Consider the following 72089-nt stretch of genomic DNA (forward strand, 5'->3'; position numbering starts at 1 on the left):
CGTAAAATACACTATTAACACTATTTTAAGGCATTCATTGAACGCCACGTCCTCAATGATCATTTATATGAAAATTACTAAAATAACACTGTTTATATTAATTTTTAGTATACCACGTAAACTGTGCTGAATTTTTTAGAAAATTTTCAGTTGATAAGGGCGGTTTTCGTGTGGCGGGGTTTGTGTGATAGATGGGGATCGCTATGATGGATGGATTGTATAGACAAGCGATTGACGTCTTTAACGTTATTCTAATTAAATTATTGGCGCTTGAGAAGCGGAGGTCGGGTGGGGTGGAGTCGAATTGGTTTAAAAAAAAAGGAAGATGTAAGGTAGATGAAAATGTAGAGGCTATGAAATTTTGCGTAATACTTAAAGGTACTTTGATGAAATTTTATAATTATGAAAGTAGATAGTAGATACCGTATAACTATAACTGTTTAACTCCAATAAAAACGTCACAGTAAGAGCTTCTTATGGTTGTTTCAATCACATACAATACAAACATTCCTTTCTAAAAATCAATGACAAATTTGCCGAATTATTATGAATTAATTATTATTAATACAACATCAACACATACCTACACACACACATATACACGCACGCATATACTTAAAATGGCAAGTAAAGTTTGAACACAGGTTTGAAATATTTTTTATGTAATACGATGAAAGAGATTGAGCCTCACAACACGGGGGATCCTAGTGTGGGGTTCAATGCAGCATATGTAACTATATTATGTAACTTTTTTTTTAAACTAATAAAGAAAATTTTTCATAAAATTTTTCATTTTCATTTTCAATAAGCCGTGAATAAAACACAAATTTTCAACCATGGCGAATAAAGAATTACTTGGCGAGTAACAACAAATTACTACATTATAGTCATAAAATTTTATTAACACAACACCCTCTCCACACACGCCCCTGTCCTGTCCAGTGCACTGAAATATTTACTCGTCGCATCCGGCCTACAACTATTACTTAATAGTCGCACCGCGCTAATGCCCGTTCAGCTGTTCTCAATATATTGACGAACAGATTAAATACGATTAATTTTTGAAAGAAAATTATTTATAAAAAAAATATATATTTTGAAGTGAAACGTCTTTGAGTAAAATTTGAAGTTCGCGTCATAGCAATACCATCACGTCATGAAATACGGCGACGATTTTGGTATCTTTGAATTTTGCTAAAAAAGTTTCACTTTTGACTTGGTGCTCAGCAATCACGCTCTTTTTTATGAACTTAGTTATTTGTATGAGGCTCTACATGTTTTTTTTTCTTCATAAAAGTGGAATATAATAGACAGAATTAATATAGAATACAGAATATGTAATAATTTTATGATGTACATACATATACATATTATGTAATCAATAATGTGAAACCTATGTGTGAAACCATTCATCATTTTGTATTTGGAACATGTTTTATGATTAAAAATGCAGGAACAGTAGATTGTAGAGCTTTTTTTCCATACAAAAAAGTTCCAATTATTTTGTCAATAATTATTATTTATTACTTACCTACTATTGAAATATGATACAATCGTTTCACTGTACAAATAAAACCAAAATAGAGCAAACCATTTATAATAAACGATTTTTAGCAAAAATTTTTCCAAAATGAATTCCTAACGATCGCATATTTCCACTTTTTGTGAGGGTTTGTTTGTTCTTTATTAATAACTAGAGGTCCGCCCCGGCTTCGCCCGTGGTACATATTTCGCAATAAAAGGTAGCCTATGTAAATTTGGTATGGAGATATTTTCATACCCGAAAGGTCTCGGGTATGAAAATATCTCCATACCAAATTTGAAATTTCATGCAAATTGGTTCAGTAGTTTAGGCGTGATTGAGTAACAGACAGATAGACAGAGTTACTTTCGCATTTATAATATTAAGTGTGGATTCAACATTTTTAAAATGATTCCAAAAACTTTGAGAACCGATCCACGCGACGCAGATTTTTTTCAAAAGCCCTGTAACACGATACTAAAATTGAGTTTAAACAAACATACCGTCTTCTGTCGAATATTTCGGCTAAAAGGGTTTATTATAATCTATTTAATTTAATGATGTTATAAAAGTAAAGCCCACGTGCGAGTGTTATTTATTTTTTATAATTTTTAGCAGATAGGTACTGCCTATTTTATCGACTAAGTTTTTATATTCCTGGCTACCCTTTACCTTTTGATTCTAAATGCTATCTTATTAAAAATTCACGTACACGTACGAATAAATATACGAACTATTAGTTATTTTTTGGTCTAAAATTTACATTATTTCCTGACTTTGTAGATGCAAAAACTATAACAACCTACTACAACTATTATTTTTAGGTTTATAACAAACTAATGAACCATATTACTAACAATAATTACCGGAATGTAACTAGGTGTACAAATTACCAAATAAAATCTAAAATTAAAAACTGGCTCTCTACTTTTGATTATTTAAATACTGAACGTTTACTCTCTTAACTAGGACAGTTCTTTTCTCTAATAAAGTCATTCACACACTACACTCCAACACTACACTCTCATACAACACTCTCACACCTACACACCATAATTATCATGTTTTACGTCCACACACTAGGGTTAACCGAGTGGATTATAAACTATTTTTATTTTTTATTTTTTTATTTTTTAATGCATGCATAATTATTAAATAGGTAATTAATAATAATGTATAATGAACAAATGTTGAAATGTAACAAATAATATTATAATACATTATGTCTAAAGCTGAATAAATTCGTGAACAAACGCCATTGTAACAGTGTAATATAAATTAGTGTGAACACAGGCTCCTGAAAAACAGTTTACAACTATATTAGGAGCCTGGGTCATTAAATTTTTGTAAGATATATCTAATGGTGCAAATAAATGATTTATTTATTTATTTAAAAAATAACTGACCCTTTTCTTAAGTTTTATCTATGCCCTTATAATTTTTTAAAACTAGTTTAACAGTCGTCTAAACAGACATATTGACTAAACACATGATTAACAATTCTCGTTAAACCTTTGACCGTTCGCGACAATTCCCTCCATAAATGTTTATTGGAGCCACAAAAGCGATCACTTTACAAGTATTCAACAATATACAACAATAGGAAACAATAAAGTCAACACATTAAAGTGTCCTATTGCAAAACAGAAGAGACGCTTATGTAGACTAGGAGATGAAAAATAAAAAAAAAATTAAATAAACTGAAGATTCAATCTATTCATTTATACGACTCTAGATATATAATGACACTAATTTTAAAGTTGTATAATATACATATATATAGTATTCTGTTGAAATTATTCGAAATAAAAAGAAACGGTCGCAGTGTTTGTTGCTACCATTCCAAATTGCTTATTTTTAAATACATACGATGGCTTAATGCTTTACATTTTAAAAGTTGCATAATTTGAAATATCCCGATTCAATCACGCTTTGATGGTTTTGTTATGATCCTTTTTATGAATTGGAGATATATCTACCTGTAATATCTAAGATCATAAAACAGAGTGGATTTAAACTTTACTCTACATTATTAATGTATAAAATTCACTATTAATCAAAACAAAAAGACTCTAATTTGATTTCAAACTTCGTAATTAAATCTATTAACAACTTTTTTTTGATTTCCTATTCCTAAATAATTGGCCTACGTCACTCCTTAGCATCCTAAATAAAAATCACAATAAAATCGCTTCATTATAACATGAAATAGAGATATAGAAACTCACTATTTCGTGAATATTTTATACTATTTGTCCTTACATTTTTTTTTATTTTTTTATATATTTTAAGGATATAATTATTTTCATCGTCTCTTACGATACCCCATTCGGATGATGGATCATAGTATGTCCACAGATTTGCCTGCTAAACAATCACTCTGAGCTTTTAAGAGGGGAGATTTGATCCGTTAAATTTTCGTATGCGATATCATTTACGTTTTATTATTATGATATCGTATTTTATGGAGTTATCCCATTTAAACCACAGAACTATATCGAGAGTTAAACATATTTCTTCTTTTCTATCTACATAGGTAATTGTATTTATTCTTTCCAAATTATACTTTGTGTGAGTATTTTGCTTTTTGACGGAAAATGATTCTTCCATTAGGTACTCTAGTTTTAAATACTATTAAAAATATAATAGAGTACATAGGTACCTATTTTAAAAATATTTATTTGATAAAGCTTGTTGCTTAAGGTGAAAATTAAGCAGCTTAAAAAACAGAATCGTTTTAACTTTAAGTATATAAGAACATGAGATATAATAATTAAAGTACTGAACAATTTAAGAAGGTAATGGTATCGTTATAGTAACATTGACCTGTGACAGAGGCTTAAACAAATTGACACTGTAGTAGATGTGGTAGTAGATTTCATTATGATATATCCACATTATCGAGTATGGGCACTGGCCACTAATAATCTCTACTTACTCATATTATAAAGCTGAAGAGTTTGTTTGTTTGTTTGAATGCGCTAATCTCGGGAACTACTGGTCTGATTTGAAAAATTCTTTCGATGTTAGATAGCTCATTTATCGAGGAAGGCTATAGGCTATATATCATCTCGCTACGACCAACATTAAAGGAGCCACGGGGGTGAAACCGTGCGGAGCAGCTAGTACTACCATAAATAGATATGCCATAGGCTACATAATATGCAGGGAGTCGTGAGAATGATAAAAAGAGCGAATGCTTCATGAGATAGTCATCGTTGTTTTACTCGTATAATATACTAGGTGCGCTGCGTGGTTTCACCCGCGTGGCTCCGCTTCTGTTGGTTTTAGCGTGATGATGTATAGCCGATAAATGGGCTATCTAACACCGAAATAATTTTTCAAATCGGACTAGTAGTTCTTGAGATAAGCGCGTTCAAACAAACAAACAAACTCTTCAGCTTTATAATATTATTAGTACAGATTATTATTATCCACTAGTGTAGCCACACACTAAACAACTTGAAAATAACGATCACTATTATCTATGCCCAAAAAGCTTGTCAGTTAAGGGCTATAACTTGTAATTATAAGAGCTCCTTGAAGCATATAATATTACAGTCCCACGTTAGTATGAATACAGACTCTTATTGTAAGTTTGGTGTTTGAGCACCTGAGAACATGGATAATTGATTTTTTTAATTACATGTGCTTTGAAAATAGAGATAAATTGAACTTAAATTAAATGTATTGATAGCAAATCACAGTAAATAGTTATAAATACTTTGTATAAACTATATTATCGCATAGCTTTATTTATTTACACTCTTTATTGTGCTGCCAAAAATACAAACAAAACTTATTTCAAAAGAAAAACAGCACAGAAGGCGTCCTTATCACTTAAGAGTGATCTCTTTCAGGCAACCAACTGATAGAAAGATAAACTAGAAATTGGACTTTACTTTATATACCTACCTATGACCTGATTATCAAACAAATGCAAGTCATGCATGAAATTATTAAAATGCTAATAGGCATTTCAATTAAATATTGACTTACACTATTTTAGACAATATGGCTTAAAGATAAAGCACAGATTTAGTGAAGAAATTACTATTTATCAATGTGTTTCAATGCAGCGATTTCTCTTCTATAACATGATTACATATTTTGTGATTCTGAATACACGCTAGCGGTAAATACCTCAGTTTGACCTCATAAACTACTAAATAATGCAAAGTGCATTCATTAATATATCCTAATTTTAGTCGAATTTACGTCCATTAAATATACTGCAGTTAGATTGAGATTAGAAGCACTTAAAACTCAAGTACAATTATTGTATTTGGCATTAGTTCGGAAACCGTAGCATTATATTACACTTTAATATAGATATTGGATTCAAACACTTGTGCTAAACTAATAAATTTAAATCTTCGATCTATTGAATCTACTTTCTATTTGCACTATAAACGCAAATCAGGCTTTTACATTCGCGTTTATTTACAAAAATTCGATACCTTTACGATCAAAATATTTTTTTTATTTTACATTCAACCTCCCTTATTGCTTTAATTTATAGACTACTAGAGGTCCGCCCCGGCTTCGCCCGTGGTACATATTTCGCAATAAAAGGTAGCCTATGTCCTTTCTCGGGTATCAAAATATCTCCATTCCAAATTTCATTCAAATTGGTTCAGTAGTTTAGGCGTGATTGAGTAACAGACAGACAGACAGAGTTACTTTCGCATTTATAATATTAGTATGGATAGACCCTAAAACTACATACCTACCATGTAGGTATAATTCCCTGCAAGGAAGATATTCTCTAAAATGATAACATAGGTAAGTAATAATATGTGATATTCATGGAATAAATAAAATCGTATTGTCCTAAATGTGAATCATCTCGCCATACACATTTGCGAAACAAAATGCACTGTGGCCATCTCTACTCGTAAAGAATAAAGCCTATGTTATCCAGAAAAGACGTACCACAGTTTCCACTTAAAATAATTGTTCAATAGTTCCTGTAGTTACAGTTAAATCATAACAAACAAGTAACAAACGATCAAAACTTTCTCCTCATATAAATATTGATTTTTACAAGTGACATGTCAATTTTATCTCGAAAGCTATGTCTTGACAAGCCCTTAGGCTCTACAGAAATAATAGACAGTAGTGAAGTGCTCCAACTTAAACGTAAACAGACAAGAAACAAGCTACAGATAAGCGACAATTGGATTGCGAGAGATGTTAAAATAGTGATGCTCTGAATAATTAAAAAAAAACATGAAATGATTAAAATTTTAACTCTACAATTACGAAATAGAGCCGTTATAGAACGGAAAAGTACCTACCATACCTATAGTGATAACTAAACTAATATTATGACGGACTAATTAATTTTCATTTTACATTCATATGTTACATATTAAACATAAACCTGATGTTCTGAGGTGACTCTAAACTTAAACAGTCAGGTTATCGTCGGAATATAGATGTAAATGAAATAAAAAAATAATAATTGAACACAACTGTTTATTATAAAAGAAAATTCTCTTTGGTATATGCAGTACATGAAAAGAAAATGTAATTGCTCAAAATACAAACAAGTTACTTTTGCATAGCTCTATCATAGTCGTATGTTATTATCGTTGCTTTATTGACGTGCCTATCCATTCTGTTCACAATCACAGTTCAAAACAATCTCCTTTAAATATACACACAAACTATCTTAAACTTCAAACTATCGATACTCCCGTACATCACTAGTCCAAAGGGTTCTGTATACAGTACTTCACCTGTTATTTATGATCGCTTATCTGTGACACTGCACAGTGGCTCTGGTGGCGAAATATGTAAATGCTCAACTTGTCTACACTTCAATTGTTTTGTTAAAAAAGTTACAATGCAAAAAATGTATGTGAAAACAAAAATTTACCATAGTTCATGATCCATTTTCATTATGCATTTTGTCTATAGGTAATCCTTGTAATAAACCTAGATTAAGCCAAATGTATGTAAAACGTGCAACATAAATACAAATGTAACTGTGTAAAACATATGTTTTTTAAATAAATATATATTTGTTAAAAAAACTTACGTTGTAAAAAAATATGTAGGTACTAAAATAAACATCTAGGTACCGTAGTTTATGATCAATATTTTGTCTGTGAAAGCTTTTCATGGAATATTTTAATCGTGAATCGTGATTACGTAAAAACTGTTTCATAACATTTTGATAGTATGAATTTATGTTATAATTAACAAGATGTAAGTAATTCGATCAATAAGGTTCAAACTTTTTAAAAGCTCAATTGCTCTACAATTCGCTGCCCTAGCGAAAAACTACGTAATCAAAATGCATAATGAAGTGTAAAATCATACTAATGTAGTGTTTAACAATAATAATCCTAATTAGAAATAGCTTTATTCAATAAATTAATCAAAAACATACATACAATAGCAATACAAATGCTGCAATGTATAGGAAATATAATTTGCCGTAGGCTTTTGTCCTTTTATAAATGGTCCATCGACACTACCTTAACTTATTACAGAATCAGACAAAAAACAATTTTCATACCTACTGCATTTTGTGCACACACCTTTAATTTTTCATACGCACAAAACTTTGGCAAATGAAAAGCGCATAAATCAGACTGAAGGTTGCACGTAACATAAGCACTAAGGTGGTTACCCATTAACCCGAATGCACTGCCCAAACATTGCCTCTAATAGACCACTTGAGATTCGCTTGCCCAATTCAACGCTACTTATTTATTGTACTGACAATTGCGGAAGTGTGTTTAGGCAATTTCCATTTAGAATAATGAAAAAACAATACATCTTGTTTGATGAAAAAGGTGATAATAAGTTCATTTGATTCACTTTATAAAATTGAATTTTAAATGTAAAGTTTCAACTTTACTTTTCACATTCAAAGGTACTAAAGATCAAAACACCTTGTACCTATTTGATCGCTCTATCCTTGCTGCTCAAAAGATAATTTTTAGTCCAATAATATTCTTAGTTTTGGCGTTCACTCTACTAAAATTATAGAACTTTATCACAATAAAAAGGATTGTAACATTGAAACGATTTACGGAGCATTAGAATTAACGTGATAAGTTTAAAAATAAATCGTGTTTTGAAAACACATAGGTCGTTGTAATTAACTACCAAAACACCGTTAATTATGTCGTGTAAAATAAATGTCATTAAATATTACAATTTATCTAAACCTACAATAGGATACTTACCACTGTAACCACCTTATCAAAACCTACAGTTTAAATGCTATTTTTGTCACCCTTTATTTCTATTAATCTCTAAAACCACTTCTCTCACCGCCTGTACGTTGATTCTTTTGGCAACTGGAGTGGTCTGGGCCAGTACTTGTGAGTTTTTCCGTCGCACTTACATTGTCGTTATCGTAAATCATTCGAAACGAAACCGACCATAATTATTAGCCTTCCATTTGCTGCTCGCAATAAAAATTTGAGTGCCCTAATTGAATTGTATTGCTATTTTCAAGTTTTATATTGTTCAATACCTATCTAGTTAAAATAAACTATTATCTATTAAAATATATGCATGTTTTACGACTTACAATTAGTTCTAGCATTACATATAATATCAATTGACGTCATTACCTCATCAAGGATGTAAATGGAGACTAACAAAATCATCTTATTTACGAAAGCGGTTTGGTGAAAACATACTTCCTTATCCGTTACTGCGACTTAGACGGAAACAATAGATAGATAAAAATCTATCTATGTATTGTTACTAGTACTATAAAGCTCTATTGATTTATAATATTATATGCTATAAGAATAAATGGTATGGGACAAACACAAACAAATACAAGACTAAATGCTCCAGTAAATACTGCTAATTCTTATGATCAAATAAAATATGTGTAAAAAATAATAATATTCAAAAATCGATTATAGGTGTATAATTTTTCTGTAGGTACCATAACTTTTCATCCCTTATGTTTAATCTATTTTAACTATCAAAAACTCAACCACAGACTAATAATAATATACTATGTATACAAACTCAACTATTACCAACTACATCTTACAAACATCGACACCAATTCACAACGCAACATATTTAATTTACCCTCTCCACTTATATTACCCACGCGAAAAGACGCGAAAGAGCAAAATGACGCAGCAAAGACTCAAAGCTAAAGAAAGCTCAAATTGATTCGTACGTGCCACAGTACAATAAAGAGCAAACGGGAAAGATGGCTAATCAAAAGAGATTCAATAGGCGGAAACCGACTGGAATTATGGAGGGAAAAAAGTGGAAATAATTCGTTAATCCCGTAATTGGAGCCCGCTACCGAACCGGAAAACAAATTTCCTATTATTTTAAATAGGGCTGTGATGTGTTTTGGTTGGGACATACGTATTTTTATTTAAAAGTTTTAGGTTATAAAATTTGAAGATTCAAGATGGATGATTTATTAATGAAGCATTTTGAAATTACTATTGGAAGGTACTTTAAGCGAAATGTGAAAATTTTTGTGTTTAATATGTTTTTAGCGCATCTACCTACTTTATAAAGTGTTAATTCATGCTCTACATTTGATATTTTCCGTCATTCATTACAATTATTTGCTCCATAAAATGAATAAGGTACTTATATTCCCAAGCGTTTCCATTATTACACTAAAACAATATCATCAATTCATAGTTTTAGTATGTTAAAAAAGCTTTTTAAAATTTAAACCTGCACACGATCAATTTTATTACACCTTGTTACATATAAATCTAATCTGATTTATTTAATAGCAATAAAATACCCCAGAGTGGCAGCCCTAGCATAAGAATGGAAAGTCGAGCAAAAGTGTAGGTAGATAATTATTATTAGAGCGGCGACTCATTAGGGTCGATTGTCCCCGTCCCCAACACCTGATCGCTTATTATTGACTATTGGCACTTTTTATGTACGGTAAGATTTCTTTTTTAAATATTTATTGTGGCTGGAGATAATTTTACTTAATAATGAAATAATTTTACCTTAAATTTTTTATTTTATACGATTCCATTGTTTAATAAGAGTGTTTCTAAAATATTCTTTTACGATTCTGTTTTCGTTTGAATTAATAAACGTATATACATTAACAAAAATCGGCATGTACATTGTACATAATATATCATACTTATAATAGTTAGCTATAAGCCTATCTGATACTCAGTAAGTTCATTTAAAAATTTCGTTATGAAGGAAAACATCACAATAATTAGAATTATAGCTCTTCATATATATTCTAGACTCTACCTCTGTAAAATTTAATTACGTGATGTATATGGTATCTGAATTGAATACCAACGTCTAGCGTACGAAGCTTTATGACTGACGACAATAATACCAAGTTCATTCAACGCGTGTAAAAAAGACGTTATAGAACAAGTAATTATAATATTTTTAATAAAAAAAGTCATTTTATTTCAAACACCCTGTATACCAGAGTAAGTGCTGAAATGTGATTGGTCAGGCTTTTTATTTGGTCCTCTGAACTAGTTGTACGTGCGCCGAAGTTGCTCTTGCGGTCAAGTTACATTCATTGACTTCCGATGAGGGACGGTTTGAATTATTTTGCTAAAACGCGTATTATTTTTATCTGTTAAATGTGTTTTATTCAATATTAATAGTTCATACCTATTATTTCATAATTAAATAGTAATTTTTCAAGATTCATTAATTATATGTGATATTTCATAATTTGGAGTTTCACCCACAGACCAAACTGCTGGCAAATTCATGTATTATATACCTAGTGTTATTCTGATGCATAATCTATATTACTGTTTAGTTGCATCCGAATCCGTCAAGTAGTTTTTGGGAAAAAGAGTAACAAACAACTATCAGAAACTTTCGCATGAGCTTTGATGAGCTTTGGAGTAAATAGTAGAGGCAAAACATATAATTACTTACATAATATTTATGTTGGAATTTGAACAAGTCTTAAATATTCCCGTTTAAGAAATATAATCGTGTTATCTAGTATTAATAGTCATTAATCATTATGTTATATGTGGTATTATCAACGAATCTTCGCGTGTGTAAATTCACAGCTTTAATTGCCACCCAATGTACCGCAATACAAATATTATACTATTATATATTATGTACCTTAGAACATTATGTAACATTAGAACATTAAACCCATCATTATAAAATGTAATCAAAACCAAACTAATGCTCAAATCAATCAATCATCAATCATGATTGTTTGGTAAATGCACGTCGGTACAAAAACAAATAATTGAATGTACCTACGTGAAATTGACTTTTTAATTGCATCTATTACAAAAACGAATCGCATCTGCAGCAATCATGTAATGTACCTTTTATCCACACACAAGTTATATATTGTTGGCTTTAAATAGGTACTTACCTATTACATTAAAGAGTTTGAAATGCATAAAATTAAAATGCTCTTAATTCAGTAGCTCCTAGTTAAATTACAAAAAAAGTATTGGAAATAATCAGCATATGAAATTCCAAGAATAATCAGACATTGAATTAATAGATACTAAGATTGAATATATGTACCTACTTAAATTAACTATATATCTTTTTCTCTACTAAATCTCCCTGAAAATTGTTCATAAAAATTTTCATATTCCTATTCTAAAACTACCAATTCACCCAATATTCACCCAGATTATTCTAAGAACTATAACGAATATCATCTATTAACACAAATCCACATTTCCCCTACCACACTAATTTTAAACAGACCACATAGGCACAATAGTTTAAAATACATTAAAGTCTCAACAAATATACAATTACATGAAATATAAACAAAAAGCGACCCAAATCCACTGTGATTTTTAATCGTATGTGTATATCAACGTCTACGAGTTTACAATATTGTCTTGAAGATATTTAATTGCCGTATTGTGGACTTGAAATAATAAACAAGTTGTTCCTCAGTTTGTTCGCCGGTTCTATTGTATACTTTTCGATGTAAATGTGAGGTTAATATTTTTTAATGAGGTGTGATTATGTACCTACTATGATAAACTTGAATATGTGAGGATTGTTTGTCTGTTCTTCTGATATATAATCGGATTTTGGTGAAATTTGGGACACAGTGCTCGGGTTTAGCATACAGGTGTTACAGTTACGTAAGTTACTGAAGGCACGGGCTGAAATACCTAATAAATACCTTCGTTTTAGTGAAATTGAAAAAAAATCCGGCTATGAACAACAGACTCTAAAAACTATACTCTACATTTGGATATGTGAAGCCTTTCGCTCTTTCACACATAGAGCATAAGCTCTATACGGACCTTGCATATTTTGACAGCTGTATATGCTTATCATGTTATGCTGCTGCCAATTTTTGTTCTATAATAATATGTGAGCGAACAAATCCACACTCTAAACCTAGTTCTAATATATATTATAAAGGCGAAAGTTTGTAAGGATGTATGGATGTATGGATGTTTGTTACTCTTTCACGTAAAAACTACTGAACCGATTACAATGAAATTTAGCACACATATAGAGGGTAACTTGGATTAACACATAGGATAGTTTTTATCCCGGAAATCCCACGGGAACGGGAACTATGCGGGTTTTCCTTTGCAAACGCGGGCGAAGCCGCGGGCGGAAATCTAGTACATATTCCATAAACACGCTATATTTCGCCAGCTATCAACCAACGCGCGAAAATACGTTCTAAAGTATAATTTTTTAATGACTCGCGCCTAATTACACACAGCCACAATGCTCAGTTCATTAAAAATGGTCCACTGGTTTATGGCAGCCATCAAACAATAAACCAGCGACGCACACACGCAAGAACAAATAAATAAACACGCACGTGTTGTAAAATCGCTTTTTATTTGGCAGTGGCGATCGCCTGGCATTCTTAGAGATGAGAGAGATTACGAATTTGCTTCATTCTGCGTCTTTGTTCAATCTAAAGCGTAAATAATAAAGTGTAACTTCGTTCCTATGCAGTACACGATTTTTCCCTTGCCGCTTGTAGCTTGGTTTATAAATTATAAAGAACTAGAGGTCCGCCCCGGCTTCGCCCGTGGTACATATTTCGCAATAAAAGGTAGCCTATGTCCTTTCTCGGGTAGGTATCAAAATATCTCCATACCAAATTTCATGCAAATTGGTTCAGTAGTTTAGGCGTGATTGAGTAACAGACAGACAGACAGAGTTACTTTCGCATTTATAATATTAGTATGGATGTTTCACCACGGCTCTGCTTATTAAAAATCATTGTTATTTTAGCACGCTCGTCTAGTTTTGAATGCTCCATGAAAGAGGACCCTGTCATCACTTATTATCCACCAATATTCTAAAATCTAAGTTATAACTATTGTAGGCTTTCTAACGGGTAGTTTCTGAATGCTGAAATGCTGACTAAATATTGCTTCCTGAAACGTTATTCAAATCAATTCTCAATTGAAAAACCAGTATTTAGTGTTCTGCAAAAAAACGATACTTATTTCATTCTCCATCCAAACTTCCATCAATAATATATACTTACCTACTTATCTCATTATCTAGAGCTGTTTTGGTTCTAACTCGCAAAAAACTAAAGTGCTCAAATTTTTTATTAGACATTATTTGCGGTAAAATTGTAAAACAGATGTAGTGTATAAGTAAACAAAATAATCATTTCACTCCGACGTGACGATAAAAAATTGGATTGTTCCGCTTTGATCTCATTACGAATAACAGGAAAATTAAGGAGCAAATTACATCAAATGTTTTATTAAACATAAATTGTCTTTATGTACCTACTATCAAATGAAGCAAAAATGTTATATTTTTAAAGTGAGGAAATAATTTCCTCATAATACACAAAGCCGTTTAGAACACTATTTTTCTTTTAAAAGTTAATGTAGTTATAACTAAACAAACATAGTGTTACTACTCTTCCCATTGCAGCTTCCAATTCCAGAAAATGTGAAAATGTTGTTTGTTATCGTAGTATGTCAATGTCAATGAAACTCTCCTTCATATTTTCATCCATACACATACTCAATATTAATACAAATTTATGTAATATATGAACAGGTCATGAAATTTAGAGTTATTCTAATCCACATAAGAGTTCTAACACACGAACGGCAAGTTGTGAACGGCAGAGGCTACTTCTGCCGTCGCCACATGTCGACGGAAGTCGGCGGCACGTCGGCGGCAGCAGTTAAGGTGATGAATTAATTTTTCTAACATTTACGGCCCTTTTTAAACCTTCGTAATTTTTATATTATTAAAGTTGTCGTGATGAAAATTCTTGACAAGAAAGTTCAATAGTAACACAATACGTCTACCGTTTTAGAAACATGATTCCATGATATTTTCTCGATAGAAAAAAAATACAAAGTTCTCATTGTTATTTTTTTATAATCTATGGCATCTTCAAAATAACAAACGTAAAGTTACGACTTTTTGGATATTAACTATAAAATATACAACCTATACGTCTACCGATTTAGAATTTTAAAATATGCGATGGTTTTGAAATAAACAAGAAATACTTGAAATTAGCGCGCGACCAGCCAATATAGCGAGAGCCGCCCTGTACCTTCCTACCCCGATCGCTGCACGAGTCATTCCCGCTACGGCCGTCACACGGGGAACTTGTGTCGCTCGCGCAATCGTAAAAAAGGGTGACAACACGATAAGACAAAATGAGACAAATGGGGACAATAAAGAAAATAAGAAGAAGAAACATAAAGGTTGGAGGAAAAAGAATGCTTACAATTGGAACAAATTAATGAAGTAAGTTGGTTTTATTTTAAATTTGATGATAATTGTATTTTTATTATTGTATAGACGATGTTTGATATGTACCCTTGTTTTAAGTACATAACGAATGTGTAAGATTTTTTCATTTATAGTATAGATAATCTTTTCAGAAATCCGGAATCCAGAAGGAAATTAAACCCACTGATTGTTTACAATGTGAACCCACTCCTTCGTAAGTACCTTTATTCAGTCAAAAATGTATGTTATCAACGCTCTACTGGTTTTATTGCATGATTCCATTTTTGGCAAAAAGCAACAAAGTGCAAAGAAATAAAAAATCATGGTGAACTTAGTGGAAGTATGGTGGATGTAATATGGAACAGGAGCTCATTGGAGTAGTATTATATTTAAAAAAAATACGAAAAAATTTCAAGAATTACATTTCTTAGTAGGTGGTAGATAAATACATATGTTGTATAAAGAATTTGATGTTGATATTTATTTCATTTATACTTACTACACCTGTGCGGGAAATTGCTTAGTACTAAAACAGGTTTATATTTATTTATTTATTTAAATACTTTATTGTACTGCCAACAAAAAACTTACAAAAAGGAAACTTATACTAAAAGAAGACACAGCACAGATGGCGGCCTTATCACTTATAAGTGATTTCTTCCAGGCAACCAACTGAAGATGGGATAACATAATAGAAAAAAGGAGGTTTATATTCATATTTACATAGTAATGTGAGTTTTCATTTCGAAAAATTTTGTGTAAGTATATTAAATTGAGTTCCTGGGTGATCTGGAAACACAATTGGGCCCGGAAGATGGCGCTGCAGTCACTTCTCCTAATCACATGAACCGATTTGGATGAATATTTGTGTGCACATTTCATTGTTGTGGGATGATTGGTTGATTCGTTTTCACATTAGCTAATATTATGTATTTTTGTTGTAAACTTAATTTAATGTTTATAATACATTATTATTGGTATAAATAAGCCAGTGTTCGTCTCACATTGCTGTACCTGCCTACCTACCCTACCAGGGCCTAACTTTGTTCTGGCTATTTTATTTTGATTATTTGTAATGAATAATTACAATTATAATAGAGTGCAAAAAATAAATACATGCGTCAATATATTTTGTGTTTTTTTTTAATATAAACAATTTTTTTATTTAAAAAAAAATATCATTCCGACCCCGGCTTTGCCCGCGTGGAATTAGGTTATATCGTGAATCCTGTTTTATCCCACAAAAGTGTTCAGTTCGGATAAAAAGTATCCTATGTGTAAATCCAAGCAATTAGCTATATTTTATCAAAATTGGTAATGTAGTCTTGACGTGATTAAGTAACAACTAACAAAAAAATATACAAATTAACATCCAAAGTTTCGCATCAGTTTTACTGTATTAGTGATATCTTCCACTCTTGACTTTGACTGAGAAGAATTAGGGTTTATAACTTCTTTCAGAAATAGTACCTTTCATTTCTGGGCATGATGTAATATCTACGTCAGCATCAAATTCTATCTAAATCAATTCAGTAGTCCGCGTTATTGAGTACCATTTCATTTTTTCAGAGTAACAATATTTTTTGTTATTTTAAAGATTATTTATAACCTGTATTATTTTGTAATAAAGTAAACATTACGAAATAATAATAATTATTAATAATGTCTAAGTAGTTGTTGGAAAGAAGATTATTTGTTTATAAGCAAGAAAATAAAACCAATAAATCAACAATTGAATAAATGTATAACAATATTATAACTATATGACGACTCCATACATGTTTGTCCCGAGTCGGCCAGCGGCAGGGCGGCGAGTTTGCAAGAATGACTTCGCGCACACCCGCGTTCGCGATAGCGAGCTATTAGACTCCGCCCGCCAAGCAGTGGATTTTTTTTTGTGTATCGTCTTAATATGTCGACGGCTGCCGTCGTCTGTTAGAACGCTTGGTTAATACGAATAATCACTAGCTAATCCGGGAAAAAGTGCAGCGCAAATACGAGACACAAATAAAAAGACACAAGTCGAACATAACACGCAAACTATTACAAATAGCGATGATTATAAAGTTTATGTTCGCTTTAAACATTAATTATTCGTACTCGATGCGTTTGCGTAACACCAGTTAATTAGGGTTTATTATTATCGATTATTCCATGACGACATAGAGCAACATGCTTAAAATATCTGGAAAGAGTTTAATCAACATAATGCCTGGAACAATATACAATTCATGGTAGGTACAGTTATACTTATGTATATTCTGTAATATTTTCACTTTTATTTTAAGGGCCGATTTTTCAATTCTTGGATAAAACTTATCCGTCCAATAAAGTATTACACGATAACAAGACACGATAATATTAAAATGTCACGTAAACTGTCAAATACGGGCAATTAGAATACGTTTTTAAAATGGTACATTATTCGACGAATAAGTTTTATCCAAGCATTGAAAAATCGGCCCTAAGAAGCATGATATCGATGTTGGATATAATTTTGGCTGTAAAAAAAGAACAATACAGATCTTCATTTACGCTGGTGTTTTGCGTATAGCTCTATAGTAGAGAAAAATAATCCCTCGTTTTTCTGTTATTTAATGTAGATATTATTAGTTATTAAAAAAAATTAAAAACTATCTAGAAAAAGTATCTTTCAACCTTTGGCTTTTTACATAAACATTTCGATTAAAGAAGAATCGCGTTATTTTTTATCCCGTTACCTAATACAATGAAACAATTGCTTTCATTATTCAGCAATCTTTGAACTAAACACAAACAGTCAAAAGATAATCTCAAAAACTCAGGATAGTCACTGGCCAGAAAAACATTTTCAATTTTTTTCTCACAATTGAACGTCTCAATCAGTAATGGTCAATTAGACGCATTTCGTTCAGGAATCAATTAGCCAGCCTCAAATATAACCGCATGTAAAACAACGCACGTGCGAGGCATATAAAAATAACTAGACATCATGATTGCTCCTTTGCTTTGGGACAGTTACTGGCGCGTTGAAATATTCTAATTACGACAGTTCTATGACTTTTATATGACTAAATTTTGCTATAATAGGTCAACGTTGTTATTATATGTATAGACTATAGCCTATAGGTATTCAATTCGATAAGAAATACACTGTACTAAAATAAGTCACAGGTACGTTTAAGTTTAAAACAAAAATCCATATACAAAGTTAAAAAAAAATGCACTATAATAGCCTCGAGTATTACAGGATCTTCTCAATACTGATTACAGTTGAATCCTTTACAGCTCACACAAGTATGTTGTAATTGAAAATTCTCAACATTCCTTCCTGAATATGAACAAAAATCAATGATGCAATAGTATTTCATAGATGATAGAGCAACTTGAAGATGTTTCAAAAACATTTATTGTTCGTCTTAATACTTGACTTATTTTAGAAGTATTTGGAATGTTCGGTTGTAAATAATTCCTTTCTTTCACTCTTATAATCCAGTAGATTCAAGAAAAAGTTTCTTCAGAGCCGGCTAGAAACTCTGCTATGTTTTAAATTAATATTTCAGGACAGTAATAGCAAAGTGCGTTCGAACACTTCCGAGCGAGTAGGCCGAGGGGTAGCATATCAAAGTTTACGCTTACAACGTTAATGTAGTCACATCAGTGTTTATGTACCTACTGATTATTAACTTCTTTTATTTCTTACGTAAAACTTGTTAGGAAATTATAGTTTATGTAAATTGTAGAGATTTGTATATTTTAGTTACTGTTTAGAGAGGATTCTAGTACCTATACATAATACACTATAATATTGCAGAAAATTTTATATTTTTTCTGATTTACATTCTTATGTAAATCAGAAAAAATATGTATGTAATTGTACCTATTAATATTAAAAACAAGTTTAAAGATAAACCTCTCGAACTATTTAGCTATTGTAATGTACTGCCAATAAGACAAATGTTTCAAAAGATTTTTCTCATAGAACAATTTCATAACATAAACTTTCAAAATCCCATTTCGCATCAGTTTGCTACCAGACAAATAACTAATAATAAATTAATTATTCCTAAAGTACACAATCTTTATGGGAAGCGTACGGCTAATTTCTTATTACCCACTATACTTAATTCTATGCCACAAAAAGTCAAGAAGGATGTTAATATTAAAAACTACAAAATAATATACAAAAGATATTTTCTCGAATTAATTAAAACAATAAAATAAACATAAAAAACAACATTGTAATGAACACCCTGTATTTGTATGTCATGAATAGATAAGGAACCGGTTTATGTAGTCACATCTTTTGTCTTCCTTGCGAATAACAAACGGTGTTTATGCGACTGTGAGCGTTGCTACAAACCTCGTAAGGTTTCGCATCGCAAAATTGTTTTAAATAAATGTGAATTTTTGTTTTCTAATAAATAAATGTCATATTTTAACTCTTCCATTTTAATGTGAAAAAGTTGCTCATGAATTATTTCATGGTAAGTAGGTACCTTATTTTCTATTAGGTATAAAATCCATTTAAATTATCATTTCAGGAATAAAAAATGTACTAGTTCAGAGAGCGTACTACAGTATTCAGGAATATATGGACGATAAAGACCCATGGAGGGTTGTCGCGTAAAAACCACAGGACAGTTCTTTGGCATATTATGTAGTTAGATATAAGTTACATATTATGTAAATTTATTGACATTATTTTAAAAGAGCAACTATGGAATTTCTTGCCGATTCTTCTCCATAGATACTGCTTTCCGAATCGGTGGTAAATGTTAAAAATACTATGTAATGACGATTCGAAAGTGCTACTAAATAGTAGTCTAATTGAATAAATGAATGTTTGAGTTTGAGTTTGAGTTTGAGTTTGAAAAACTTATTTCCCAGTGTTAAACTTTATATTCCCTATAAATTTATAGAATATAGATTATGATACAATTTACGGTTTAAAAATAAATAAATAATAGAGGATTTCATAGACACATTACATACCTACATACATGTGATATTATTATGAGGGTGGGTTTTATTACTCCCAACACTATTTAACCCCTTTTAAAACTCGTATATTCTCGTGTATTTAAAGATAATAACATTATAGGTTTACGACATAATTAACAATCTTTCCGGGAACGCCACCGCGTCACGCTCATTATTATATTTAAACGGTTTTTTGTCGCTTTTCAACTAAATGTTTACATTATGATCCTAGTTAAAAGAGCGGGTTTGTTTAATAGTTCAGATGTGGGGCACCTTTTATAATGAATCTAAATAAGAATTATTTTTAAATAAACGTTGATATCAATAAAGGTTGGTTGAAGGTAAGTAATTCTTATTTGTCAATATCTGCGTCACAACAAGAAGTTACGTTGTTACAATTTAGTAATCTGTGATGAAGGGTTTGTATTGTAAAAAAATAACTAGGTATTTCGTGCATTATTATAATGTTTTTGGTTTATGCGAACAGGAATTTATGAGATGAAACGTCTAAATACTGATTTTAAAATTAGGTGCAGTTTATTTGAATGTGTGACGAGGCCTCGTTTACTGTGTTAAAAAATGCAACAGTAAATTAAATTTCAAATTCACGAATGGCATTTAGCTTATATTAAAACATTGCTACTTTTAAATTTACTTTGAAAAAGGTTTCTTTCCCCTTCCTTTAGGTGTTTAAGTCTTCAGAGTTTCATGTGTGTGATTTTTGAGTCATAAAAACTTGTTAAATTTAAAATGTTAGGTATGAGGTTAAAACGAGGTGTATTCGTAAACATATCTTAATTTTCGAGTAGCTTGGAAATATGTGGTAGGGGTTGTTTTGTTTATTCTAAACGCGATATTGTTCTTCAATTATGATTATCAATTTTATTTACCGTTGTAATTCCTTCTAAAAACCTTTTGTGTTACTAATTACTATTATAATTATGAAATGATATTATTGTTATAATATTGTGTCAAATATTTCGATACAATTTTGACTAGACGCACCCCTTTGATCTATTTATTTTTATAATCCATCGTTTGATCGATTCTTCAGGGTATAAAGGAAGTAAATAGGTACCAAAGAGTCAGGGAAAATGAAAAACTTAATTCGTTCATAACAGACGTATAATTTAAAAAGTTGTTGCAAACATGATCAAAAAAATTTAAAAATCTCAGTACGCAATGTAATTTTTTGAAAGCCCAACCTTGGAGATCGTTACATAATTTTTCTAACATACCTAATAGATATATTTTGTCATATAAGCCTGATTCCAACCTCTAGAAACCAAATAACCCAATCTTCAAAAAAAACAATATCTACAAAATATATTCCACATAACCGTTCCCGATATATCCCCATACACACATACAATTAACACGGAAGTTAATAAAACACTAGTGGCATTCGACTGACAGCGCGACGAACAAAGCGCTACGGTTGTAACTTGTTTACCTTACCGACTACCGCTGTTGTGCTACTAAGAACACTACTATGTGCTTCTGATTGCACAGAGCAGAAAATACAGAGACCACATCGGATAATAAAGCGGTGCACTTTTGACGATGTATCTGCTTTGTTAGGTTTGAGACGCTAGTGGCATTTGGATGATGAAAAAGCGCTACGTTTGTAACTTGTTTACCTTACCTACCGACTACCGCTGTTGTGCTACTAAGAACACTATACTATGTCCTTCTGATTGCACAGAGTAGAAAATACAGAGGCCACATCGGTGGAGACGTGTCTGTGTAATTTGGTATGATAGCGCAATGCAAAAACGTTATGATTGTAGCGTATTTACCTTACCGACTACTGCTGATTGCACAGAGTGCATTGTACTGAAAAAAAAAAGTGATTGAAACCATTCTCAATGGCGCATGGCGTTGTAATTCTTTTATTATTGCCTAGCAGGCAAGCAGGCAAATGACGAGGCGGGTCAAAAATGTGTGTGAAATATGCCCTTTTCATGAAGACAATAAATAATAATGGACATAATAATATATCGTTACATGAATTAAGACTTCTTAAAAACACATTAAATAAAAATAGAACAAGTTGTTTAACATGGCAAAAGCACGGCTCATATACATAGACATTTTTTAGATAAAACAATTAAACGCTCTATCCTTCATTACTCTGCATTCATAGAAATCAAAGCGGAATGCTGGCCCGTTTCCAGGTGGAGTCAAAGATGACTAAATCCATCGTCATTGTATGACTATCTTATATCCTTTCATCTCTAATTATTGTTTGTTTCGTTACCGACTTGCGGAGGAAGTCTGATTGCTTGGGTAGTTGATAGTATAACCACAGATAATTCTATACCTACTAGTATACCTAGTTATATATCGCCGGTTTACTTGCGAGATTTGTCGTGAATAAAATTTGTAGAGACGAAAAACATTCGAATAACATGGAATAACACAATATTTTAGATCAATTTATAATGATTAATGTGTAACGTGAGATTTCCTTACAAGTACGATTTCCTATTATTTTAGTTTAGATACTCACTTTAACAGCTATTATAGAAAACGTCTAAATCCAGAACTACACAAGCAGGGTACCTAGGTATATTGAACTTTCTCCATATAATTCGATACTTGTTATTTCTACGCACGTACTAGTATAGGTAGTATTAGTATTAGATATAGGTATTATTTGTGGCAGGCTTCTAATAAAATCTACTGCTACAGGAGCAATCTGCATTTATTCAACGCTTCTATCAAACGATTCTAAACAGAAAACCGTTCACACCAGGGCGTTTGTCCACTACAAGGAATTTTACGGTCCGGCATTCCGATTTTTTACGGTCCGGTATGGCACGCAATTAATCTAAATACTAGCTTGTGCACTATACGTAATTTTACTGTCCGACATTTTACTTTTCCCTATTCCGGATGGTTCTTTGAGTTTACGAGTCGCTGTAGGTATAATTGTTTTCGAGTGCCCACTTGCTTGGATTTTACTCTTTTTATTGCATATGCCAATTGAAAGCAAGCTCTTGTTTTACTTTCTTTTAGCTGGCAATGAGATTTGAGAAGTCGGTATTGTTATTTTATATATACATTGACCAAGCATTGACCTATAATTATTATCTAAGTAAGTGTTGGTAAGTTAAAGTTCAAGTGGGAATAGATTTAGCTCCTCGTCACCGATTAAAATAAATAAGTGAAACACGCATTTTAAATCTCTTACGGAACTTTACTTTTTATTATAACGAAGTAATATAATATTTCACCTTCTATATTTTTACTCGTTTCTTGTAAAATGCAAAAACAATCATTTATGATAGCATTATACCGCCAAACTTCCTTGAACTGTATCGCACTGATCCGAGTAAAGACGGACAGGTGCACAAGCATTTCATCGGTTTTTTCATGCCACACCGGACCGTAAAAAATCGGAATGCCGGACGGTAAATTTCCTTGTAGTGCACAAGCGCCCTTCACACCGTAATTACTTAGTTAAAAAGCGAACCAGCACAATATAAAACAATCCAACATTCCAAGAAATATGAAATGACAAGAGAAGTCTAAACAAACTTTTTATTTGAATCTTGAAAACATCTTTGAATACAGAATTAACCGTTGGATTATGTTTATTTCTCGCTTTGATATACAATTTGTAGTCATTGCTTTGTAGTCGGAATAATAGCTTGTTTGATGGTGGTTCGCGAATCACGTTTGCGTTTGCTGCAGTTGAATGCGTAAACAATGCGCTCTGATTAAGAAAAAGAATGCGCCAGCTTGTACACAATATGATATATATACTCTATGCATGTCTCCCATAAAAGTATAGATTATATAAGGCACTTTGTATGACCACTGCTTCAAACGGTGGAGGAAAACATAGTCAGGAAAACGGCATATGCGAGAATCAAAAGTTCGTGGACAAAAAATTTTCTGATATTTGGTATTCAGTTAACTGATAGAATGGTATGGTAGGTAGTTTATTCGTAGAGAATAAATAAATTTGCCTCGTCACAAAGCCGCGGTATCGAACACTTTCTAAATAGGTACTTATTATACCTAAGTGTACAGAATAGCAAAGTACCTATACAGCTTTAGAATTTGAGTGTTTGCGTCTGAAAATAAAAGCTATCTGAGCTACCTTTTTTAAAAGTTGTATTAACTTATACCTACTATTACGTCATAAATCGACAATTGAAACATAGGAAATAGTTTCTTTTGTTAATTCTATTCACCGCAAGCACATTTTCATCAAAAAAATCGAGAGTCAGTTTTATTGCGGATCTTCTTATCCGCTCAAATCAAATAAATCAAACATTATAATATTATAATTATCGGATTTCCCTTAAATCTGTTTCCCAGAAGACCACCCACGTAGCTCTGTCAAACAGACGTGGGCCAGAACACGGTAGCTTCAGCTCATTGGTCCTTAGGATTCGAGGAAAAACATCATTACATTTATTTATTTACGATTCCGCTGCGCTTAGCCATGTATGGAAGATGCAGCGAGAAGCTTATGTATACTTATACCCTATAAAATATTCATATATGTGTTGGGGAATAAACAACTAAATTATTATATTTTCAAGGAAAATATAAACTTTATAATGTAGTAAATAGATATCACTACAATACAAAACAAAGTCGCTATCTCTGTCCCCCTATCCCTATGTCCCTATGTATGCTTAAATCTTTAAAACTACGCAACGGTTTTTGAGGCGTTTTTATTAAAAATGGAGTGATTCTCGAGGAAGGTTTTAGTATAAAATTTAATAGGTTTTAGACAACGTGGGTGAAGCCGCGAGCGGAAAGCTAGTACCTACATACATAAATGATGAAGATAATAAGATCAAAGTCTTATTATAATATAATATAGTACCTTATACCTATATCTAGATATTCTCTACACTTATTTTTTCTGGCAGCGGATGAAATTATATAATTACTAGATTTCCGCCCGCGGCTTCGCCCGCGTTTGCAAAGGAAAACCCGCATAGTTCCCGTTCCCGTGGGATTTCCGGGATAAAAACTATCCTATGTGTTAATCCAAGTTACCCTCTATATGTGTGCTAAATTTCATTGTAATCGGTTCAGTAGTTTTTACGTGAAAGAGTAACAAACATCCATACATCCATACAACTTTCGCCTTTATAATATAATATATTAGATTAAATTTAGGAATACTTAAAATCTTTGCACCTTCGTTTGGACACAGAATAGTAACTAGTAGCTTATAGCTAGCTAGTTTGGTCACAGATTATGTTACTATGGTCTTGTGACTCTACGTCTACAGAGACTTACGTTTGCGTGCGTCTACGTTTTTAAGTTTAAATTAATAATTTATTGAAAAGACCACGTAATTTCATATAAGCTGTATCATGTATGTATGTACAAATTAATCGTTATCTTAGATAACCTAATATGTGAAATTCTTATATGTATTTATAAAAACAGGACTGAATTATGAATATAATTATTATTTATAAAAATAAGGCTGAAGCGGTGAAATTTAGTTTATAAATGATTTAAAACTTATTAAAATCAAGACATAGGTGACATAGGTACGTTATTATCCCGGTAATATGTAAATAACATTATAATCTAAGTCGACACGAGTTATCTAATAAACCTATTATTGTATTCTTCCGTACAGATAAACAAAAGCAAATTCGAATGCATCAAGTCGATAAATTTATCTCAACAATATATCTGTAGCAATCGCGTTTACATCGAAATTACGATAAAGCAAGGCAACTCATTGGAAACATAATAAAACCGATTTAACTGTTACACCGATCGAGTTATTTATTTAAGTGTTTAATGACGACTGATTCCAGAGACCACACATTAAAGGTAACCTCCGTGTTCCCAGTGCCTACTTAACGGTCTTTTATTGGGTTTTGTGGGCGTTTAATCGCCCCGATAGTTTTTTTAAGAGTTACGGAAAATAGATCGGCCATTTTATTGTATTCGGTCGTGTCAATGATGAGGTTTGTTATTACCTGTGTCTAATAATAAGACGTATATTATATTAAATCCTAAATAATTAAAAAATACGCCATTTCAATAGGTACCTACTACCTAACTAAGTACCTATCTTATCTTATCCGATGAATTTGTTATAATATAGGTATTTTAGTGTGATATGAAACATAGAGCAAATACCTATACTCATAATATGATGTGACGGGATGGATGAAAAGTTATTATCCTAAATCCTAATCCGATCGTCAAAGTGCGCAAACATACCGATTTGTACACTTTTTGGATAGATTCAAGAACGGTTTAGATTTAGTAATCGAAAGCAATGAGAGTTGCGGGTAAAAACTAGTTTTATAGAGGTAATTATAGGTATTATACCTATATTAACATTCGCCTGACAGAGTAAGAGTTGACCTTAGAGTTGACTTACTAAGTTACCATGTTACTTCTACTCTATGAATCTACTCTTCAAACACAGCTTAAGGTTAACCGACATTAGACGAAATGTACGTACGAAAGCAAATATTATTTTATATTCCTAGAACTCTAGAAGTGTTATGATAATAATATGTGGATAATTAATGGATAAGCCAAAACATTAAAAAATGCTTGCCGGGTGAGACACATACGCCATCTAGATATTAAACTGAAAATTACTAAATTGTAAATGAGATTATCATGAAAAGTTTTATTTGATGATATTTGTATCCTGTTAATGTAAATGATAAATATTTTCATATTTCGATATATTAATAGAGTTGTGACATATCGAACATTTTGTAGTTTGTAACTACAATTTTTTTTCACAATCTGCTGAACGAACCCGATCGCATGACATTGACAATTCAGATAAGGTAAAAATGACATTTGCGGACAGTTGTGCTTTGTTATCGTGCCGATTTATTTCTCGTTTTATTAAAAGAAAAAAAATCTTGTGTATTAATACTTGCAGATTTCATATGGATAATAAGCATGAAGCAAAGTCTGCTATGGAAATAGTTAACGTACCACCCATCATATCAACATACCGACATGCTTTGCGTACTTTCGATGACAAGTTCAAAAATGATTTCAGCACCAACTTGAACAAATTAAAATCTATGATGGATACATTAAAGGCAGACGATTTCGGCTTCGACAATACTTTCAAAGATCCCGCTACGTGGCGTCGGCCCAACAAGGCTCCCTGCACATACATTGAGGTGTTCCAAAACGGTAAAGTTAATATGAGTATATTCATATTAAGACCCGGTTTTAAGATGCCCTTACACGACCATCCACATATGCACGGACTGTTAAAAGTTATATCAGGAGCTGTACGAATAAGAAGTTTTTCAGAATTCCCATTAAAAGAAGTAGTAAGTCAAGTTGATTTTAAAGTTCGTGCTAAACATGAAGCGGCGCGGCTCGCCCAAGGTCTGCACAAACGTAGAAGATTATTTGCGCAAATATCCCAGGATCATGTGTGCACAGACAATTCTCAAACATGCATTTTAACCCCAACTGTATCAAATTACCATGAAATTGAAGCTTTACATGAACCAGCGGCTTTTTTCGACATTTTAGCGCCACCGTACGATACATTTGTAGAAGGAATCGGTCCAAGAAGATGTAGATATTATTATGTAGCTAATGAAATAAGTTCAAGTCTAGTGGAGCTACAAGAAACAACAGTGCCAGAGTGTTTTTATTGTGATCAAGCGCCTTATCTAGGGCCAAATCTTTCATAGTTCATAATTAATATATTTTTGCTGGGATACAATCCCAGAGTTACCAAGAGGCGATGAGAACTTGTCTATATTTAAACGTCTAGTTCAAATGTTTTTGTGCCTTTAATTTAAATTATGCACTAACCGCTGCCTTGTTGAACAGCAAGGTTTATAAAGTGGGTTTAGTGTTAGTTGAAGTTTCAATACATTTATAAGTTACCTGTTAATATAGTGTAGGCGATACGGGAGCACACCAAATCACATTTGTAGGCTTTTTTGACAATGGCAGCTTTAGATGATACATCGATAAGTCTATTTGTTATTCAAGCCTAAATGGACAAATGCTCAGTTTTATTTGTCCCAAAATTAGATAATTTGAATCAAAAATAAAATTTGAATTGGTGGTAGATAAAATTATTGGACAAAAGTAACTGAGTATGAACCTATTTTCTATGTATACAATTTATTTAATAAATATTAGACTGAATAATGAATTACAATTTTTATTAATAATTTTGACGAAACATCTAAAAATATGAATATTTTGTTGAATTATTTAATAATTGTGATTAAGAAATTTTATTTCTATTACTTAAATAAAAAAGTTTCAAATTTTAACAATCAATATTATAAAAATAATAGATAATATTACAAGCAAGCATTTTATTAATTTTATTTTTACTTTTTTCTTGAAACTTGTGACTGTAAGGCCAATGAGAGGTGAAATTTTATGATACAGGCTTCTTTTAAACTTTATTTCTTATATTAAAAGCAATAAAATTATATACATTTTCTTTTATAAGGGTAACTTGTGATCAAAAATACATTTCATTGCTCATTGACTGCACGTTTTTCTCATTCCAAAACAATTTTCATCACAAATTATACATTCCTTAATCGGTTAACACAATCACAAAAACCAGTCATTTTAACTAAATATTGCCTGATCTCTTGTAAAATTGTATTTAAAATGATGTATTTATAAAAGTATTTTGCAATGTTGATATAAGAGAATTAGTGTAAGGTTCCATTTAATTGTAGTACTCATGTGTTCTTGTTATTAAATCTTAATTTTTGTTGAATGATTTATTTTTATTTTTTACCTTATTATCTTAACATATATTATAAAACTCGTGTCACAATGTTTGTCCTCAATGGACTCCTAAACCACTTAACCGATTATAATAAAATTCGCACACTATGTGCTGTTCGATCCAACTTGAGAGATAGGATAGTTTAAACATGTAGGTACCACGAGCGAAGCCGGGGCGGACCGCTAGTTTATATAAGTATAAGTTCATAAAAATACCCTAAGCTAAGAGAAATTCAAACTATGTTCATTGATGTAGAATGATGATGAATGATGTAGTAATCAGTTTAATTTTTTCTATCTCATTTCTCATAAATTAAAACAACATCGATGTCTTATATGAATAAAGTTTAAGTGCTTTTAAATTTTTTCGAAAATACACTTAGAGCATTAAACCAAAATACCAGTATATTTTACGTTCAGTTTTGATCGACAAACTACTGCAGGTAAAGCAACCTTTCAAACGGCTTATCCATTGATGCGTGGTCATTCAGTATTCCAGCTGTTTAATTTCATCACGATATACGCTTTAAGCGCGTCACACACGGTGAAGATACTATAATATTTGACGCGAAATTTTGTGGGTCATTTGTAACAGGATGGCGGTTCTACAGGAGTCTTAGTACGCAATGACAAAAAGAAAAATGATGGTCCGAACGCTGATACCGGATGCGTTAAGATACTGTAATATGAAATATAACAGTATCTTAAGATGAAATATTATAGTATCTTCACCGTGTGTGACGCGCTTTAGACTGCTATATCATCTGAACAGCAGAAATAAAAAAAAATTGGAAATTTCGAGAATATTATGCGTGAATTAGTATGTTAACTGAAAAGGCAAAAGCTTACTATAATCTATGATAAGGATCTAGGATGAAATAAAACCCAATACATATTGATTAATGATTTATTAACATAACAGTAAATGAAATGGTGAAGGCACATAGATTCAAATTTTCACAAGCAGAAGTACATCCATCTCACAACTTAGAGATGCATTTTTTATCATTGCAAAAAACATAACAAGGTGCGATAAAAAAAATTCACTTAAAACTTATCGTAACATATCTACGTGATTACAAACACGATTCAACTGAATCATCACGTTTTTACTATCAAAGATAAGACTGATAAATTTGAGCACACTCCCAATCTTTATAAATGTTGACAATTTTTTTTGTAAAAAAACACACAATAAATGCTTTTTGGAATTGGTTTATTATCACTCGATAAAGTGTATGAAAGTGATAAAAATATTTAGTCTGTTTATTTATGAAAATTCGATATATAATTTATAGGATTCATCACCTCCATATACGTAAATCGAGCTCTATTTAAATTTATATAATAAACTTCTTAAAAAAGGTATTAAAACAATATTTAATCAATCACATTTAGGTACAAATTCAAGAACACAATAAATTGATATAACCAGTCTAATTTTTGATTCATTTACTTTAAATAATATTTATTAGTTTTTCTATATAATCTATGTTATTAGAATATAATTAATCTCTTTTTACGTTATTATATTGTACATATTACATAATATATGTTATTTTATTGTGCAGAGAGCTGATAATATATTACAGTGAAATATTCAATATTATTAATTCGAAATAGATGGCTTTTTATGTGTATTCATAACAGAAGCGTAGCGTGCCTTGGTGGGGCCCCGTATAAAAATTTGTTTGGGGGCCCTTAGGAAGGGTAAAGATTTCTCACAAAAAGCACGTTGGGGGCCCCCTTGGCGCGGGGGCCCCGTATAATTGATACGGCTGATACGGCGGTAGCTACGCCCCTGATTCATAATTAAATATAGAACATATACATGTGAGCAATTTTAATCGACAACCATCGTAAAATCTTTCCAAATGTTAATAGATAGGTTCATTATTAATATATTTTATTATTTATTAAAGTGAGATTTTATAGGTAGATACTTAATTGTTTTATAGTTATAATATTTCAAAACATTTTAACCTGCAAAAAAGGTAATTTACTAAAAACGAAATACCGTAAAATTAAAAACAATTTCTCGTTAATTGAAGCATATTTTTAGACTAGTTACACGTTGTACTGTTAAAATCTCAAGCGACTAGTAAAAATTAAAAATTTGTCGATATATTTATTTGAACACAATTGTCTTTATGCATTGATATGCAGATGTTAAGATATAATATGACAATAGCTTAAATAAAGAGTAAAAAACAAAATTAATAATATTTATTTATTCATTACAATATATTACTCATCATCCTAGTTGGATTGTTAAAATAGTGTTTACTTGTGACATAAAATAAAACTTTTCATTTATACGACACTAATATAAAATATAATTTTAACTATGTATTTATTTTATGGGTTGTGCAAAAGGTAAAAAAATATCTACTCTTGTCATGCAAAAAAAAACTAAAATTGGACGGTTCTAGAATTTTAAAAAATTATAAAAAACCATTGCCAGTCTTTGTGCTAAAACCAACCAATCAGAGTTCAGTATTACGTACAATAGTGAAAATGACATAATTTCAACCAATCACACGCTCTCAATTCTGCCACCAAAATTACACTATACATATTTTTTAATAGCTGCCATAATCTTATATATAAAAATGAATCGCAAAATGTGTTGGTAAGCGCATAACTCGAGATCGGCTGAACCGATTTCGATAATTCTTTTTTTATTATATTCCTTGAAGTACGAGGATGGTTTTTATGTAGAGAAAACGTAAATATGTACCACGGGCGAAGCCGGGGCGGACCGCTAGTTCTATATAAAAAATAATAACGCCTATTGCAAAAATTAAAAATTTATAATTATACGTAATTTATATTGAACTTATATTACGAGAGATATTAAAAACATTTTTCTTATTTATAACATTTACTAAAGTCCTTTGAACTTTGGATACCTACTAATTACTATGATATTTTTAGGGCACAATCCAAAAATATTTTTTATGGTAATTTTATTTGATTTTTTTTGCCTTTTCTTTATAACTGGGTGACTATGTTTTTTTTTGTATTTGATATATTTATTTTTTTCTTATATTTATACATGGAAGCTTGTGTTTCGAAAGCATAATAAGTACCAATCAATATTACCAATAAACCTCACGGTGAGGAAAAATTCAACACACGTTTTCTTAAAAACTAATGAACCAATTTTAATGCAATTTCGATGAGTGATAGCATTTTGTATACAATGATCTTTTATATTCGCACATGTACATCGTCACATTTTTCTAGCATAATTATTTTTTTCCCATTTCGCTTTTGTTAAATATTTTTATTTCTATTAAGGCATCTCTTTTACCTATTAATATTTTATTTTCATAGCGATGGATCGTCTTATACAGAATTATACATCAAGTAAAAAAAAAAATTTATATTTACATACATAAAATATTATCTAAATTTTTAGATCACATTTGAAAAAACCCAATAAACTACATTATATAAAAAGTCAGATCGCATGTAGACCTAATTTCACAGACTAAATAACCGAGGTTTACTAAAACGGCCGTTTTTATGGCAATTTTAAATTAAGAACACTTTTTTCGTCGATTATTTTTGGTCTAAAATAAAACGGCCGTTTTTTGCGTTTAACCTTCCATTTAACTGTCGATTAGCTTGTAACTTGATACGACAATTAAACTCCCGGTTAACTCGTAACTTGATCCGTTTGTTAAGTGTCAGTTAAGGTGTAACTTAAGCTGGTAAAGTTGGCCTGTCACCGACACCGCCCGCTAAGTCGAACACAGCTTGTGCCACTTCCGCCGCTAATTTGTCAGCCGCCTGGAATAAAATAAGTTTATGTTAAGAAATAAATACTTTATGAAAAAAATAAATAATAATAAATAATTTTAAAAGATAATTCTAAATATAGAACATAATCTTGCAATCATAACACCGAGTTGAACTTAAGCATTATAGATAAAAATTAATTAATTAAGGTGATTGCAACGATCTGTTCCCAGCCAATATCCCGCTAGATGGCGCTGAATTCTACATTTCTAGTTTATTTGAGTTTTTGCGTAATTGGAATAGTCATCAAACCTAGGAATAGTCATGGCGGTTACTGAATATTATATTTTATTGAAATATGTTATATCATTGCCTTAAAATCCACCCAATTCGGTAAAATTATGCGTTTTAACATCTGTCATTGCATACAGGGTCGTTTACACACACAGACGTATACAAAAATGATAAAGATTTAACTCTAGATGGCGTGAATGTAAAGCGCGTCACACACGGTGTCACGGTGAAGATATTACCTATAATATTTTATCTAATCTAGTAATATTTTATATTACAGTATCTTAAGGTATCCGGTATCAGCGTTCTGACCATCATTTTTCTTTTTTCGCTGTAGAACCGCCATCCTGTTACAAATGACCCACAAAGGAGAATGACCACGGGTGGTATCGGTAAAATTTTAGTTGTGCCACGTATTCGTTATATTGTTAATTCCTATTTGTATTTATAATGATCATATGTATCAATATTAAGTCTTAATTAAACCGGATAAATTGAAATAATAGTAAAAGTAAAAGTTTTTCTTTTGAAACATGTATGACTACGTATGGAATCGGTAAAATACTAGTTGTGTCACGTGTTCGTGATATTGTTAATTCCTATTTGTATTTATAATGATCATATTTATCACTATTAAGTTGTAATTATACCGAATAAATAGAAATAAAAGTAAAAGTTTTGTTTTGACACATACCTATATCTATCTCTCTTGCAAACGTCATATGTCATAGTTTCTATTTGAAATGTCAAATGAATGTGTTCGACTATTCCTCTGAGTGTTCGACGCATTGTTCGATGTTATTTTGAAATAATGTTTAAATTACGATTTACTTTTCACATTTGTCTTGTAAATTAAAATATTACCTATGTAATAAATGTAAAACTTAACGTTCATCGTTAGTTTAAACTCGATTAAGTAGTTTTTTGAAGTGTTGAATAAAACTATTGTTTTATTTTTATTGTCGCGAACTGCGGCTTATTTACATAAAAACTTTAATCATATCTAAAAGTACTAACATCAAGCTTTAAATTGAGCTATATTTCATCTTGACACAATAAGTTTGATTGCGATACCAAGTGCCATAGTCACTTGGGCAATCTCCTGTGGTTTTCATTTTTCTGTATGGGTAGACAAAACTTCAAAACGCCACCTGCTACGGTTTATATTATTATGAACGATTAGCTTTCCGCCCGCATTTTCAAAAAAAAAACCGTATAGTTCCCGTTCCCGTGGGGTTTCCGGGATAAAACCTATTCAATGTGTCCAAGTTACGTTCTATAAGTGTGCTAAATTTCATTGTAATCGGTTCAGTAGTATTTGCGTGAAACACACACATACACATCCTCACAAACTTTCGCATTAGTAGGAAGTAGGATTGTTATAAAAATAAAAGTTATATTTGTTGGCGTAAACTATTTTATTGTAATTTTGGGAAATAAATAATGTCAAAATTGATTACCTACAATAAAACGCAGTTTTATTTTATTACCTACATTACACTATTGTTTTTTTTTTATCAAAACATGTATTTGAAGTAGCAAATATGATATTATGCTGATCCAAGCATTTTCACTCAAAACTAATATCACTAATGATTTGTAAAAGTAAATTATTTCAATATACATTTCATAACCAACAAGTAAGAATAATTATTCATACAACAACAAATCAAAAACACTATTTACTATGGAAAAAAAACCAGGAAGGTGAAAAACATATTTACGATTTCGATGCACTCGACTTTTAGTAAAATAATAGGTAAAAATATTATTATGGTTTTGATCACAGACATATCTGTGGTTTTGATTTTAGCTACTAGTATCAGAAAGCTGCGTGTTCAATGCACGTCGGGGTCCCACAACTGTGGAGGAAGGAAGGTAGAATACCTCCATCGAATAAGTGAAGTTTCTCGACATACTCGATTTGCCGGCCGGCCTCAATGAAGATTGTCCGAAAGTTGTATATGTGCTCTGTAACGAAAAAATTTCGCTAGCGCGATTCAGAGTGAGGTGTCGTACAATATACCTAATGAAGTTTTTCATCTTTTTATTTTACTGCAAATACAAAATAAAAATTAAACAATGGTAATGTAAATTCTAAACAAACTACTACCAAAATACAATTAGAACAAAAATCATTTGACTGGTTGATTTCACCCAGAGGCCAGAGGCGGCTCGTGACAAAATTGTATGGGTGTTCACTTGAAATAAAACAACGAAAATACAATAGCGTAGCAGGATAATTTATTACAAAAAAAAATGAGCACCACATTTTATAAATGTCTATAACACTAAAAATTACAAAGTACAGGCTATTTCAAAACGAATTCAATGACTAGGTATCAATAATTAGTAAATCACCGAATTTGCATTCGCGAGCGTAGGTATCCATAGTGTTTGTCACTGACGGTCACTGACCTCTATAACTATAGTTATAGAGGTCAGTGGTGTTTGTTGTGTAAACATGTATGTATTTGAGTAGTTAGTAGCATATTATATTCTGAATTTCTGATCCATGCCTATTCACTCAAAACTAATAACACTAATGATTTGTAACAGTAAATTATTTCAATAGGTAGGTATTTGAACATTTCCCAACAAGACGTAAGAATTATTATTCGTAGGTATACAAGATACAATAACAAATCTAATACACTATTTATTATTTTATTATTTACTAGCGGTCCGCCCCGGCTTCGCCCGTGGTACATGTTTACGTTTTCTCTCCATAAGAAGTAATAGCTAGAGAGCTAGCGCAAAGCTACCTGTATGTATTTGACCAGACCTGGATTTTTGTGTGTTGATTCCCCTATACCTACTATACATGAGATGAGGAGTCACTAAGCCCAGAGTGGTGGACGGGGCGCGCGCTTAGGTAAGACAGGTGGAAATTTTTGGCGAACTTTGAAACCATTTGACCACGTCTGCCATTTTGATATTTGAAAATAGATTATTATTACTATCGGAAAATAACAATGGCAGACCATTATCACGCGGATAACATTCTGGCAGACACTTATGAAAGTGCTGAAAAAAATATAATTTTGAAAGTATTTGACCAGATCTGCCATTCATATATTTTATTTATTACTTATTTTCGAAACGGCAGACATTTTCATTGCGTACAGACTTCAGCAGACAACAAAACTTTACAGACTTCAGCAGTCAACAAGACTTAGCTTCTACATGGTCAGATGTATATATGTATTACGTTCCCTGACCTTACATCAATGATTTACTTTATTAATGTTTTTATGGTCATTTACATTTAATTTTGAAAACTATGGAATAAAATTTATAAATTTGATGATACAAAACTAAATATACATTTGTAAAGAATCTCAAATATAAAGTTGTGTTGCAAATAACAAATCATCATTTAAATATTTAGTTTATTTCTTTATTTAAGAAACAATTAACAATTACAAAACAACATAAAAAAACACGCATGCATTTATTGAAATGTTCATTCATCATCACTATCGTATGGCGTTGTGTGACTCGTCTTCATAATCCATTGAATCGGATTCTGTAAAAGTAAAACGTAAATTATATAATAAAAGAAATGAGTCATTATAAACTTACCTAGTAAGGCAATGCCTTTGATGTCGCACGATGCCGCCGCGCCGCCAGTGTAGGTACTTCTGCTGCTACATGAAAATATGCTAGGGTTGCAACAAATGGGAAATAAAACAATTGTGATTATTACTATTATGATGTAATCATTTATTCATATTATGTACATTCAAAACAATTGCTATTATTAAATCTGATGTAATTATTTTTTCATAAATATATAATTATTATTAATTACATAATATATTGCACTGTGAAATATTTACGTATCACTTTATTTTTGATGTTCTTAATTGTCTTTTATAAAATTTAAGTGACGCATTCGCATTGGGATCAACAATCCGATAAGAAAAGAATGGAGACAACATATACATAGCTTTGATTTCAATTCTACAGATACAAAATATACAATCTATCTAAAATGATACAACGGATGTTTCCTGCGTTTTCTCGTCAAAATACCGAAACAACGTAATTATTGTATAGTAGTTGGGCGTGAAAGTAAAAAAACAAATGAAAAGTGTTTTCCATATGATTATTTATTAAATTTACGCGATTAAGAATAATTTCAACGATACAATTTAGTAACCGAGAATTCAGAGGATTAAAGAAAATACCTGCCTGATCATTTTATCAAACTCTAAAAGAATTATGGTTATTTCGCATCACTCGGTTTATTAGTTTGGTAATAATTATTAAAGGTAGTTACAACCCTAGCCATTGAGTCGAACGGTAGGCAACACAATATCGACTTTGTGCGGGTACATAATATGGTACATTTCTTCTTGCTGTGAAGCGTAATTATTATTATTAAGATTTTTTAGGCTATTTTGAATCAGCTGTTCTAATTTAATTCTAGAAATTTATTAAAACGTGATTTTTTTAAAAGTATATTATGAGTTTATAAATACCTCAACCAATAGATATTGTGTCCTAGTCCTATCCTCATTTCTTTATATCTTGGTAGTTAAGTAAAGTGTTAAATTTACATAACCTCAACAACAACATTTACACTGCCACAGGCCACTGCACTAAAACTAAACTAACTAGCTCTCTAGCTATAAGAACCATCCTCGTACTTCAAGGGATATAATAAAAAAAGAATTATCGAAATCGGTTCAGCCGTTCTCGAGTTATGCGCTTACCAAAACATTTTTATATATAAGACTAGCGGTCCGCCCCGGCTTCGCCCGTGGTACATGTTTACGTTTTCTCTACATAAGAACCATCCTCGTACTTCAAGGAATATAATAAAAAAAGAATTATCGAAATCGGTTCAGCCGTTCTCGAGTTATGCGCTTACCAACACATTTTGCGATTCATTTTTATATATAAGACTAGCGGTCCGCCCCGGCTTCGCCCGTGGTACATAATATTTACGTTTTCTCTACATAAAAACCATCCTCGTACTTCAAGGAATATAATAAAAAAAGAATGATCGAAATCGGTTCAGCCGTTCTCGAGTTATGCGCTTACCAACACATTTTGCGATTCATTTTTATATATAAGATAAGATTATGTGAAAATAACCAGGAAGGTGAAAAACATATTTACGAAAACATAGTAACATAATATGGCTGTCGCTACAATAATTATATTTCAATTTTATCTTTTTATACCTAGTAGAACTGGCCGACGAATAAAAAAAATCGTATTAGAATAAATACAATAAATTACGGAACAAAAAAAGGATTGTAACTGAATTAGGTATGTTTGTTTCTGGGCGCACCGTTTTCGACGACGCGACGCGCGACGTAAGCGTATAGGTATAGGTACCTACTTTGCTAAAACAAACTAATAAAATTGTGTGTCTGTCTGAAAATTCGGAAAAGCATATTTTGCAAGTTTGTAATTACTTTGATAGTTTACCGATTTATAATAATTGTAATTGTAATTGTATAATATATAATTTGCAATGTGGTGAAATTTCATAAAAATCACGGGCCAATTTTTTGTTTTGAATCCCACCGAAAATATAATTGCGTTATTAGAATAATTAATTACTATACCTACCCACGATCAATTATTACAATATAGTCTCAAATGCATACTAGAGAAATATTGCAATTTGATTCAATTAAAATGCATAGCATACAAAAATAAATTCACAACACAAGAAATTCCGCGCGCAAATCATAGCGCGTGTCAATGAAATCAAGAATGTTTTATATCAAGCCGACGCGGACGACGACGCGACGCCGAACAAAAGTACCTACGACGGACGACCACGCTTCGAGTTGCCAAACAACATGAGTAATAAATTGTTTACAAAAAAAACAAGTTTTCCATTTTTCTGTATGAGTAGACAGAACTTCAAAACGCCACCTGCAAGTTTGTGATTACTTTGATAGTTTACCGATTTATAATAATTGTATACTTATATCATTGTTTAAAAATATTCAAACACAATATGATATAGGTACTGATTTATCACTGGTTTCAGTGATGAACTGATGAGTCAATGTTAGCCACAATACTAATCACTTTCGTCATACATGTGTATGAACTATGATTGATGTGATTTGCAATGTGGTGAAATTTCATAAAAATCACGGGCCAATTTTTTGTTTTGAATCCCACCGAAAATACATATATTACTAATTGCGTTATTAGAATAATTAATTACTATACCCACGATCAATTATTACAATTTACAATATAGTCTCAAATGCATACTAGAGAAACATTGCAATTTGAATCAATTAAAATGCATAGCATACAAAAATAAATTCACAACACAAGAAATTCCGCGCGCAAATCATAGCGCGTGTCAATGAAATCAAGAATGTAATTTTATATCAAGCCGACGAGCACGAGCGACGACGCCGAACTAAAGTACCTACAGTACCATTTACCTTCAGTGTACAATACAGTTTACAGACCTACGACGGACGAACAATAATGAGTAATAAATAAAAAAAAAACATAGTTTCTAAGGTCATTAGTTTTATTTTATTTTATTGTTATTTTCTTTGAACGATTGGAAATGAAATTACTCAATTTTTACACAGAACTTTGATTTATTAGAATTATGCTCATTATGCATAAGATAACGAACGCGAATGCACGACATCTAGCGCGTCAATGTCTAAACATCGCCTTTCGTTTAGACATTGACGCGCTAGATCTGTAATAAGTATATAGTCTATGCGCTAGATGTCGTGCTTTATGTCGTGTTTCGCTTGGCAAAAGTCACGCACACTACTGTAGAAGTGTCAAATTTTTCCGGTATTTTACTGTTGTTTTTCTAAGTAAATATTGTAAATTATTGATTAAAAAGGTCGAACGCGCACACATTTCATTATAGAGAAGTGATAAAATGATTAGTTTTAAAGAAATAGTGTCTGTGTTAAGTGTTTAGAGGTAATCAAAAATGTATGGAGGGACGGTCGGAACATCAACCTTAAAAAGAAGGGCTATCTTGTTGCACACCTTCCTCAGACACACAAACATCCACACCACATCGCCACATACATACACACACACAAACACACACTAAGTATATCCATCCTTCTGTAAAATATATAATATACTTAATAGACTTAAGCGCGTCACACACGGTGAAGATACTATCTTAAGATACTGATATACTTTATATTACAGTATCTTAAGGTATCCGGTATCAGCGTTCTGACCATCATTTTTCTCTTTGTCATTGCAAATGACCCGAAATTTTGTGGGTCATTTGTAACAGGATGGCGGTTATACAGGGGTCTTAGTACGCAATGACAAAGAGAAAAATGATGGTCAGAACGCTGATACCGGATACCTTAAGATACTGTAATATAAAATATATCAGTATCTTAAGATAGTATCTTCACCGTGTGTGACGCGCTTTACAGGCCACTAAGAAAAAAATCTATCTTATAAAAAAAAGAAAAACACTAACCTCCTGTGTATCAGCCTCCGCGTACACTCTCACCACATCCTCAGTGCCGGACGCGCGGGCGAACGAGCGCCCGCTCGCGTACGCACCGCATAGCTCGTCTATACGGGTTTGTAGACCCTCTGGTGTGAGGCATTTGCGTTCCGCGTCCGTTGTCGTTATTGTGTTGCGGTCCTGGAATGATGAATGCGGTTTTAAAATAAAATTAATGCTGCAATGAAAGAAATATGATTAAGTTTTATTAAAAAAAATGTATGATGGTAAGGAGAATAGGGCGGGATTCGAACCGTGTAGAATACGTTGTTTATTGCTGTTGAACTTCACATGTGAACAAAGATGCTTTAAGAAGAGTCGAGTTTCATGCCGATTCTTCTCGGTAGATGGCAGAAGCGAGCTTCCGAATCAATAGAAGCCAAAAAATACTATTCATAAACGCGTGTAAAAATGTATATAAAAAAAACATACAACTAAATAATGCATGAATTGTTTTTTGGCTTTACTAACTTGTATGGTAACCTTCATTTGCCTGCACGGTAAGTCGGTATAGCTCTCGTACCATTGTTAAGTGTCCACAATACAAAGTACCGTTGCTACTAGCAACCAATAAAATACCCAAACATTTTCTATATCCATACTAATATTATAAATGCGAAAGTAACTCTGTCTGTCTGTCTGTTACTCAATCACGCCTAAACTACTGAACCAATTTTCATGAAATTTGGTATGGAGATATTTTGATACCCGAGAAAGGACATAGGATAGGTTTTATCCCGGAAATCCTACGGGAACGGGTTTTTCTTTGAAAACGTGGGCGAAGCCGCGGGCGGAAACCTAGTTTTCCATATATTATTACTTACTTGTATGGTAACCTTCAATTGCCTACACGGTAAGTCGGTATAGCTCTCATACCACTGCTTAGCGTCCATACCCCTAGCGCATAATACTGTTTCAACAAGAAACAGGTCGGATATAGCGTCGCCGACCGTTTCGTTCGTCGTGTCTATGAAGTTGAGCAACAGTTGCGCAGCTTTGCGTTGCTCTGTGTCGCTGGAATGGTATTTAATATGTTAATATGTGGGGAAAAGAAAGTTTTTTATTAAATGTGTGAAAACAGAATAACATAGAAAAAAAAGCGGTTATTAATTTATCATTGAAGGTTTTATTTATAATATATATTCGCATAAGAATACAGATTTAACCGAAATAAGAAAATATAGAAAAAAAAAAAGAATAGTGAGTGCATTTTGAGAATTTTCATACTAAAAATTTAAAAACAAATTTATTTTGTGAAATAATTGTGATAAAAAACTCGATTTTATTTTTATCTACTGTGCTAAAAATCTCATCAAAACGAGTCTCACCCTTCCTGAGCGATCTTCGCTACAGTGCTCTTAGTGACGTCACTGTACACTACAGTACCGTGACCGTTAGCTTCGAAGTAAACTCCGATATCGTACGATAATGCAGCGTGGTGTAAATGTTTCACGCCCGTTTTTACGCAGGTTACGGGTACTTTCTGGAATTCATAAAAATATATATATGACTTCATGGAAAAATAAAACAAAATAATAATCGTTTATTTGCTTCAATAACATAAAGCTATATTAAAGACAGACTTTAGTTTATTAGGCAGCCTAATTAATTGGTAGTAATTTCCACCAACCAGTTTAAATGTAGCAATAATTCTTGGTTAATGTATCAGGTGTTTATTCCGCTGGAAATTAATACAAGCACAATTGTGTACTTGTATGTATCTTATCAAAACCTTTTATAAGAATAGTGCGTGGAATTGTTAATGATTTTTTTAACAAATAAATATTTATCGATATGTCACGGAACAACAAATTGATTCGCGAAAATTTTTACACGTCCACAATACTTAAAAGAAATCAACAACATCCCACCCACCAAAAAAACATTTTTTCCAAAAAAATCCGAATTAAATTCACTCACCAATTCCTCACAAATATATCTTGTAGACGCTCCATTAGCATACGCCGTTTGTACTAAACCGAGTCTCAAATGTGTCGCGTCACATGCCTTTAGTAGTTCCGTGATATATGACGCTAGAAGAGTCGCTATACGATCGCCGTCTAGAAGGTGCATTTTAGATCTGAAATACATTAAAATATTAATAAATCTCGTGTCACAATGTTTGTCCTTAATGGACTCCTAAACCACTTAACCGATTATAATAAAATTCGCACACCATGTGCAGTTCGATCCAACTTGAGAGATAGGATAGTTTAAACATGTAGGTTATAGGTACATACCACGGGCGAAGCCGGGGCGGACCGCTAGTACATTAAAATATTATTTGGTTGAGGGAATATAAATGTATGATTAAAAATAAAAAATACTAAGATTTACATCGAATGTGACGTTTTATATAACATCTAATATAAGATTGCTCGTATTATTATATCTATTTGAATATTAGTTAAAATATGCTAAAGCAGCAAATAAAATTGTATGTATATTGTATAACATTCATTGACGTATTATAAACAAGTAGTCGACAATCATCCTTTAGAAGGTATCAAAAAATGTCCTAGCGGCGTCGTATAAAACGTTAATTAACATATTATCACGTTCAAAATTAACGATAAAATAATTAGAAAACTCTGCCTGATCCACACGTGTAGGCAGAGTTTTGATTCGGACAACTTTTGAGTCAAGTTGAGTATCGTACATCAATCACTACATAGTATAAAACAAAGTCGCTTTCTCTGTCCCTATGTCCCTTTGTATGCTGAAATCTTTAAAACTACGCAACGGATTTTGATGCGGTTTTTTTTAATAGATAGAGTGATTCAAGAGGAAGGTTTTAATATATAATTTATTAGGGTTTAAACAAAGCGGGCGAAGCCGCGGGCAGTATAATATATACACACATCACATATCATGTCAAAATTTCAAAAAGAAATGTTTTTCATAGCAAAATTTCAGATTTTTTTTATTAATTAGCATAAAAACTCACTCATCATCCAAATAATAATACACGATTCGGTCTGCATCGCCGTCTAACGAGGCCACTCTCTGGTAGGGAACGTGTTCGACTCCCACCGGTTGCTTTTGGGACACTTTCACGAAATCTGCTCCACACTGTAATGTATACAAAATTGATATAAATTTTTGTAGGAAATTGAAAGATATGAACTATTTGCTTGTGCACTATGCACTATATTTTGTACTAGCTAATTTAATTGAAAAAAAAAATTGTTAGTTCCATTATAAATTACTAACGGTCCGCCCCGGCTTCGCCCGTGGTACCTACATGTTTAAACTATCCTATCTATATATATCTCAAGTTGGATCGAACTGCACATGGTGTGCGAATTTTATTATAATCAGTTAAGTGGTTTAGGAGTCCATTGAGGACAAACATTGTGACACGAGATTTATATATATTAAGATTAATTTTGAGAGATTTTGACTATATAGTTTATAATTCTGTGCCTCCAGTGAATAAGGGAATAACTCAAAAACAGCACTTTTCAGGAGAGACAAAAAACTATATATCAATACTAAATCTTTATTAATTCAAAATTTTAAGCTTGTATGTGTAAGATATAATGTTAGACTATATTTTTACATATGAACACATATTGTAACAACCCCATAAATATACTTTTTTCGTGTTTTTTTGTAGTTGTGGCCTTATGAACGAGTACTTCATGGAATAACTCAATGTATTCGCATAATTTTTTTTTTACTCTTTGCAATATAACGACTTATGCCCTTATGCACTATGTTCATAATCGCACAACACGACTTATATTATTGCCAGTTTAGGTTTTATAGAAATGATGTGACTTATTATGCTTGAAATTTGTGTACTTTATGACTCAATTGAGGCATTTTAGTGGAAAAACTATGCACGTAGCTTGAAAAACGAATGAAATCAACGGGTTTTTTTATCGTTATTAGATAATAAAAACAAAACAACATTTAGACCGTATTTATGCATTTAACCCTAGAAGTCCAATCTACGTAAATTTGACGTATGAACTCTTCTATATTTACCATCGAATCGCTGCAAAATCCAGAACCAACTTATTAGCCGTCGAGACCTAGCAGTACATAGTTGGCTCATCCCGGTAAATTCCGCCATTTGGTTGTAAAAAGGATGTTGTGCGTCATTTTGACGTATATTTGGCTTTTCGTAACTTTTAAGATTGTTTCAAATTTTTATTTTGTGATTTATTTGAAGATTTTTTTTCCAAGTCACGTTTCACATGATATCTATAGTATTATACTATAGATTGAGTATAAAATGGGATCCAGACAACTTTTATACTAGGACGAAGAACCTTCAATTTTAGTAAATGACGATTATTGTCCTCCGCTGGATTTGGACTTCAAGCAAGGGGATTGGGTGGCTGAAGATGTTGTCCGGAGTAAAACCGAATATGTTATGGGGTTTTGTTACCCATGTATAATGAAAGTCGTAGATTGTAAAATAAACCTTTAATCGATCTTTCAATAATACAGTACTATGTTGTTAATGCTATACAATGTTTCACCAGTCACCACAATGAGTCTAGTCTGTACAGGTTAGCAGGAGACAATCATTGAGTATTGGTATTAAATACGTATCAACTGCGTAGGTATTGCGTTTTGCGTAAGTATTAACTATTGTCCTAGTGAAAATTAATCGTCGAATCAATTTAAAATTCGATCAAGTGCGTTCCGTTTCGGAACGCCACAGATAATAAAATATAGATAATAAAAGTGGCAACACCACAATGTCATGGTGGTACATACATTGAGGATACAAGCACTATAAAGAGATAAGAGAAGCCCGAAAACCATATTCCTGTATGTTCAGTTAATACAGGAAAAGTTATAGGTGGTCAGTGGCGATATTTTACGGCATGATATAGAATTTTAACAATTTCTATATCATATAATATCAAAATAATGTAGATAAAGAAAAAACAATGAGCAGCAAAGATTTTATGAAAAAATTAAGCACAGATTTGAAGGTGCCTTGGATGCAAATACGACTTGTGGCACGCACTTTGAAGAGACTCTTCGTGACAATAGCCCAATTTTTTCAAAATATGTGGTACCAGAGTATCCATAAAATGTTTACGAAAATGCAGGACCAAAGAAGTATCGATATTGCGGATTATTTTCCTATAAAAAAGGCAAATTACCAAAGCACAGTGGCTAAAACGCTATATGCGGAGAAAACAATATTCATAAGTGTCAAGACTGGTTATAAATACTTTTTTTTTATGCGACTATTATAGACTATAGTATTATTGTCTTGATTATTGTAGTTAGTAAGGTAGTTAGATATTTTTTTTTAAAGATTAAAAACGAGTTATTTTTTAAAAACTTACCCAATTATAACTAAGAAGAAAATATAAGTTTAACATTTTTGTTGGCTTTTTTTAGATGATTCAATTATCGTTCTGTATTTATATAAACAAAGAGTATAATATCATTAAATGCACTTAATGTGTTAATTGTATTTTTAATATCTATTGCAAAAAATAGTTAATTTCCATAGAAATATATTAGTATCCCAAGTTAACTGATAAATACCTTTTTTAAAAAATATAAAGATTTGTTGTTGCAGATTTATTGAAAAAACGATTTAAAAATAATAAGGAATAGTGTGTGTTGTTTCCGTGCAGTATTCAAATAGACCAATAGCAACACGGCATTAATGCCAAACTGTCTCATGTCGTCACTTGAACCAATGACACTAAAAGAGTTGTTCCTTTATGCTCATGTTAGAAAAATGACACAAATGCGTTTATACTAAAATAGTGTTAGGACTGATGGAACAAAATGAATTAAGTCTTTATTCAAAAAGTATAACTACACATACGTCTTTGTGTTCGTGGGTACTTTTGACTCGAGACGAATAGTTCCTTTGCGATTGCCTAAAATGATGGATAAGGTAACTTATACCGTTAATCACACCCTACTTATACCGTTTGGGTCATTCGAAAAAATGGGTTAGGACGCAGCTAGAGATATGACCTTTTGATATGTTGTGTATTTTGACGAGCTGAATCCAACGGTGCAATAAAAACCAAAGGGAATAACTCGTCTTACTCCCTTATTCACTGGAGGCACAGAATTACTGCTCATAATCACATTTACCGTCACTTTTTGTAGTCTCATAGGAGGCATAATGCGCTACATTGTTTGCCAGCCAGTTAGTAATTAATGTCAAAATACAATATAATAAATACTTTTTTTAGCTTTAGACCATTTCTTGCCACACATATTTTTTCGAAATTAAAAATAAACTCACATTCAAATTCAATTTCCCGCCATTGCCCCCCAAATTAAACAGCACTAAATCCAATTCTCCATCGAGAGTTTTCTTGATAATATTTAACTTTTTACCCCCCACGCCATTAGCGCCATCCACATATAAAGTTGTATTATAATTGCCGGCGACTGGTAGCTTTTGGCGTATGTTCTTGAACGCGCCGACTATTTTCTCGTAGTAACCTGAAAAATATGCATTTTTTGTATTATTATCGTACTAAAGGTGCTTTCAAATACAATACCTAGTAAACATTTATTATACTGATCTTACAAAAAACAAAAAATATCGCATTTATTTCATTGACATCGACTGCAACTATTGGACTCACAATCGCTTATTTAATTCTCGTCAAAATATACTCTGGTTAAAAAACATGCATTGAAATTTACACCTTATTGCGTGGCAGTAATGTTCAAAGTCTATTCTATCATTAGAAAAGTCTGCCTAATAAACACACAGGCAGACTTTTGCTTCAGACATTTTTTTCTGTATAATCGAGATTGTTTATTGTAAGTAAATTATTCAAGTGTGATTGTGATTCAAGTAACTTTTATCTAAGTTTTATTATTCACCTGCATTGAATGATTCATTTTTCTAAATTAAAGTAAGAAAAATATAATAAAAATAATACCTTCTTCCGTAGGAGTTCCATACGTGTTATCATTCCTACATTTAACACAATAATGCAACATGGGGGTAGTCACAATGCCGAACTCTTTGGCTGTGCCTTTCAGCGCCATTACGCCGTGAACCGCCGCCGCGGCAAGACGTGGGCTTGTGTATCTGTGGAAATATAAGGAAAATATTTTTATTTATTTATTATTACATTAATAATAGAAATATTTGGCTTATATTCCGAATTATTTACTTGTATATTGTATGTAATTCATGTCAATTGACTGACTAACTACTATAGCGGATATTGAAAGTAATAGCCAAAGTTTAGGAAAAACATTACTATTTTCTTTTATGAAATAAAATCAAAAGACAAAACTTACCTTGTGTCCATTCCAATATATACACTCGCTTTCAGAGCCATGTCAGCATTCACTTCTTTAATAATTTCCCCCGTTGTAGATTCTAAGTCATTGTCACTGAAAATTAGTAAGTGAAAATTGTTTTAAATCATCATATATTATATTAACAAAATCTATTTCAGTCTCGCCCTGACTTCACCAGGGTTACAATTTATAATAAAAAATAGAGTATGTTATATAATAATTGAAATGCCAAGATCATGACTCCTTTTTATTATTTATCATCTTAATGCAAATAATAAACGAAATAATTGTGTTCTTTCTCTCGGCGATACAAAGCGCATTATTTTGACGCGCACAGTATTTTTATGCTAAAAATGTATTATTTATACCTGACATTAGCCATCCTAGTAGCGATCGCCTCCCAGCTCTGTTCCAGCATCTCACCGTCCGGGTCGATCAGCTTCACACCATTATCTGGCTCCAGATTGTGCGACGCTGTTATCATCATGCCTATTGTGCGGCCTGGAATGACAAAAAATATGGATTTTCGATGTGTTTACAAAAAAAAAATATGAGTAGTATTTAAATATTTAATTCAGAATTTGCTCTGTTTTCTGAATAAGGGTTTATAGACTGTTGGGTCACGTTTAACACGTTCGCGTTGTTGTTTACATAAGCAACTAGACTTGAATTAGTACATCCAGTATGAGTAAAACAATTTAATTACGTTGGAAACAAAATACTCACTTTCTAAACAACAATTCACATGCGGCACGCGGGATCACCGCAGCGGCGCAGTACTCGACTAACCGTATGCAAACATGACGCCCACGGGCGTAGTGTGCGCGGGGAGAGGGGTAAAAAAATATGAATGTATGCGTGGAAGTACCTTCCTTTGACGAATTTTTGTAAATAATGCAGTGACAGTACAAAAGTCGTAATTATACCTGTGATGACAGTACAACATGCCGTTCTTTATGAATTATGATAGTATGAAAAATCGCTCGTCGTTTGGCGTACTGATTTTATGCAAGTAAAAACTGATACGTCGACAGACGTACTGTCGTATCACTTTTAGCTGTCTAGACGCCTGTGGTCGTTACTGTCCGCGAACGTGTTAAGGATGTTTTATCTGCGCATCTGAGCGCAAATGCACGCACGCACGCACACGTACGCACATTGACGCGTATACGTATACGTACTCAAACACGCACACACACGAATACATTGAGTTGTTTGATCGCATTGAATAATGATAATGGGAAAGTAAAATGTCGATTATAATTACATATTATCAAATTAATAATAGTTGCATCTCTCAGTCTTTTTTTAAATCTTAGATAGTCAAGTTGTAACAAATATAAAATGCATCATACCATACTGGCACAATAGACAACGGATACAAATATCTAGAAAGGGTCAAATAATCAAGGTCTTGAATGTACACTAAAGGTAACCTTTCTAGCCTAGCGTACGAATTCAAATATGGGTCGAAAAATAACATGTTTCTGTATACATTCTTAGAAATATATCCTTCACTATAATTAAATTATATGTATGCAAATTAACAAAGTCTAATTGAGTACCTATTTAATTATAATTTTTAACTGTCCCTACCAGAAACGTAGTAAGCTTGTGTGATTCCTTTCCATAATATATTAAAACATTTAACCAATCCATTTACAATTACCTATATCTCTACTCATAAAATAGAAAGCGAATTACCCACATCTTTACATAGACACAAATATATCCTACCCATAGAAACAGACGTATCCACAATTCATGACGTCACAAACGATTTCCTGCAAGCAGGTAAATGGTATCCAAATATAACATGACCCATTATACTGCAGTAGAGACAATCGTTACATTGTTTCAAGAAAGGATGTTACAACGGCGCGTTCTGAATTTCGTATCTATAGTTTGATTGTAGATAAAGATATATATGTATATTTGGATTGTTGTTTATGCAAATGATACGTTTTTTTCTTCGTAAATAATACTAAGCACACTTCGTAAATAAAATGAATACCGCTATATAGACACTCGAAATTTTATTAAACTTTAGTAATTATGACATACAAGTGCTACTCCATAATATTATTAATAGAATATACAACTAATACTTCGAAGAAATATCTATGAGGCTTATATATTAGATAAATTTTGCCAACGAAAACCTATAAAAACTAAAAGTATCAAGTAAAACGATCCCCTAATGGAATAGCACTATACAAGTCATATCCTAAACTATCAACTATGTTTATTCTGACGCACGGCACACCTACGTATCTACGCAAACGAATTATAATCACTACAAATGATAACGTTATAGGACAACAGCCGATTAAATCACGAAGAGATTACAATGTTATCATAGATTGTTCCGATTCAGTAATATTTAATATACGCTTATTCATTTGCCGACAACGTCCATGTATGATGTAACGTTATTGTACTTGATGTTTGCGACTACATAAAATACTAGCTGCGCTTCGCGGTTTCACAATTCACCCCCACCCACGTGGCTCCGTTCCTGTTGGTCTTAGTGTAATGATATATAGCCTTCCTCGATAAATGGGCTATCTAACACCGAAACAATGTTTCAAATCGGACCAGTAGTTCCTGAGATTAGCGCGTTCAAACAAACAAACAAACTCTTCAGCTTTAAGGTGATGAATTAATTTTTCTAACATTTACGGCCCTTTTTAAACCTTCGTAATTTTTATATTATTAAAGTTGTCGTGATGAAAATTCTTGACAAGAAAGTTCAATAGTAACACAATACGTCTACCGTTTTAGAAACATGATTCCATGATATTTTCTCGATAGAAAAAAAATACAAAGTTCTCATTGTTATTTTTTTTTAATCTCTGGCATCTTCAAAATAACAAACGTAAAGTTACGACTTTTTGGATATTAACTATAAAATATACAACCTATACGTCTACCGTGTTAGAATTTTGAAATATGCGATGGTTTTGAAATAAACAAGAAATACTTGAAATTAGCGCCTGACCAGCCAATATAGCGAGAGCCGCCCTGTACCTTCCTACCCCGATCGCTGCACGAGTCATTCCCGCTACGGCCGTCACACGGGGAACTTGTGTCGCTTGCGCAATCGTAAAAAAGGGTGACAACACGATAAGACAAAATGAGACAAATGGGGACAATAAAGAAAATAAGAAGAAGAAACATAAAGGTTGGAGGAAAAAGAATGCTTACAATTGGAACAAATTAATGAAGTAAGTTGGTTTTATTTTAAATTTAATGATAATTGTATTATAGACGATGTTTGATATGTACCCCTGATTTAAGTACATAACGAATGTGTAAGATTTTTTCATTTATATCATAAATAATCTTTTCAGAAATCCGGAATCCAGAAGGAAAATAAACCCACTGATTGTTCACAATGTGAACCCACTCCTTCGTAAGTACCTTTATTCAGTCAAAAATGTATGTTATCAACGCTCTACTGGTTTTATCGCATGATTCCATTTTTAGCAAAAAGCAACAAAGTGCAAAGAAATAAAAAATCATGGTGAACTTAGTGGAAGTATGGTGGACGTAATATGGAATTATGGAACAGGAGCTCGTTGGAGTAGTATTATATTTTAAAAAAATACGAAAAAATTTCAAGAATTTCTTAGTAGGTGGTAGATAAGTATGTTGTATAAAGAATTAGATGTTGATATTTATTTCATTTATACTTACTACACCTGTGCGGGAAATTGCTTAGTACTAAAACCGGTTTATATTCATATTTACATAGTAATGTGAGTTTTAATTTCGAAAAATTTTGTGTAAGTATATTAAATTGAGTTCCTGGGTGATCTGGAAACACAATTGGGCCCGGAGGATGGCGCTGCAGTCACTCCTCCTAATCACATGAACCGATTTGGATGAATATTTGTGTGCACATTTCATTGTTGTGGGATGATTGGTTGATTCGTTTTCACATTAGCTAATATTATGTATTTTTGTTGTTAGAAAGTAAACTTAATTTAATGTTTATAATACATTATTATTGGTATAAATAAGCCAGTGTTCGTCTCACATTGCTGTACCTGCCTACCTATCCACCAGGGCCTAACTTTGTTCTGGCTATTTTATTTTGATTATTTGTAATGAATAATTACAATTATAATAGAGTGCAAAAAATAAATACATGCGTCAATATATTTTGTTTTTTTTTAAACAATTTTTTTATTTAAAAAAATATCATTCCGACCGCGGCTTTGCCCGCGTGGAATTAGGTTATATCGTGAATTCTGTTTTATCCCACAGAAGTGTTCAGTTCGGATAAAAAGTATCCTATGTGTAAATCCAGGCAATTAGCTATATTTTATCAAAATTGGTAATGTAGTCTTGACGTGATTAAGTAACAACTAACAAAAAAATATACAAATTAACATCCAAAGTTTCGCATCAGTTTTACTGTATTAGCGATATCTTCCACTCTTGACTTTGACTGAGAAGAATTAAGGTTTATAACTTCTTTCAGAAATAGTACCTTTCATTTCTGGGCATGATGTAATATCTACGTCAGCATCAAATTCTATCTAAATCAATTCAGTAGTCCGCGTAATTAGGTACCATTTCATTTTTTCAGAGTAACAATATTTTTTGTTATTTTAAAGATTATTTATAACCTGTATTATTTTGTAATAAAGTAAACATTACGAAATAATAATAATTAATAATTATTAATAATGTCTAAGTAGTTGTTAAAAAGAAGATAATTTTTAATAAAACCAATAAATCAACAATTAAATATATGTATAACAATATTATAACTGTATGACGACTCCATACATGTTTGTCCCGAGTCGGCCAGCGGCAGCGCGGCGAGTATGCAAGAATGACTTCGCGCACACCCGCGTTCGCGATAGCGAGCTATTAGACTCCGCCCGCCAAGCAGTGGATTTTTTTTTGTGTATCGTCTTAATATATTATAGTAAAGATTCTATCTAGTAACTCTAATAACAACCGTAAAAAAGGATTGCTTTCCTATGACAAAAAATATATGAATAAAATGAATTCTCTAAGAGCCAGCGCGCACGAGCAACTTTGTCTCCGCAACTATTTTGTCTCTCCCATCAATTTGTATGGGGAGTTGCGTCGCTACGTGCGCGCACTTTCATACGAGCCCATGGGTGGAGAGACAAAATAGTTGCGGAGACAAAGTTGCTCGTGCGCGCTAGCTCTAACAGTCCAGCGACGTCCAAGCTCAACACAAGTACTTACATTATCTAAGTACCTATATAAGTAATAAAAAAACTGAATTGCTCAAGCGTAATTTTACTCGAGTGTTTAGTAAATATTTGATAAGGGCAAATAACTTATAAGACTAATCAATTATCATTATACTAATTTGCTAAAACAGGTTAAAATATCCCCAAGTAAAAGTATATAAATAACATGTTTTCCCATACGATCCGTGAGGGGAGCTATGACCTACATTTCTAACTTGGCCTTTCCTGCATCATATCCTAGTCGCAAAGCAATCAGTTTCCTGATTGCTCAATTTCCGATCGGAAAAGTAACCTGTGTGATGATTTTCTGGGAATTAAAAAGCTTGTTTTTCTAACTAACGCGCCTAAATATTGATTTCATGTTGGTATAAAAAGAGTTTTATATATGTAGGTACCTGTATTTCCTGAGATTAGCAAGTTCAAACATACAAACAGACCCTTCAGCTTTATAATATTAGTATAAGTAGATATATCGTAATATACATATTGTTATTTTCGTAATACAATGCAGATTTGACGACCTTAGAACCACAACCAGAAAAACCAAATAAGATGTACGAGCCACCTTCAAAAATGAAAAAGGCAATAATTATCATACTATTGACATGTCTTGGCCTAGTTACTACCGTTAATCTTCCGTATTAAAAGAATCCCAATAATAATAATCGGATCAGAACATCGGAAGACGATGTATTCAGTAGGTATTATGGAAAAGGTCGCGCATACAATTTAGCAGTTAAGCGAAAATCGATTCAGCACATATGGAATTAAGGTCGATATACCTATGCAGATGTTACATAAGGCTTTGGGGTATTATAACTATGCAATGCAATGAGTAACAATTCAATGTATTTACACGAGGGAGTAGGCCAAGTTCTGGTACCAATTGGGTCGTAGTTACGATATAATTAAAACTGTCTTCTAGGAAGATGCAAATGTACAACACATGTTTTAAAGGGAATCGTATACCTACACATTCCGACTCTTATTTTAACCTAAAAATCTATTCATACATACATAGTTATATGACATATTAATGAGATATTTTAGTCACAAAAATTATGGGTCGAATTTACTTGAACGCGCTTATATCAGGAACCACGCGGCCGATTTGAAGAATTATTTCACTGTTAGATAGGTAGTCCATTTATCTACGAAGACTGTGGGCTATATATCATCACGATAAGACCAATAGGAGCGCAGCAATGCCGGTGAAACCGCGGGACACATGTAGTTCTTATATCAAGTGCCTAATCGTTTTATTTCTAGTATAGCATAAGTAGGCTATAAATAATAAAGGCTTCATAATTAATCGGGTCACTATTGCACTTGTAAGGTTACTTCATCGAGATGTTTGTAAGATAACTGATAATAGCTGTGTTATCAACATTAATTCAATTATCTATACTTAATATTATAAAGCTGAAGAGTTTGTTTGTTTGTTTGAACGCGCTAATCTCAGGAACTACTGGTCCGATTTGAAAAATTCTTTCGGTGTTAGATAGCCCATTTATCGAGGAATGCTATATATCATCAACCTAAGACCAACAGGAGCGGAACAATGCGGGTGAAACCGCGCGGCACAGCTAGTAAGTAATAATTAGCTTACTACAATTTTAAATAAAAATGTAATAAGATACAAATGTTGTGTTTACGTTAACGAAACTATAAGTTTATCATTAATTTCATAAAAAAATAATGTGCTCGTTTCAATTAGTAATAACAGTTCCATAAACTTTATTTATTTAAGTAGATAGCTACGCTACACGTATAACAAGATATTATTTGAAACATCCAGGTAAAGTTATATTTGTCCGCGCGCCAATTTCACCCAAATCCATTGAGCCGTTTTGCGGAAGCATTCACATTGAATAAATATCAATATTGGTGTAATTGTGAAAATAATATCTAGATATCTATGACTAAACATACTTAAGACTCTAGATATCAATACTTTCATGCTGAAAGCGGACGCAACTATTTTCAAAGTCGGTTAAGAATAAACTGTAAGTGTGAGTCACTCACCATTTTTACATCTGGATCGAATAACCGCCAACAATCCCATGCGATAGACAACATGCTCCAGCAAACTGGCTCTGAAAAGAAATACATTATATAAAAATCTATACTAATATTTTAAAGCTGAAGTGTTTGTTTGTTTGAACGCGCTAATCTCCGAAACTACTGGTCCGATTTGAAAAATTTTTTCGGTTTTAGAGATAGCCCATTTATCGAGGAAGGTTATAGGTTATATATCATCACCCTAAGACCAACAGGAGCGGAGCAATGCGGGTGAAACCGCGTGGCACAGCTAGTATATTTATAAACATCTACGAATCATCTTCACTAGGTTACATAGTATAAAACGAAGTCACTGTCGCTGGCTGTCTGTCCGTCTCTATGTATGCTTAAATATTTAAAAGTTAAAACTACGCAACGGATCTTGATGCGGTTTTTTTAATAGAAAGTATGATTCTCCAGGAAGATTTTAATATATAATTTATTGGGTTTTAGACAAAGCGGGCGGAAAGCTAGTTGTTATTACATATTATAAAGAGGTATAACATGCTATTTTCACGAACTATAAACATTTACGAAAAATAGAAACATCATTTTACAAGTCGGTTTAAACATTCTAAGTTATATTTTTTCTACATTTTGGCAACATACCTTGCTCTAATTCCTTGTGATTAAGCAATTAGTAATTGGATAATGAGTGTGTTGAAATATAATAAAAACTAGCAATGATTAATTATAAAACTCTTCCTATAAGAATTATATTTTTATAGTAACAATATCCATTTTTCTGAAAATAATTGATGTTATTTATCTTACAAATAACTCACATATAAAAATTTGTTATTAATTTTCAATCTCTCTCTTGCAAAGTCAGACCGTGATTTCATTGTATGAACTAAAAGATAAGATAGGCCTTCCCAACTTCCTAGTAATAATTCTAGAAATTTGAAGGTTGTGTCTCTTTCACACAAGAACTACTGGAGCTATTTTAATAAATTTTTTACCAATAGAAAGTTAGATCTTTTCCGAGTAACGATAAGGTAAAAAGTTAAGCGAAGCTGGGACTGACACCTAGTAAATAATCTACATAGTTTGTAGTGATAAATCATACATAGAATACTATATACACTACATAGAATAAAACAAGGTTGCTATTGCATAGCTTCTATCGCGGGCCTTGAGCGCGGGGACCGAATCCAGAAATTCCGTAACGAAAAACCCTCACGCTCCCCACTCCGACGGGCTCGGAGATGTGGCTTGAAGGCATAGCATGCAATAGCTTTACCGCGGCAGTCCCCGAGTGCCACAAGTCTTTTATTTTCTCTATCACTATGTCCCTATTTATGTTTAAAATTTAAATATTTAAAACTACGCAACTTTTAGACAATGCGGGCGAAACCGTGGACGAAAAGCTATCTCAAACTAAACAAAATCAATGAATTACTCCAAAAGCTGCACATTACTAAATAAAGATAAAAACTATCTCTTAGGGTTAACTCTTAAATAGCCGCAGGTTATTTCCATATCAAAACTTCTTAATAGGCATTTCCAATAAATAAAAGTATTTTGATAAGATCATAAGAGCTTGGCTATCGGCCAACAGGTTTCAAAGCACTTTCTTACTAAGTGTGTTTTTATAGTATTATAGTGTTTTCTTTATTTTATACTAATGATGGAGATGGGAATCGTAAGTTCTTTAAATTTGAAGATGTGTGTCACCCTTGTATGTATGTATTTATTTGTATATATCTCGGGGTATGGGACAGTATCAAGTTTGTTTCATAAGTTAATTTTCTTTTAAACATGGTTTTATTAGCTTAACCTGTATGTTTTTATATTTGAGTATATATTTATTTATTTTATTTATAATCTATTGCATACAAAATATAAATACAAATTTCACACACACAGACAGGACATTTGATGCAAAGGGCGGCTTTATTGCTTCAAGCAATTTCTTTTAAGCTTATATAAATATATATATATATATAATGACTTGTCATGTTTGTATATAATCTGCCTCCTTGGTATAGTGGTTCTGGGGTCCTGGGTTCGATTCCCGGTGGAGACGAAGAAAAAAAAAATATCTTGGTCTGGCAGGACACAGAAGGCTGATCACCTACTTGTCCCTAAAGAAAATTGATCAGTGAAACAGATGTATGAATAATGCATCTGCCCCTTAACCCACTTCGGGACACAGGACTTCACTTTTTTGTATATAATTGTTTCCTTTAGACTTGATTTTGACCCACTTTAAACTGACAAATTTAATTCAAACTTTGTAGATACATACATATATCAAGGATCGGTGACAATAAAATAATCTCATTAACCCATTGACCACCGTAAGGCCCGATCGGGGCGCGACACAATAGATTTTCTATTGTGTCTGTGATTCCGAGGACTGATGGATTAATCCATCAGGCCCCGGAATCACAGACACAATAGAAAATCTATTGTGTCGCGGTTGGATCTGGCCGTTCGGGGCTCAATGGGTTAATTAAAGCATTTTAGTTTTTTTTTTTACCATATTAATTATATCTATATATATATAAAACTCAAAGGTGACTGATATAGTGATCTATCAACGCACAGCCCAAACCACTGGACGTATCGGGCTGAAATTTGGCATGCAGGTAGATGTTAGGACGTAGGCATCCGCTAAGAAAGGATTTCCCGAAATTCTTGTGGGAACGGGGAAAAACGGGGATGCACGTACAAAGTCGTGGGCGGATGCTAGTTATATACAAAGTAGCTTTTAAAGTTCTACTAGAATAGGAATTCTAGAAGAAGAATTGAACCTAGATTCTGTCATTTTTGTGAAACATGGTAATGACTTACCAAAGGGGAAGTAAATATTAATTTTAGTACTTAAAGAAATGATACAATAATAAATTTTCAACCATTATTTAATTTAGATAGAGTTGAAATGTGAATGTCTTCTTTCATGTTAACCAGAGTCTCACACTTATATATGTACTGAAAATGTGTAAACTTATTTATGTAACTGATGTGAGAAAATAAACTCTTTTATTTTTATTTTGATGATACGGAATCTTATTGGAAAAAAATAGTTTCCAAGTTTAATTTGCAGCATGAACAATTTTAATAAAAAATATACAAATACAAGAACAATCTTGAGTTTCTATATGAATGTAAAAAACCATACAAGGAACTTTGACCCCAAATAAGATCATTATGAACATAACATAGATACATAAATGAGTAATCATCTAATATGGTTAGTATGTATATATTACAGATTAATTAAATTCAATGTCAGATGAGCAAACGCAATTAATTACGACTAAATAACGAGGTTTTACTCTATTTATGTGTATGGTTTCTAATTATTGATCGTTATCGAAGTATTGACATATGAAGCATCCCTTGTATTAATTTAAACACAGGAAAGTCATTGACCACTGTAAAGGAGACTTCCCGTTATAAAATATTTATTGGTGACTCATGAATTACTACTATGAATGAACGTAAAAGGATATTGTGTCCTTAGCGCATTTGCTTACGTGACACATTCCAAAAGCACACAATATGTGTCTAAGATTTGGCCTAGTTTTGCAACATTTAACTGCCGCAAATGGAAAATACGCTCTTATTGATTCTATACTGCAGTACAACGAAAATAGTTACTCACTTTGTGCGGAATCCGGCAGTGCCGTATTGTATGAAAACGTCCGTTGTTTTTGGGTGCATTTCTCTTGCGAACGCGTACACGACTCGTAAACTACTCGGCGGCATTCTCTCCGGTTTTATTAATTTATAAGGCCGCGAAACAAGTCAAGCACAATCACTTGGAATCAACAAACGAGATTTCCTCATTCCCGCTTTGACAACGACGAATTGATTACGAAAATTCATGGAATGTCAAACTCCAAATATCAGATGTCAAAGATAGTATTTATAACCCGATAAATTTAAATTAAAGGAATGTAATGGGGATTTGAAAGATATTTTTAGCCATCTAATTTGTTAGTATTATGTCTAGTCATATAAATGTCAAAATGTGTTGGTTATGCTATTCGATGATAGATGGCGCTATTTATGACATTAACTATTGTGATTTAAAACTAGATGGCGTTACTGTGTGATAACACCAAAGGTAACACTATTCTCCACTAGATGGCATTATAAACATATCCCATACAATAATGACCATTCCATTTATTAATTACACAGATTTAATAATTACCCGATAATTTTATTACAACGACAGCTAATTGCATAAATTCGTGATTCGTTAGATTTGCATGAAGGACATTAATTTAGTGAATGGTAAAGCGTGTATTAATTAAAATCTGGCGCTTTGCCAAATGCAACGACATTCATGAAATCGTTTCAACTGTACATCAAAGTAAATTAATTATGATCTAGTAATCGTTACGTTTCTCAGACAGGCCAATTAAATACATGACAGCGTGCATTTATATAACGTGAACTATATTTATATGAATAGATATTATGCTTTAACTTGGGAAAAATAAATCCGCCTTATAGACAGTTTTCACAATTTTTTCAAAAGTATAGAAATGTACCTAATAAAATTTCAAAATCTAGATTTAGATTTACATTATTAAGAAGTACTTACCGTTGTAGGTACCTACCTACCTAAGTACCTACGCGTACGGTGGAAATCGGATAAATAAACTCCTGTGATCATAACCTTATAGCTAGGTAGGTACCTACTGTTTGGTCTGGCTATTTCCAGAAACGTACCTATAGGCTATAAAGTTATAAACCTTTTAAGTATAGCTTCTTTACAGTAGACAGAATATTGTACATAGGTTTTTATGTATAGATAGGTACAATATACTAATTAGGTTATAATAAACTCGATTACGTAGGGTCATTGCGCCTGTTCGCGTCCACTTAGTGCAGTTGGAAAGTTTGAAGGAGAAAATAAAAATGTTCCAGAACTAATTTCAACGCAAAATTTATGTAACGTGTTCATTACATAGTCTATTTTAAGATTTACTTTCAATTGTGTTGGAAATATCATGTGGTTTTTATTTATCTAGACAAATAGCAGAATTAGGCGTTTTACCCAGTTCGCGTCCAAAAATTCCAGTTTGCGTCCACCCGTGGACCAGTTCGCGTCCACCAGCTTAGAAAAAGAATTAAGAGTGTATTGGGTGATATTTTATCAGATAAATGCAAATAAAAATTAGATTTTAATAAATTATTTATTTACGAATATAGTTATTTAATAAAAACCGGCCAAATGCGAGTGGGACTCGCACACCGAGGGTTCCTGTATAAACTGTTTTTCGTCATATGTTTTAACTGTAAATGATTATTTTTTCAATGTTTCCCTTATTTGTGCTATAAGACGTTGCTTCGTACCAAACTTCAAGTGTCCGTGTTCACGTAAAGTACCCTGTAGGTTTTGATTCCCTTGCGAATGTCGAAATTTGCGAAAATTGTTAGCATAAACGGCTGTATCTTCTGATTGCTTTGGCTTATAAGTTTGATTTTTTCACTGCTTCAAGGGACCGTAGACTTGAGTATTCAATATAAATTTCAGCTTTATATCTCAACGCGTTACTGAGAAAAAGGGTTTTGACAGAAAGACAGACCGGCAGACGGACATACAGACGAACGGATATCAAAGTGATCCTACAAGGATTCTGGTTTTTCCTTTTGAGGTTCGGAACCCTAAAATCAACATTATTAATATAATTCACTGTAAGGAAACTGGAAAAACTGATTACCTACCTACCCTATTTTTAGTTTCTAATGAATTAAATTTCTTTTTTGTTTATATTATTTTCATTCTCAAAGATACTAGTCTCATTCTTAGAAAACCCATTTTAAAATGAAAAAAATTGCATAAAAATTTGCAAATTTGAATGAAAATTTAAATTATCAACTTGTAGTCTTAGTCAAAAATTTACAATCTATTTTAAATTACATATTTTAACAAACAATTCATTGCTACTTAATGAAAAACAATGTGGACGCAATATGTTCTATTGTTATGCACTATGGGTATAGTTTGCGCCCACCGTGGACGCAAAATGGAAGTTGTACAAATTCGGTGTAGTAATTCGCGTCCACCTTATTTTAGCTATTAATTGTAAAAGAAATAAGCTGATTTATAATCCATACTATTCCATGTTTTGTTAGCAAAGTAAAGAAACAGTTACATATTCAAAAATTCACATTTAACAATAAGATACTTACCGTCAAACGCGACGCTGCGCACTATTTTTTTCTTAAAATCCCGCGCGTTTTAGCTCTCTCGTTTAATAACCAAAATTAAATATTTTTTTTAAATAGGATAGGCGGTGCGCAGGCATATTTTGAATATGTGTGCATGTCTCTTATACATTGAGGTATTATCGGAAATTTTTCTTATTACAATTTTACTTAAAGTATGCTTATTTTCGTGAATTTTCTAAAAGATATCCGCAAAATGGACGCGAATAGGCATGTGGACGCGAACAGGCGCAATGACCCTATAAAAATTGGAATACCTACCTACCTTTGTAAATATCTGTTGTAATTTGTAACAATTGTAACTAAGAATTCAGATATTTAGATATTTGTTCACAGTTCAGTAGATATATAAAATATAAGCATCGGCCTAATAGCATCATAAACGAAAGCGATTTGTTAAAAATGTGTTTAATTTAATTAATTACCTATTTATTACCAATGTTATATCTTCAATTAGACTACATAGTATTTATTTGTATTCACATACTCTTTTATCACATTATAACAGTCTCATTTGCGCAAAGGCCGACGCCATTAAATCAATTAGAGACAGCGACATGTATCGTTATTTATCTAAATTAGAACCGAGTGCCGATCATTAGTTTCTTATTCAGCCTCTTGTCTTTAGAATGTAGTAAACGAAAAACATTTAAATTGGTAACAATAAACAAGGAAATTTAAATGTAATGTCTTAGGTATAGAATTTACGCATTTATCGTATTGGACAATTTTCTTTTTAAAAATAGGTACAGAATATAAAAAAGCTCTACCTACCTACCTACTTACAAAAACTAACCACTTTCCTACTAACAACCTGCTTTTAGCAGTTCATATTTTTTCTATTTTCATTATTATTCAGGACTAGCTTTCTACCCGCGGCTTCGCCCGCGTTTTCAAAGAAAAACCCGCATAGTTCCCGTTTCCGTGGGATTTCCGGGATAAAACCTATCCTATGTGTTAATCCAAGTTACCCTCTATATGTGTGTTTAATTTCATTATGATCGGTTCTGTAGTATTTGCGTGAAAGAGTAACAAACACACACATACCTACACATCCTCACAAACTTTCGCATTTATCTCGATTATCTACTAAGATAATTGTGTATTTATCCTAACACAAACCTTTGTCAAAGGATTTTTGTACTACCTATTTTGTATAGCTTTATAGGTGGGCTATAATATAAAGTTATACAAATTACCGACCGCGACATTTAAGAAAAAATTGATTTATCTTGAGACTTATCTAGATTCCCATTTTAACCTACATTCTTAAATAATTTATTTAAAAAGTTGAATACAAATGTCAACCGCCAATTACTTAAGTGGCACAGATAATAAATCACAATTACGATGTCCGTCAATCCGCACGCATGAGCGCGGCTAACTAATTAGATAATTAGTACAAGTCCACAGTTCTGTACAGAAATAAACTGTCTATGGGCATTAATAACACACATGTGTAAATAAATAAAAATAATTTGTTTGTAACTACGATTGGTGATTTTATTTGGCCCTTTTCCGTGATTTCTATTTTCTCTCCATAAGAACTTTCCTTGAATATTAGCCGCATTTGTCGTGCCATTTTCCAGTCTTATCTACGCTTATTATATAGATTTGGTCATTAGCCACATCGTTATTTCATTTGTCTTCTCTTGTCTTGACTTGTCTTTTAAACGATTTCCAGTTCACATTATACCTAAGTAACAAAAAGATAATTATTGAAAATGTTATTCATTTATCACAAAATATAGCTGCAAAAACATTATGTTTGTGCGACTTTTAATGTAACTTTGTAAGCTTTCGGTTAATGAAAATTATTTCATACGCTTGATTCTCACACCGTTAACTCTACCAAAGAATACAATAAAATAATAATAATTGTTCCATAGCTGTATTGCTTTGTATAATATGCTTTTTGTAACTTTTTAAGGCGAAATTTAAATAATTTTAATTAAGCTCTAGACTAAAATGTAGTAAAGAATTAAAAACCTTCAACTTCTTATTGTATTTTAGGTAGGTATGTATAATAATAATGATGTAGTAGGTATCTACTATTTTACCAATCAAAATATTTAAAACTTTGTTCGGACATACCTACATGATACATTGGTAGGCCAATACTATCTTAAAATGATCTTAATTATTCATAACCTTTAAAAAGTAGATCAAAATGGCAATATTTCCTCTATCCTTACTACAATTATAATAAAGCTACGATCCAGTAATCGTATTATACAGATACGAAACCAAATTGTTTGAAATATCATTTCTGTAATAGGCAACACTAATGGTTACATTTGCCAGTATAAGTTGAACCCTCATACATCTTATACGCTGAAATGAGGGAAATTACTTCAGAACATAATCACCCTTATTCCTAGACAATAAGGTTGATATTTCGTTAAATGGAAATACATGAAAAATTATGAAATTTTCCAAAGATTGGTTGATTGAATATTAAAAGGTCTGGCATTAAGTTATTTAGACTTCTTGCTATTATCTAACTATTAGCCATTTTGAAATATTAATTCCATTTATTGTAGATATCGTTCTTTAATGGGCGGTAATTCAGCTATTCCATGTGGGTTATGTTATAATAATTATATCTATACGATTGATAGATATGGGTGTTTTGTTTTTTCGAAATTTGGTGATAGACTTGAGTTATTTGACGTGGAGGATTCGAGAACCGATGTTATCATTAAATTATCTACCTATAACATATCTATATGTTTTTGATTAAAATGTTCTGGAAAGATCCGGATTGCCCACTGGATTTACAAAAAAAAACACCATTTTTCTAATTAGTTGGTCATGCTTTTTCCTAGCTTTAGCCTTGCAAACCTGTGACCAGATTTTCCTACCCAGTACCCACCTTATCAAACACAAATTTGGGCAAATTTTACTTTTGTCGTAGGTACCTATAGAATCTTCCGTTAGTATTTGCAAGCTTGTTTTAAAATATATCCTTTTATTGACTTTATCGAATAATATCTAACATTTTAACTACCGATTACCCTTTTATATTTTGAAACACAATAACCTCTAGCTTTTACCACAGATTAGATACTTTTACTTCGATTGATAAAATATAGATATTTTTTTAAATCTAACTTAACTATGGGACTTAATCCAATTTTAATTAAAACAAATGCGGTCTTCTCGCTAAATAGCGAATTCTTCTAGACAACCAGAATATTCAAACTCAAAAATATTTCAGACCCGATAAATATATCCAAAGATAAGTTATCAATTCTACTAAGTTACCGTGAAGCGATACCGTGAGATGTCGGATGCTAATGAATTATACGTTAGCGTTTTATAAGCTTAAGCCGAAAACACACGAGGCTGTTAAAAGTTTAAAATTATTCACGTACTGAGACTGATTTTCGTTATCCTACGTTATCGTTATAAAATTATGGTACCTATTCATACCTACATATTAAACGCACTAAAATAAAATAATACAATTCTCTTACAAAATAAACAAAGATTAAATTATCACAATATCCTCTCGAATATTTTTTTTTCGAACGAGTATACCTCTTTCTATCCAATTCCTATAAGCATGCTGCTATAGGTTGGTATTATATTATGTAGTCATCTTTTCTCCTTAAAAGACGTTTAAAAAGAAGAAACTTCAATTTACTGCTACTCATTTTTTTCATTAAACGTTCGACTACACACAGCCTTAAATCTACAGTATGGTACAAAATCATGAACAATGCTGGTGGTCCTAATGTAGGTATGGTAAAAACCACACACTAGCATGAAGGCACATTTGAGCCTTAACTATAGTAAATTGTAGAGATAGTGTATTTTTAACATGATTGATAGGTTTAAACTTTAATCCAATAAAAGAAACCGAAATACGTGTAGATAAGCATAAAATTAAATTTTTAAATTACATTAGGTACTTATAAGTTTATAACTTAACACATGTAGTAGGTATTTAATTTCTAGAATTACCTAATGAAAATTCAACGGTTCTTCAATTAAAATGTCAATATCAATAATTAGAACATTTTCTTCAGTGTTCAAAAAGCTCGAAAATTCAACAACTTGATTTTTATAGCTCATAGCGTATTATTTAATCCCTGGATATCCCTAGTACAAAGAACGGCCACGAAGGACATAATGTTAACAGTATAGTTTCCAATTAATTAGGTAACAAGCAAATTGTATTAAAACAATGTATAATATGTAATTCATCATTGATAACCCATACATTACGTGCAAACTCTAAATCTTACCACAGATTATACCTACTACATTCTTAAACACGATGATAAGCTCTCAATAGGAACCATTAAAAACCCCTATCGATTCGATATAGTATAAAATATAAATGAATGGGAACAATTATTTCTCGACGAAACAAACTTTTATTTTGCTGTAGGCAACACTGAGACGACTGTAACCAAATATGATCAAGGTTCATATTTATATGCGGAGAGAAATTGACGTTATTTTAATAGGGTTAAAGTTGATGTTATGTTTCATGAGCGATAGCGTTTTATACCTACATTGCAAAGCATGTATGTACCTTTGACCTAAGTAGAAGATAAATATTGAGTAAACCTTTGATTAAAGAAAAGGAGAGCATTTTAAATGAGCTCGAGCGCTATGAAAATACTAAAAATTAGAAATATATTTGAATAAACAATATGGACGTACATACGATAGACACGAACAAATAAACACTTGACGGTGTCATTTAAATGAATTTAACGGACTGAATTCTAAGTTTCTCAGATAAAAAAATCACACACCTGCCATAATATTCTGTGAGCAAAAATATTTTAATCAGATATTTTTGTGTCTATAATGATGATTGACATAATTTTTATGCCTTTAGGTAACGCTTAAAGATCGAAAAATAGCTCAGAACCCGCCCTGGTCACATAAAGATCATCATAGCGAAATTAGTTTTATAACTCTATCTAGAGAAAACGCTTACCACCCGCGCTGTGGCAATCAAAAAAACTAAGAAAGAACACATAGGTAACAAAATGCATGTTATGACTGACATGCTATTCGACCACGACACGTTGTGACAAGGAAGGCCATGTTCACGTTCTGGACCATAATTAATTTGCTATAACACGACAGACAAGGTTTTATTTCTCGCAGGCTTTTATTTAGGATGTAGGTACTATTTATGTACTGCGTGTGAGATTATTTAAATAATAGAAAAAAGACGTGTGGCACTCGGGGACTGCCGCGGTAAATTTATTGCATAGCATGCCTTCAAGCCACACCTCCGTGTCCGTCGGATTGGGGAGCGTGAGGTTTTTTCGTTACGGAATTTCTCGATTCGGTCCCCGCGCTCAAGGCCCGCGATAGAAGCTATGCAATAGCTTAAAAATCGATCATGAGGCGGAATTCGAACACTCGTCCATATCGTACCATGGCAACTAGTTAATACGTAAGTACGTAACCGCTTGTCGCTACGCTTCCCACCATAACTTCAACCCACCGTCGGCAAGATGAAAGCGGTCGGCGCGTTTGTGATGCGTACTGCGGCGTAATTAGGACTGGTAATAAGAAGCGACAGAGCCAGTGCTAATCGTAGTATAGCGGCTAAAATGTAGCCTGTAGATACCTACTACACTAGCGCGACCTGTGACTTTGCTTATTTTAATTATATGGTATTTATTCTACTTATACCTATTATAAATGCGAAAGTTTGTGAGGATGGATGGATGCTATTCGTTCACGTAAAAACTACAGAACCGATTACAATGAAATTTGGTACTTACCTATATAGGAAGCTGAAGACCCAGAATAAGACATAGGCTACCTACTTTTTATCCCGGAAATCCCACAGGAACGGAAATTATGCGGGTTTTTCTTTGAAAACGCGGGCGAAGCCGCGGCAGGAAATCTAGTGTGGGATAATTTGCGTAGTAAAGGTGCTTAAACGTATCCTGTACTACACTAGCTTGTCCCGTGACTTTGCCTGTCTAATTGTATAGTAGGTACTTACTTATTTGTGGTCGCGGAAGAATTCCAACAAATACCCGCGGCCCCATCATTAAAGCGGCTCGACGTAACACAGTGGGGTTTTAGTCGGTAAGAATCCGACATAACCCACGGCTCCTTCCCCGGGGGCCGTGGGTATCTTTGGAAGATTTCCCCACTATAAAAAAAAAAAAAAAAAAAAAAAAAAAAAAAAAGGTACTTACTTATTTGTAGGATTTTCTCACGGAAATTTTCTGGTAGGAATAGTGATATTTATTGTAAGTGGATGATTAGTGTAATATTATGTGTTACAAGTATTTGTTTTAAGTTTGCATGTGTAATGTGTATATCTAATTGATTTTAAATAGGTAGGTAGGTATATAAGCAGTAGCGTGGTAGCTACTGACTTCGTTTAAAATAAGTTGAACTGGTATTATCTACTCACATTACCTACCTACTATTTAAAACAAACTATTAAAGTAGGTATGAATAATTATAAAAAATATAGCTTAGGTATCCTTTTTTTAGATATTATAGGTATAAAAAACCTAAACTTTGTGAGAGCGTTTCTTTATGCTTTTACAAACTGAATCGAATTCTTTCCCAAAGAGAGCACGCACATTTTAGCCATCAAGCAGCCGCTTGACTCATTCAAAATGAATCTGAGACGTTTGATTAACAAAATAATATCTCATTTAAATTAATTTAATTAGGTACAGGGTTGTGAGATGATGGAGTAGACTGCACTTTTAAGTTACAGATATTCACACGGATATTTTCATATAATAAGAGACAAATTTACAAACCAATGTAGGAAGCTACTTAATAATGACGACTTTATAGTAAGCAATATAAATTATAAAATAAATGTTTTCTGAAAGCAGTCAATATTCCGTTATAAATTTTATACCTATTTAATTACTAATTATATACCTATATTAGACTATTTAGTGATATTGTAACCCACAAGTTACAATATCACTAAATAACTAACATAATTATTATGAAAGTTCGATAAAGTTGCCAGTTGCCACACATAAGCGTTGACATTTATCTGCCCTTTCAAAAGCCATGACTTCATCCATAATCATCACACGACAGTCTGATGACAATCAGACATTCCTTGTCAATTCACACCTCATAAAGCCACCTTTTAACATTATTGATGGACTATTTTGAATTCTCAATAAATATAATTTTTGCGTTCCATTCCCCGCTTCATACACATCTCATAACAAATACAAATTACATCAGCAATGTACCTATACCAAACCTTTTAAACGAGTTCCACTTCAAAAGAATTGATTAAAAAGACATCCGAATCTTTTGTGCGCCCTAAAATGATATTAAGACATCCGTCGATGACAGATGACAGAAGGAATACCTACCTGTGTGCTGGCCGATTTAAAAATAAAACTGGACCTTAATGGTAATTCCATAGACATCATTTTAAAAGTAAATTTTAAAAGGGGTTTTCAAACGCCTAAATACCTTCTAAATACAGAGGCGCTAAAAGGCGAATTCCTTATTTAAATTTACTTTGACATTGTTGCAATGTTGACCCAAAAGCAAATGTTCGTAACAATTTTGATATTGAATGTGAAAATTAGCGGTAGATATGAACTTGTTTACTGTGTCGGTAAAAACTAAAAATGTTAAGTGGATGATTCATATTGTTTACTTTTTTAACTGTGTTTTTAAATGTGCATCGACTTTAATATGGAAAATGATGAAAAAAGATATGTTTTGAATTACTAATTAATTAATTTATTATCTCACGAGGAAATACGTTTTAGAATGAAAACTTACCGAAACAGAAAGTTTTAAATCAGTGCGTGTCGGAATTTTTTGAAAGATTTATGTGTTCATGTAGCGTATCAAAATGGATGATTTTAATAAAATAAATAGAATTTACACTTACAGTAGGCAATTATAAAAGCGTTAATTATAGTGTAGTTTATATCTTAATTAAATTTGTAGAGTAGAGTGAACGTATTTTTCCATTGAAATTAACTTAAGAAGTCGAATAGGTAGGTACCTACCTACTGCACGTTTTATAGGTTACATAAATAATTTATCTATTGATGTACAATGTAGATTTTTTTAAATATTAAAGTGTCGTCCAAAAAAATTAAATACAAAACGCTGTTACGGCATTACAAAAAAATGTATTACTTTTTACATTTAGAAAGTATTCATCCAAATTGTCCCAAAAAATAGCAAAACATATACACCCGGGACTTATCTTCCAAGCCTATAAAGTACACACACCCTACTTGCGACAATGCCATCATTAGCCGTATCGGATGGACAACTATTGATGAAACTAATCGTGCGACTAAACGCTTCACGGTTGACAGTTTTATACTTTTTGCTCGGAGGTTATTTTGGGAACTTTTTGTGAGATCTAAATATGTTTGCGCGGCTTGTTTTACTAATTCACAGCTATTTTACTTAATTTAAATATTTGAAAATTTTAAAGATCTTTATACCCTGCTTCTTATTCTATTTATTTTGTATCTATACTAGGTAATATTAGGTATAAAGAGGAAAGGTTTGTAATTATGTATGTATGTAGGTAGGTGTATGGTTTTCACGCATAAACTACTAGACCAATTTCAAAAATTCTTTCACCATTAGAAAGCTCCATCTTCACTGACCAACATAGGCTAGGTTTTATCCAAGAAATCCCACGGGAACGGGAACAATGCGGGTTTTTCTTTGAAAACGCGGGCGAAGCCGCAGGCGGAAAGCTAGTCTACTATATAATCTACCCAAATTAAATGATAAATCGTAATGTTGTTATGAAATTATTAAGTTGAAACCTGGGTTCCCATTTTGATTTTGAAATAGGAATACGTATCTAAGTTCCTAAAGGTAAACCTTTAGGCAAAGATTCACATTAGATAGTAATTAGAAACTACCTACACTTCGAACAATTCAATGCAAAAAAAAACCACCCTTATCCACGAAACAGATGCTACATCTAATTATAGGTTATACAAAAAGGCGCCAAAACGCAAAACTGACACTTCCCTCTACAATTCTATTATTGTCTATGCACAAATCGATTATGCCACACAGTGTGTTGCCAGATAGAGATGTAAAAAGTAAATTTGACAGATATAATGGATGCCACAAATGATAGTTCATAACGCCTTTGGGATGGCGCTTCCGGTATCAATAATTTAGATATAGAGCTATTTCACACGTTTGTTTTGTTTTTTAAAAAAATGCATTTACACGCCTATTGAACAACCTTTAAAATATATATAATATATATGTAGTTTGAAGATTCCTATAACCCAGATAGAATCTATCAAAAACTGAAATCGTCTTATAGAAATTTACTGATTTCATAGCACGATTGAAAACTTATCTATAAGTGCTTACGTATAAGAACAAAGATCAATGGAAAGGGAAACATTACAATAGTTTCCTTAAATAATTCGAGTAGGTATCTATATATCTAACTTATCATCTAGATACCTATCGCATAATTTTTAAGAGCGATGTATACCTACCTAAGTACCTAATATTGAGTGATGAATCCGTAAGTCATGATTTACAAACCGATAACCATTATTACAATAAGTTCACCTTCTAAACCCGGAACTATCACACACAAACATACGTACACTTCTCACATCATACACACAAACAAACAGCATTTAAAACGAAATTCACAAAACCTATAAAAAGTGATATAATTCGGATAAATCAATCCAATCAATGTGTATTATATTATCTGTGCTATTACCTTCACCTCTGGTGTGACCACCCGCATCCATGCTTATTACAATTTATGTTACAACCAAATTGAGACGTGTTATAATGGCCGCTCCCAAAATTATTAGTGTGGTTAGGACTGCGCGTTTGATACCTATACCAACATAACTAACTTGTAAGGATAGACTTACTATTTTTTGTTAGTATAGATTTTTCTCATATATTTGGGATCTGTGAGATATAATGGTAATTTACCTAAAGTTATAACTTATAAGTAAACATAATTAGAGACACTTAGCAATAATTTATAAGTATTAAGTAGATTTATAAATCTATTAATTTTTATCACAAAAATACTCCAATTTGCCAACTAAAAATGTTTAGCACCATGCACATCCCTGACAAAAATATCAGGAGAAACCATTGTTCGATAAATGTAGGTGTTTATTTCACTTTGATACTGATAGATGTGACTTTAAAGTAAACATTTCATTAGCTATAGGTATTACGTACAACAACGATTATCATTTAATCTTCAAGAATTAAATCTGTCTACTTATGTGAAAAACTAACAGCTCCTACCACAAGAACCTACTAATTTTCACCTATTCACATTGTATCAACTACCCAGTCATTAACAGAAGTGCCACATCCATACATTAGTTTCATAGCTAGAAGCCCTTAGAGCCTAATGACCACAGAAACACGCTTCCGTTTACAATTCCAACCAAATATTAAATATAGGGGACTGTGGAAATGCTCTGAATTTGTAAATCGGAAGTAATTACAGGTTGGTTGAAATTATGACGTCTTTGATGAATATGTATCTAGGTAGGTATGGTACCTAGTACCTACTAAGTGTTTTAAAATTGTAATAAATAGAGATAGTGTGTAGGTAAGTACTTATTTGTGGAACTGGAGGAGCTTTTGATAGTATAGGCTGTGGTACCTATAGGTAGGTATAAGATTACCTATTCAATAGTACAGTATAGGTAGGTACAGGCAATATGTTTTTGTAGGTTCAAAAATGTTACCAGAAATTAAATAAAATAAGTAGGTACTTATACCTATAGGCATATAATATGACATATGTAAATATAAATATTAATTATTAAACATCGAGCAAGGAAAATTGTTTCGAGCAAATAAA

At 32.2% G+C, this 72089-nt stretch overlaps 3 protein-coding genes across 3 annotated transcripts; 2 read left to right on the plus strand and 1 right to left on the minus strand.

Moving 5' to 3' along the window:
• The first annotated feature begins 27006 nt into the window (after nucleotides 1-27006).
• LOC149898274 (2-aminoethanethiol dioxygenase) lies at nucleotides 27007-28897 on the plus strand. The gene has a single exon (XM_090115440.1). The coding sequence runs from the start codon at nucleotides 27007-27009 to the stop codon at nucleotides 27874-27876; it is 870 nt and encodes a 289-aa protein (XP_089971566.1). The 3' UTR covers nucleotides 27877-28897.
• A 3424-nt stretch (nucleotides 28898-32321) lies between these two features.
• nst (phosphoglucomutase 3-like protein nst) lies at nucleotides 32322-58874 on the minus strand. Its single transcript, XM_090115302.1, has 12 exons — nucleotides 58665-58874; nucleotides 55016-55086; nucleotides 48119-48251; nucleotides 47748-47843; nucleotides 47381-47532; nucleotides 46729-46931; nucleotides 43432-43556; nucleotides 42405-42564; nucleotides 41813-41967; nucleotides 41309-41498; nucleotides 40455-40625; nucleotides 32322-32746 (listed from the first exon to the last, which is right to left on the minus strand). Exons 1-12 carry the CDS (start codon nucleotides 58766-58768, stop codon nucleotides 32660-32662), a joined length of 1647 nt encoding a protein of 548 aa, XP_089971428.1. The 5' UTR covers nucleotides 58769-58874; the 3' UTR covers nucleotides 32322-32659.
• On the plus strand, nucleotides 48496-51917 carry LOC149898276 (uncharacterized). The gene is made up of 4 exons (XM_090115242.1): nucleotides 48496-48586; nucleotides 50755-50977; nucleotides 51104-51165; nucleotides 51240-51917. The coding sequence occupies exons 1-4, from the start codon at nucleotides 48496-48498 to the stop codon at nucleotides 51278-51280; spliced, it is 417 nt and encodes a 138-aa protein (XP_089971368.1). The 3' UTR covers nucleotides 51281-51917.
• Nucleotides 58875-72089: the final 13215 nt, after the last annotated feature.

The sequence above is a fragment of the Colias eurytheme genome, chromosome 23 (genome assembly GCF_061535395.1).
Source record: "Colias eurytheme isolate Ceu_HAF_F1 chromosome 23, ilColEury1 Martin Lab GWU primary, whole genome shotgun sequence".
Classification (NCBI taxonomy): domain Eukaryota; kingdom Metazoa; phylum Arthropoda; class Insecta; order Lepidoptera; family Pieridae; genus Colias; species Colias eurytheme.

Coding starts and splice junctions, on each gene's coding strand:
- LOC149898274 (XM_090115440.1), top strand. CDS start 27,007: ATGACATTTGCGGACAGTTGTGCTTTGTTATCGTGCCGATTTATTTCT.
- LOC149898276 (XM_090115242.1), top strand. CDS start 48,496: ATGCGGCACGCGGGATCACCGCAGCGGCGCAGTACTCGACTAACCGTA. Junction 50,978..51,103: donor AATTGGAACAAATTAATGAA/GTAAGTTGGTTT, acceptor TAATCTTTTCAG/AAATCCGGAATCCAGAAGGA. Junction 51,166..51,239: donor CAATGTGAACCCACTCCTTC/GTAAGTACCTTT, acceptor TTCCATTTTTAG/CAAAAAGCAACAAAGTGCAA.
- nst (XM_090115302.1), bottom strand. CDS start 58,768: ATGCCGCCGAGTAGTTTACGAGTCGTGTACGCGTTCGCAAGAGAAATG. Junction 48,252..55,015: donor TCGATCCAGATGTAAAAATG/GTGAGTGACTCA, acceptor TTGTCATTCCAG/GCCGCACAATAGGCATGATG. Junction 41,968..42,404: donor GATATATTTGTGAGGAATTG/GTGAGTGAATTT, acceptor TATGAATTCCAG/AAAGTACCCGTAACCTGCGT.